A 72,089-nucleotide genomic window follows, 5' to 3' on the forward strand; every position below is an offset into this window, starting at 1 on the left:
AAACGACACAAATAACAAAACCAAATATATGAAACAGTATTACAATGTAAAAATCTGTACATCGCACCGATTCAAACAACGTAAAACTAATATCAAGAAAATTTGACAAATGCGGAAATTAAAAAAAAAAAATTCTGTACAATGTTCGTTCACAATTTTATAAAATTTGAAGGTGATTCCCAAACAAGATCGTTGTTCAATTTAAACAAAGAAGTCATGTGAACGAAAAACAATTAGAATCGATAGATTGTCCCACTAAACGGAAAATTAGGACAATTGTTTATTATACATGTCATAACAATAAAATTTGATATTATCTACCAGATTACAGCTTTTAACACACTCACACTGTTAGCCAATTGTTGTGTTTCCAAATAAAGGAAATATAAGCCAATGATACTAGCAGTTTAATTTTGGCAACTTCAGTTTAATATACGCAGACTGAAATTCATTTAGTATGATACAAAATTCTACACAAACAAATAAACTACATGAAATGGGGTCCAAAAAAATGTAAAAAGTCCACCTTTTTAAAATTGTTCCGTTTCCGCTGAACCGGGGTTCTGGAACACTACTTATTGTACTACACTGGGAAAATAGCAATCTTTAATCTCGAATTGGTTGTAGGCGTTTGACCTTTCATGGATTTGGATTTTTTATATAAAAAAAAACTATTCATGTACACGGTCAGCATTTTGTTTCGTCAATTTTCCTGACTTTTAATAGTGACTCCCCGTGCTTCAGGTTTATGATCTTATAATATACTAGATTATGGAGTGTGTGTCCGAGCGAGAACTGCTCTAGTTCATTACTTTAGAAATGTTCATCAAAAAGTAGTATTTCAATATTCAGCCCCATTCTATTTAGTCAGCCATCAGTCCTACCCTGATATACACTATCTTTTTCGGGTAATTAATACTGATAGCGTTTGACATTTTCAGCCTAACAAATTTATCAATTTTACAAAACTTAAATTATTGTATGCTGGTTCATATTCTGGACGCCAATCTTCGCTCCTTTATTATGTAATTCACTAACAAAACAATTATGAAGCTTAGAAATGGAAAAATACTAAATACTAAACATGTTCAAAGGGTATCTACACGTCTCAATCTTCAAAATCGGTTATCTAAAAATACTACCATCGCTAACATTTTTAACAATAAAAATCGTGGTTACCCTTCTATCGATAAGTGTCATGCCAAAAAAAAACTTACATGTCCCCGTCTTTCCACCAACAATACGGTAAGGTCCACGTTTAATGGTCGCACATTTTCTTTAAATTTTGAAACTGATATTACTTGAAAAACCAACAGTATTATTTATTTACTCACATGGAACAAACCGGGGTGTGGTATTCAGTACGTAGGAGAAACTGGACGATATTTATTTAAACGCACTTAAGAACATCTATATCGTTTTAAAAGACCAAATAAATTCAAAAGTATCATTTACCAACACCTTAAGAAGCACAACCATCCTTTAAATATGTAGCAGTTCAACCTTTAGAAGTAGTAAATAAGCAGCCTGGTGAATCGCATTCAAAGTTTGTACGATCACGGAAAATAATTGAATTAAATTGGATTAAAAAATTACAGACAGTTTACCCTCTCGGTCTAAATGATAATATCATGGGAATTGGTAATATATCAAGAACCAATTCCGTTAACATTTTGGATATAGTTTCTGAAAAACGTTCTCACGGTCGTAGAACAAATCGCAATCAAAGAAAATTTCGGTCCAGTCATACCAATATTTCGGACCTAATTTCTATTTCTAAAAACAACGACAGACATTATCTGTTAACTAAACTCTGTTCATTACCGGTTTATAAGTTAAATAAAATTTTGGAGGATTGCAACACAATTTCATATAGCAGTCCTAAGTATGAAATTGTTCAAATTATTATGGCATATTGTTATTCTAAATTATTTCCCAAAATTGATCGCCCTGAAGATCATAAAAAACATTTTATAAAAATTAAGTATGTCAATAAAGGCTTAGATTTTGTAAATATTGCCGGTATATTTAACGACAATTCTGTTAAAGAACAAATTCCTGGATATTTTGACAATACTGAGCTACCTCTTATTTGTTATATTTACAAGAAATCTATCCGGAAATTTGTCTTTAATTATAGTCAATTGTGTAAAGATGTTAATATCAGTGAAAATACACCTACTTCATGTAATTGCAGTAATTCCGAATATATTTTCGGACCCATTTCCCATGTTATAACAGGAGATCTTAACATCGTTCAAGACCGAGAGTTAAAATCATTCCTCAGTAAAGGACCTAAATATCGTCCCCCGTCAATTATTAATTGAAGTGAGTGTCGTAATATCATCCACGACTCACTCCATACTTACTGTATGAAATGGATAAAACGGGAAAAAGCTGACAAAAAATCTTTGGACTCTTTTTTTAATTCAGTAATGAAGATAGTTGATATACGTATTCAAATTTTAAAGAACATTTTACTATTAACAATAACCACAATAAACCTATTTCTCGTATCAAACATAAACTAAAAGAACTAGCCAAGGAATTTGTTATTGTCCCGGCCGATAAAGCTGCTAATAATATTATTATTGTTTGACGTAAATTTTACATTGAGGTTCTGAAAAAGGAAATCACCAATTCACCAACATTCCAACTGACTCCATTTTCAGAAAACGAAATCTGTAACAAACATATACTTTTGACCACCGCTTTACACGCAGAGCCAAATACAATGAAAGTCCCAACTATGTATTGGCTTCCGAAGCTACACAAAACCCCTTACAAATATAGATTTATTTCGTCGTCAAGCCATTGTTCAACTACTAAATTGTCTATTCTTCTTACCAGCACACTTGGTACTATTAAAAACCTTATAATAAATTGTTCAAATAAGGCCTTCGAAAATAGTGAAATAAATTACTTTTGGAGTGTCAAGAACTCGTTGGAAGTACTTGATAAATTGCATGCTTATATTGGAGATTTTGAATCTGTTCAAAGTTTTGATTTTTCTACCCTGTATACCACATTGCCTCACATTCTCATTAGGAAAAAAATTACACACCTAATTAAATGGGCATTCAAAAAATCAGAATGTGAATATATATGTTCAAACTCTTTTAGGTCATTTTTTAGTAGCAATAAACAAAAAAACTATGTTAATTGGACATGCTTTGATACTATATATGCCCTTGATTTTTTACTAGATAACATTTTTGTTCGCTTTGGGGATTCCGTATATCGTCAGATTATCGGAATTCCAATGGGGACTAACTGTGCACCACTTATTGCGGACCTCTTTTTGTATTGTTATAAGTTACAATTTATGACAAAAATAAGCAAAGACCCATCAAAAAAACATCTGATAAACAAATTTAATAATACTTTTAGATATTTGGATGATATTTTGGCTCTCAATAATTACGACTTCATTATGTATATTAATGAAATTTATCCTGGTGAACTTACTTTAAATAAAGCTAATACTAACAATGACCACTGTCCTTTCCTCGATTTTGATATCTATATTACTAACGGAAAGCTGAATACTAAAATTTATGATAAAAGGAATGATTTTTCATTTCATATCGTTAAGTATCCGTTTTTAGATGGTGACTAAAGTCAAAACATTTACTAAATTTTATCATCGGTATAAAGACATCATTCGTAAATATAGCTCAACATGCAGACTTCTTATACGTTCAGGTATTTCACATCCATTTTTTTATGGAAATATTCTTTATAAAGCACAAAGGTGTCAGTATTCACCTCAGAAACTTACAAAACCTTTGAATAGGCTTATTAAGAAGGGATATAATTACGATACTGTTGTCAAGTCATTAAAGATTGCATATTTTGGCGTTAATATTGAGTCACTGATAAGGTCTTAGCGTCGGAACTAAACACATTTATTCTAAAAACAGTTGTTGGCATGACACAGGTTATGTTATTCTCATATATGTTATGAGGGTATGATACTAAACTCCTAACGGGAAGGATTGTGCCTGATGTTCATATGATGAAATCATAATCTTTCAGTCAGTTTAATTGAAGTCTGGAGCTGGCATGTCAGTTAGCTGCTAGTAGTCTGTTGTTATTTATGTATTATTGTCATTTTGTTTATTTTCTTTGGTTACATCTTCTGACATCAGACTCGGACTTTTCTTGAACTGAATTTTAATGTGCGTATTGTTATGCGTTTACTTTTCTACATTGGTTAGAGGTATAGGGGGAGGGTTGAGATCTCACAAACATGTTTAACCCCGCCGCGTTTTTGCGCCTGTCCTAAATCAGGAGCATTTGGCCTTTGTTAGTCTTGTATTATTTTAATTTTAGTTTCTTGTGTACAATTTGGAAATTAGTATGGCGTTCATTATCACTGAACTAGTATATATTTGTTTAGGGGCCAGCTGAAGGACGCCTCCGGGTTCGGGAATTTCTCGCTACATTGAAGACCTGTTGGTGACCTTCTGCTGTTGGTTTTTTTATTTGGTCGGCTTGTTGTCTCTTTGACACATTCCCCATTTCCATTCTCAATTTTATTGTAATAAAACATTTGATTTTTCTGCACGTTACTCAAGTATTCCTCATTCCAAACTAAACGACTCTACTTTGTAAAGAATCACCCAAACCAATCTGATTCAAACAAAAAATCTTTGAAACTGACATTATCAAGATGCTTGATTTTTTTATTGACAACATATTTATTACATTCGGAGGACGTGTTTTTCAACAGACTGTCGGCATTCCAATTGGAATCCATTGTGCTCCTCTTCTTGCCAACTTGTTTCTTTAGTATTATGAGACTGACTTTATACAGGAACTTCTTAGGAAGAAAGATAAGAAGTTAAGTAATATCCTTTAACTTTACTTCCCCATATATAGATGATGTTCCCTCACGCTGTAATTCAAAATTTGATGACTATGTGAACAGCATCTACCCCATCAAACTTGATTGAGATAAAGTATCAAACAGTCACAATTGAGTCTGCCTCATATCTTGACATACACATAAAAACTGATAATGAGGGTCAGTTGAAAACAAAAGAAATGAGCTCAGTTTCCAAATTGTGATCTTTCTATTTTTATGAAGCAACATGCCAGCAGCGTCTGAATAACGAGTATATATATATTCGTACTTCCCATCTCTTCTTAAATATAGGCAACAGTAGTATACCGCTGTTCGAAATTCATAAGTCGATAGGGAAAAAGAAATCCGAGGCACAAACTAAAAGTGAGGAAAACTTTGGGATGCCATCACGAGTTTGTTGACCGTTATGGAATATCCGTTTCACAGATGATATGATATTGGATATGTTCAATATGTCGTCACTACAATCCCGTCCCTTTTCACGAAAGCAACCTACCGAATAAGACTATTTACTGGTTTGTTATAACATGAGCAGCAGATATATGCCACATGTGCAGCACGCTCTGCCTACCTTTTCGGAGCTCTTGAGATCATCCCCAGTTTTTGAGGGTTCGATTTGCTTGTTAACTATTGTCTGTTAATTTGTCTTTTTTTTTATCCTTGGCGTTGTTAATTTTTGTTTCTATGAGTTCGACAGTCACTATGGTATCATTCGCCCATCTTCAATGATTCAGGTCTCTACGTTGAGTACTACATGTATGTCAACAAAACAGGTATATAGGCGAACACTTGGGTATGATTACCCATTAAATAAAACGCTAACAAAAATGATTTTGTGGCTGATTGTATTTCTACTCTTTAAAAAATTGTGTTATGACATATATAAGATCCTACTTTAACAAACAAACAGTTTATTAGACAGAACCCACAAATCAATCTTTTAGTTGTTATGTTTTAAACATTGCTAATAGTATAGTTCATTTACAAATATATTGTTTTGGCACACCAGACATACAAATCATTTTCGACATAAGCGTTTAAAAGCTCAGTATACGATTTACTGTTTCTGTTTGCTTTTATCTTGCAATGAAGTTTTAAAATATCTTCCATTTGCTGAAATGTTCTTATGGAACGAATGTTCGAATGGTACTTTTGATTGAACATCTGCAAATAGGACATCGGTTGTTTTCATATCTAATACGAGTATAACAGGATTCACACATGGCGAAATGCCCACATGGTTGATTTGTTATCTGCAATGGATTCGTCAGGCAAATTTTGCACAAAAGTCTTTCATCGGTTGTTGAGTCTTGTGAACTAATAGATGCAGTCGCTGTAACTACTTTATTTCTTCCTGTACATTCATCTAAAGAAAAGAAATATATATGACCAAGGAATTTCCCAACGTAATAGTTTTAGTCAACGTGTGTTAAATTTGTATGACACAACAAAACAATTGTTTGATCAGTTGTTTTGCAAGAAAAGGATGTGGCGATATTGTGCATATAGTTGAAAAAGTTGTATTTGTTTCAACCAGTGATTTAGCTATGAACGACTGTCAATATCAAGGAGTGTGGTATAGTCCTTTATCAATCAACCTCTCTGACATTTATCTTTTGAGCCATAACAGAGATTTTTTTCTTTTTTCAAAAAGACCAATCACTAAAAGCAAAAAAGCAAAAACCATAGCGCGGAGGTAACAATTTGCTGTCAACATAATGTTTACAGACTTTTTATTTCCATACTTATGTTATGAAATCATACCGTTAATAATATTATGGTTTAAAACCTTTTTGAAAAAAAAGCAAATCCCAACGTATATTCTGTACCTGGGAGTTGATGGCAGCAGGATTTAAACTTGTCGGTTTAACTTTTCACAATAAGTATAAGCTGTAAGAATATCGCTAATTATCATGATTATTAGTTACTAAAACATAAAAAAAAACATTACCATCGATCAAACTTCGTTAGCAAATCTTATCGAGCTACTCGTAAGTATTTGTTTGTATTCAAGTTGTATACTAGTAGTCAATGTTAGGAAATGTATTTGCTATTTGAATCGTGTCGCTTTTTACGGTTGTATTCAACAAAGCGTTATTAACTAAAATGTCTGTGATAATTCAAACGGCAGTTCCAACGACACATCTTCTAAGGTGTTTCATAGTTTATGTCAGCTCAGTAGTCGTTAAGTTAGTACTGACATGATTTAATTAACTTTTCTAAAATTTTCCGTTTATAAATTTTAAAATTATTAAAAAAACTAAGGTCTCAAATCCCTGAGGCAAAGTTGACTTAAGATGAATTTGGCTATCAATTTTATGGTTTTTATTTGTCATATAGCTCTTACACGATGTCGGGACTTAAACATCCTCGAATTTCAAATGTTTCGCTTTGAGCGTTCCTGATGAAGGTAAATCAAGAAAAGCGCTTCGGACGCATTGAAATTATTAAACGTGTTGTTTTCATTTTTTTATGAACAGCTTTCAAAATGACAGTTTGTACACAATGACACCTACCAAGAGACAAGAGAAACAGGTGCATTTGGAAAAGGAAAGTGGTTTTTATTTTAATTGATTGCAAGTGGAGAAGTTGATAAAGCAAGGCTATAACTGGTTAGCAGATACTTCTAAACAATTAAAATAATAAAATTGAGAATGGAAATATAAGAATGTGTCAAAGAGATAACAACACGATCAAAGAGCAGAGAATAACCGAAGGCCATCAATGTGTCTTCAATGCAGCGAGAAACTTCAATAGCCGAGGCTAGGTTCAGCTAGGCCCTTTATAAAAATGTATACTAGTATAGTGATGATGGACGTCTTACTAAACTCCGAATTACACACCAAAAAATAAAAGTAGATCTCATACAAGACTATCAAAGGCAAGAGGCGCCTTATTTTGGACAGATGCAACAATGCTGTGATATAAAACATATTTTTAGTGATCTTCAACCCTCTTCCTTTATATCTAGCCAATATAAAAATAAACAGTTTTGTATCGTTGCCTAAAATATCGGGGAAAGAGGAAAGATTGTGGTTACGACGATTTCGACACAGCCATCGTCATCTTTAAAATAGAAATTCCATAACAACCAACCATGCACTGATTGAAGGAAATCATCATTGATTGAGGTCATCTAAACTTAAATAAATGTCAAAATACCTTTGGAAAATTAATATAATTTCAATTTCTTGTCAAACATAATATTTGTACTCTATCTTTAGACAATTATGTAATTGCTCATGAGACCACTCACTACCAGGGATCACGTGACATAAATGTTAACAGCAATAGGTCACATTTCGGCCATGAAAACGAGCAAAGTCTATAAGGCATAGTGCTTTATGAAACGATGCTGTTCTTTTGTTAAATGTTTATTTATTTGTATCCATATGCAGTTAAAGATTTTACAACTGTGTTTTATAATTTAATATACTTTGTACTGTTACACTACTGAGACGAGTAGGAGGTGGTTGTGTGCCTGCTAACATCTTAAAACCTATCACATTATATGTATAGGCCTGTCCTGAGTAAGGAGCCTGCAATTCGTTCATTATTTGTCCATGAATTTGTCAATTATTGTTCTCGTTTGAATTGGTTTACATTTGTCATTTTAAAGCTTTTTACAGCTCACTAAGTGGTATTGTCTTTGTTCATTGTCGGAAGCCATACAATGACAAATAGTCAATCAATGTCTCATTTTGTAACTTGTAAAGAGTTGTTGAATTGTCTAGAATACCATATATTTGTTTTTGTATATTCCAAATATAAACACAAACAAGGTTACATTCATACGTGTGTACACACCAATAATCGAAATACTATTAATATATTCGGCAACAAACGAAGGCCCATACATTAAAGAATGTCACAGCAATACATATATAGATTAATTAATTTTCATACCAGATCATGCGGGCAACAGTTATCATGATTTACACGTTTCGACATTTATCGATAAACTTCCTAACAAATACACAAGATATCAGATTAAAGAAACAAAACTAACAACATCTAAAAAAAGGAAAGACTAAGGTATTAATACTTCGGGGTATCCATGCAACAAATTTGTTCGACATATGTTCTTGGAGTAGAAAAGACACAAACAATGATCACCGACTTTCTTCTTCCAGAAAACTTATTAATTAGAACAATAATTGTAAAACAGTTGTGTAATACTTACCATTCATTTCCATATCCTAAAAATAGAATACGTCACATCGATAAATTTATCCACATAAACATATTATTTAGGTTATGGTGTTATGCTGCGTCCTGAAAAGACGTACTCTTTCATTGTATTTATTTCTAATTGCAAAAGACAAAATTAATGCTGTTGAGTAGGGAACGCCTTTTTTTAAAATTATGAATGATAATCGGGTCGTACATAGCTACAGCTTCGTGTCGTTAATTTTTTTTTATCTTTACTAGTTTATAACATGTGTACGATCCCAACAGCTAGCCACACACATGGAAATTGTGAACAGTAAACTATTACCATTCCAGATCAATTAAACCGCCATAAGTTTCTAAGTATACAAATTGCCAGAAAAAGTGTATTTCTGTATCTAATTGCACATGTTTGTTTCTACAATATGTGTATGCTTCATACTGCTCATGCTCGAATATGGCATTGTAGTTGTTTGGTCCCCAAAGTGATTCTATTTATGGATATTCTATTTGGGTTGTTAATTGTGAAAACCTACCTCTTCACAACTATTTGATTCAAAACTTGTAAGGTCTTCACATGACTGAATACCTTCTGCTACCAGATCCATTATATATGGACAGTCAGGTTGCAACTGAATATGTATTTTGACAGGATCATCGTCTTTCTGCCATTGTCTATGTACAAGACCACACTCAAAACAAGCCACGATGTCAGCAAATCCTGTAAAAAAAAAGTTGTTTGTATATTGTTGTCGACTGGGTTGTTCTCGTGACATGCTTGATGCATCAATGTAAGTTTGGTCTGTTTTTGTTGTCTAATTGATGTATCTATCACATCTTTTTTTTAAAAGCCAATATCATTGCAAATTTCAAATGTGTATTCGGGAACTACGATAATTGACAATGTGCAATGATGAGGCCACGCATGTTTGATTATTTTTTGTGGACATCAACCTTTCAGAGAAAATATAAACAATATTTCGGTCACTTTTTATGAGTTTTTTTTCTTGAATATGAGGTTTTTTTTTACCTGCGAGTAATATTCAAACAAAATTAGCAAAACTCTAATTATGGGATTTGGCTTTTGCCGGTGCAGTTTTCTTATTAAACTAAATGGTTGAAAATCAACAACAGAAAACAATAACTTCAGATCATATTTTTATATCATAGAAATATGTTTGGGACAGTTGTACACATAATATATATTTATTCAAAATATGTCAACTTCCTACGAAATATATTTCCGTACCTTGGAGTTACTTACCTTTTACCAGTTGTTGTTCAGAATTAATAAGTTATAATTTTACAACCTTGTTTATTACGACAGTTATCAGATAATCTTAAAATAAACAAATTTTTGACGACAGTTTTGAAAAAAATAAAGTTGTCTTTTTTAAAATTTGAAAGAGAAACAGTAATTCGAGTAAGGTGTAACATCTTACTGAAAAATATCTTGCAGTTTTACAGTTCTAGATTTTTTTGGAAAAATTGAGATTTTATGAATATGACAGATCTTGTTAAAGAATACTTTAACAAATCATATACATTGTATATTTGCACAATTAAACTTGATAAATGCAATAAACCATTGCTGTTGCGGATAATAACTTGTAAATGCAGTTGGTTTTATAATCATAGATTTGCTATAAGATATTTACCTTTGTAAAAGAAACCAGCCATCGCAAACTGCCTTATTTGTAACATACATTCTGATGTCCAACCAATAAAAGATTGTTTCCGAATTGTCAATTTCGAGTAAGATCTAAATTTTGCACGTGTACTTCTCCTTTCGTTCCTGTCACCAATTTGTTTTTTTGTGAACATAAATGGTTGTTTTTCTTCAGTTCGTTCATTTGTATGTTCATTAGTATGCGCGAATAATCCTCGATTACCGACCATCCCTGTTTGATGCTGTTGTCCTTGGTTTTGTATACCCGACTCAATATCTCCATTTTTGGAAATGTTTGTTTTACTTTCATAATTGAAAACGCCTCGCTTTTCTTCCAAACCTCGTACATGTAGCTTCTCACTACGATTAAAACTGGACTTTAAACCAAAATCAGCCAGACTTTTGTTCGTTGTAAATGTATACGTCTCACTATTTGATTCCTGAGAACTACACTGAACGATTCGATTCATGTTTTGACCTACTAAACGTTATAACTAGTTTTATTTTCTTCCTGATTTGTACGTATTCCCATGTCCTATAAGTAGTACGAGTGTATATTTACATTTTATTGATAGTAGTAGTTATCTATACAATATAACGATTATGAAGCCAATCAGAATTATCAGCACCTATTATATATGTGATATGGTCATATACTAGATTTTTGATTTACATGGGGTATTGGGACTTTAAAGGGATATTAAATGTTTTTGAAATTTTTTAAAGAAATAAATCCGAAACTGAAACTAAGTGTTTCGTTCATATCTGTTTGTGTATTTTAACAGGAAATACATACCATACATTTTGTACTCTAATGAATAAAATACGAAATAGGTGTGATACTGATAAAAATTATTATTGACACCTCATCAAACGCGATCCAATATTGATAGGGAATACGCATTGAAAGAGATATAAAATCAATGTTATTAGCATGTTGCATTGTTACTCAATAGTCTTATCAATGGTATTTTTTTCGAAAAGAGAAACATAGACAAAGAAATGAATTAAAAACAAGATACCAGAGCTTAACCCGTTACAGAAATACAGGAATTAAGTGTATGTCTTAAAAAATTTCTAAATGGTACACTTGACTTTTCTACAAAAATACCTACTCTCACCCATGTCTATATGAACGACAAAATCATCATGTACGAGTAACTTATATGTGACTTTGTATCTCTGTTTTTTCTCCAGACTTTTGTAAACAATTCACGCACGAATCCACTTAACTTGTTGACGATAATCAAACGGTTAATATGTGTCTAATATTAATTGTATCATTGGTTTATGAAAAGTCCATTTTAACTTGATTAAAATATAACAATTTGCCTGGCCTTATTTCAGTTTCTACAAAAACTGATACGAACGCCTGGATAAGTATTTATGTACAGTATTACGGTTAAAATAACAATGAGTGTTTAATTTTAATGGTGTAAATGTTTTGTCTGATCGTTCACTGATTTTGAAAAGCTCTAGATCGCCCCTAACCTTAAATGGCTTTCCATCATCATAACAAAATTCCGCATATGAGAAAAGCAAACTGTATTGAATCAAAATTGGCAGAAACTGACGATGTTCAAGACTTTGGAAAAAATTATGACCAGTGAGTTTCATCCACACCACACGACTGTTTCAAAACAGAAAATCAGCGAATACCTTGATATATTGAAACAGCTACACATAATACTGATGTCACCCTATACCGTATGCATTACTATCATAATTGAATCACAATGTCTATGTATTGCTATCAACAACATAGATTTTATTATGATATATAATCGCAAATGTTGTACACAATAAATATATACGTGTATATTTAAAATAAAATCAATAAGATAGCTACTTACTCTTTGTTACCTACATCTGGTTTTCTATCTAAACTTTACTTAGTAATCTTGCATATATAAAATAACAAATTGTGTAATTTGTATTTGTTCATATGCACTGCATATCTTTAAATATTTTACACCTACAATATAAAGAATTAATGAGGCGTTTAAATTTTGAATGGATGTTTAAAAGGATATACATTTCAATCCATATTTAAATATGTTAAACGTAAAGAATAGTAAAACGTAGACCTATAATAGTTGTTGTTTTTATATTTCATCTGTAAGACTATTTTAACTATTTCTGTTATAATTATGTTGATGTCTGTGATTAATTCTTCTTTTTTTTAATTCTTATCCAAATTGTTTGCTCATAGTTTGCTTTTAGTCGCATGTCAATTATGTTTTTTTGAAAGAGATAAATCAAGCATCATCTCTCTCCATGTTTTTTATAACCAATTCTACCAAGGGCATAGAGTGCAACAACGCATGAACATCAAAAGACCATTGTAAAACAGATACCTTTGATTAGACAAAAGGTACAGAAGTCACCTATAAGTGCAGATTGTAGTGCGGTTCTTTTTTACTAACTTAGTACATGTATAATATATGTTTACATTTGTTTTTTTAGTGTTTTGTGTTGTTTTTACTTTTACTTTTATTTTTAACATTTAATTTGAAATTCGTTGTCATAGTCAGGACTGAAGTTACCTGCTGTTCATTTGTGATGTATAGAATACACATCTTTTTATTTATTTTGAGGTCTGAAGGATAACTTAATCATATAAATGAAAATTATATTTTTTATAATTCAACTTGTAAAATAGCAAAGTTTCTATAATTTTTCACTTATTACCACTACGTGTTGATTTGACGTCTTTCAATAGAATAATTATTTTCTTTTGTATCATTTAACTTTAACATGTTTAACTGCAACAAAACAGAACATACTTCACAAACAATGTTTGAGTTATCTAACGTTGTTCACGATGAAAACTATTCCTTGATAAAACGTAGTTTATATATATAAACATTAAAATATACATTAACAAGATGTTTTCTCTCATTAACGTACATTTCAGAAGGTAGATTGTAAATTTATAATTGAAATCCTGAACAATTCTCATTCGAAACAAAAGTCGATTTTATTGTTTTGTACTTTTCGCGAGGGTCCTTGTATAGCCGATTATACGATATGTTATTCGATACTGTAACAGAAGTTTGCTTTGGATTTTAACTAAGAGTAGTCATACCACATTTGCTTATTGTTCATGTTGTTATATTGTATAATCGATGTCATGAAAACATTTTGAATTCTAAATTGCAATTGAGCCAACGTGGAATTAGATATGTATACAGCCAAGGGGCTTTTTTTTTTAGACATGTTCGAATTCTAAGTTTTAATGTAACCCCTCTCTCTCTACCTCTCTCTCTCTATCTCACTCTCTTTCTGCACTTTCATGTTTTTACTGCATTTTCATTTTTTTTAATGGAGTGACCCTCTTTTTGACACATTTGAATATGTCGTTTTTTATTGGATTGTTTGGTATTTGTTGCAGTCTCAAAGTATCTTTTTTTTATTTTTCCACAAATGTGTATAGTAAGAGAAAGAGTGATTCTGAGCCAGACATACTGCACACAAAACCATTGTTGATGACGGAAAGTTGCCATGATTGCAGACTTTAGGCTGCATTTTACATGTTTGTTTTTTTTTTTGTTTTTTTTTAAGATTAGGCTCAGTATCACATTCTCGTATACATATATATATATATGAAGTTATGAACATGTTTATCAATAATAAGACCAGTCAATAAATTTTACTTACATGTGATAACTTTATACATTAAGTTATTATATTTATAATTTCATTCGTTTAAACGGTCAGTGCATTAGAGTGAAATTAATTTCTCCTGGGTGTTTCATCATATGCAGCATAGAGGGCGTAATGTTTTCCCGCTTAAAATTATTTTCGCGGTATTTTATTGCCTATGTAATCATTCAGCACGACATCGTCAATCTGAGCAGTCGAATTTTCTTGGTACGATGCCTATCTTGAATTTGACAATGAACCTAGAATCTCTATTACTTGAGGAATTTACTGCATGGTGTTTCACAACAGGACATTTTCAGCATTAGTAAACAACAATTAAAATTTCAACAGCAGCCCTTTTGAGAACCTCATCCCGATGGTATATGCCGTTTTCCGGTTATATTGCAACATGTCCAGCACGAGCGGAAGTCAGTCTAAGTTTCAGAAAGGAGCCTACTATGGTTGTGGATAACCAATGTTTCAGGAATAGATGCCTATTCAACCCGAAAGCAGTCGATAGGCCAAAAACGGAATTATTTATATAAGATGAGTATTTAAAACATTTCTATTGGTAGTCAATCGAGTGCACACTTTATCACACACGACTATTTTGAATAAAACAAGGTCAGTCTAAAATTATCGTCAGAGATAGATTATAGAGACATATTGACTTTTGGTATAACATTTGTTGTCATGATTTCATTACCGACAATTACCGATACCATTTTACACGCTTATGAAATACATTTTTATACTTAACGGCTGTCCATTTGTTTTAAAACAATTGTTCTGCTATTACATACAGTTATTTTGTTTAAGAAGCTATCGAAGATTTTTTTGTTTAGATGACTTATTATTTAATGTACAGATGATAAACCATTGATTTGCTAATTCACTGGCTTTCACTTGCTACCTCTATTCTAAACAACGGTAATGAAAGTTTTAATTTTAGATATAGGTCATGTCAATTTACATCTATGGAGAATACCTTTGTGCAATTTGAAGATATCTTGGTAGCTATGCAATCTAATTAAACAGATTTTTATTGTTTTAAGTTTGACATTCAGGTTCCTCCTTTTTGGATTAAGTTCTGCTTATTATATATTTACTAAAGTTACTTGACCAATAATTAAATTGAGGTGAATGAAAAGAAATTTTCATGTATATAGATTATGGATTTGGCACCGATTCTGATATTAGCGTGAGTATAGATATTGCTAGCTGAGTTAAATAAGACCTTATTGATCAAAGTGGTTGTGTCCATATGGTCTCCCAGTTATACATTGATATATTTGGTTATTTCATTGCTACAGACAAGATATCCTAAGCATACCAGTTGAGAGACTGTCATAACTGTTTGTTATCATAAAACCAGTTCAACTATCTTCGAAATATTTAGTTTAATTTTATGGGAGAACTGTAGCTTCCGTTTGCCAGATTATATCCATTTCGTATATATGTCATAGGAATGTGGCTTATATTATGGGTGAATCATCAGCATTAATGTTAAATCAGCCTATTCTTCAAATCTAACATGGGACTTTCAGTCCAAAGTGAAGAGCAGCTTATACTCTGGCTGGTAAATCTTAAATGTGTTAAATCTAACATGTTGTATCTAATTTTTCGTGCCATACTATGTTTATAGTGATGCCAGTGGAACTGGATATAGTGGATGTTCAGTAGAAAATCTTAAGAATATTGCTCATGGTATGTGTCATGAATACGAAGTACACCATAGTTCTATTTGGATAGAACTTACGACTGTTAAATGTATATGGCTTCTGTGGCAGATTTTATGAGAGATAAACGCATTATGGTATACGGATAACTAAAACTTTGTTTTTATTGTTCATATAAGGGCAGTAGGAAGACTTATTATCAAGATATTGCATAAGCCTTTTTTGTGACTTGTTTGAAGCACATTTGTTCTAAGAGGTTGAATAGATACCTAGGGCAAAGAATGAAATTACAGAATTATATAAGTCGTATCATAAATACTGATGACTGCCGTTATGCAGTACATATTTTTTAATATTTGGATTCCCTGTTTGGGTCCTCATGAAATTAATTGGTTTGTAAGTGATCAACACCATCAATTACCTGTATTTTACTCCAGGTATTGGAATGTATATTCAATGTGTATTGATGCGTTCACTGTCTATTGGCAACTTTTAAATGGGTGGTGTGCTCCCCCAGTTTGCCTATTTATATTGTAAGTCATTATGTATACATGCAGCAGTGTAAGGCATATTTTACTTTTATTTTACCTTTGAGGAGATCGGCGTATAACTAGCCGTTTTTTTTATACCAAAGGAGATAGATTTATTGATCAGAAGATATAAATGGTTGGTATGTTCCCCCAGTTTGCCTATTATTGTAAGTCCTTATGTATTCATGTACAAGGCATATAATACTATAATTTACCTTTGTGGAGATCGGCGTTTTACTGGCCTTTTTTATATACCAAAGGAGATATATGTATTGATCAGGTGTTGGGTTTACATTACCTACCTACTAACAAAGCTAATTTTTTACTTGGTAGAGGGAATAAATCGGCTTTTGGTATATTGATTTATTATTTAGGGTGTTGGCTATAAGAATGGAGTTTAGGGTGACATTAAATTAACCGTTGTTAATTTGGTGATATTTTTCATGTAGTGGGGACATTTTAATTGCATGTGCTATATTGTATTTTTTAATTTCATTGGTATATTATGTATTGTATTGATGAACTATGTCAAGATCTGTCAAAACTTGGAAGGAACCACATATCAATTTTAAAATATCTTATTTAATATGTTTTTTCCAGGTGTTCAGAAACGATATTGATGATCATTCAGCACGACATCGTCAATCTGAGCAGTCGAATTTTCTTGGTAAATTTTATTCTGGTTAAAGTTTATTAAGCTTAATATTTGGAGAGGTTTTCGTTTGGTACTGATGTTTGAATTATATAGGATATTTGTAAATATATGTGTATTAATTGTGTTTATTTCTAATTAAATATAGAGCATCGGCGTTGTCGTGCGACTGTCCACTTTGCAAAGTCTTTGGTATTTATTAAAGCCTTTTATTGGGTGTGTATTCAGAGTATTTATGTATACTTGGATATTTGGTACAAGTATTTGTTATACTTAAATATTTAGTACAATTATTGGTTATACTTGTTTATTTGGTGCAGTATTTGTTTTATGTCTACATTGATGGGTGGTTTAAACCAGGAGAAAAAATATGTATGTTTTATTTTGTATCTCTGTTTTAGACGTTTGTGGCAGAAAAGTGACAAGAGTATTTAATTTGCAGCATCAAGGGTATTTTAAATATCGGATTTAAACCTTGAAATGCCTTCCAAGTTATCATATTAGAATAATGAGAAAGCTAATAGGATTTTTGAGACACTTTTTTTTATTTCATTTCTTTATTTCTTTTTTGTTCTTTTTTTTTATTAACATGGAATATAACAAAAAAGAACCATGGAAACGATTGTTACTCTTCAATTGGAATTAGGAATACAAAATAAACAAATGTTTTTAAAATCGATCAAAGATAGGGACATACAATCATGCATCTTCATTTACATTCTTTCCTTACCCTGTACATCTCATGTTTTACATTTTTTAGATCATGCTCTTCAACTTTGTACTCGTTTGGCGAACATAACTATTTTGACATGAGCGTCACTAATGAGTCTTATGTAGACGAAACGCGCGTTCGACGTACTAAATTATAATCACGGTACCGTTGATAACTATTTGCAATCAGTGGTATTGTTATATCATCAAATTTTATTTGTCAAACCTTTTAAATCTTGACTTTTCAAGCATCGAGCGTTCCCGAAGAGGGTTTGCATAATATTTCTACAGTTTTATTCGTTTTATCATTACTGTTGATTCATGGGATACCAATTTTAGTGAATTTTGTTACATTAGGCAAATCATGAAATTAAATGTTCAACGAATGAACTATTGATTGTATGAAGGCTTGTATGCAGACTTTGGGAATACTACGAAATAAAATATCCAAGAATATGTACGTTTCCCTTGATCCACGAACGATTGGTATTGACGACTGGATCGATATCGCATTTAGTGGAAAAAGTATAAAAAATAATTACGAGCGTAGTATTCAGTGATTCTTCTTAAATGTTAACATATGTTTGTCAACTGTCCGTGTGGATATGTTTAAAGTATAAAGAAACTAAGGTTTGAATTTCCTCAAGGCTTAGATGACGTTACATATAATTATCTTTTATTCACAATTCACTCTTTGTCATCAACCGTTTTTTCAAGTTTCATACAAATGGTACTGTCATACAAGTCCTCCTAGCTATACAACCATCCTTAAAGGACACATTATTTCTTTAACAGAAAATGCCTGTATCAAGTCAGGAGTATGACAGTTGTTATCAATTCGTTTGATGCATTCTTGATTTTGCCATGTTTTTTGTGATGTTCCGTTAAAAGTTTCCTCGGAGTCCTGTATGTTTGTTATTTTACTTTTTTCGGTACATCACTGGCTTGCATTTGTTTCGTACACGTGTTCGGAGTGCTTAAAAGGGGAACGAAACATTCCAGAGGGATAGTCATAAATTGAACATAAACTGACAACGCCATAACTAAAAATGAAAAAGACAAAAAGACAAACAATTGTACACATGGCACAACATCGAAAACTATAAAATAAGCAAAACGGACCCCACCAAAAATTAGGGTTGATCTCAGGTGCTACTAAATGGCAAGCAGATCCTGCACAACTTTTTGCACCCGTCGTGATGCTTAAGTGATAACAAATCTGGTAAATAGTCTTAATCGGTTGATTACATTCATGAAAGGGAATTGATTGTAGCTCACGACGTAAGGAACGTATCCGATATCATTTGTGAAACGTTTATTCCATAATGGTCAACAAACTCGTGATGGCGTCCGTACAATTTACGAAGGGATGATTTCAACTTCACTATTTGGAACTCATAATAGCTCCCTTGTGATCGGCAATCCTCTATCAAGAAATTCATGATAGGAAATGAAAGCACGAGAATATCGTATCAATAGGGAAATATATAACCCGCATTCTGGTGCTGCTGAAATGTGGCCATATAAAAATGGAAAGCTGAAATCATCTCTTTTATTGTAAAGTTTAGTTTTCAACCTACCTTCATTGTCAATTTCTAGATGTTAGTCCAAATATGAGGCTGACTTCTGTATCTGTAGAATCCTTTATCTCTAGTTCGATGGGATAGATTCGTTCAACATAGTCACCAAATTTTGAACTTTTTGGTGAAAGAACATCATAAATATAATGAAAGGTAGAGTTAAAGGTTATTACTAACTTCTTATCTTTAAGACGATACAGTGTACGAAAGAGGGGCGAAAGATATCTAAGAAACAGTCAAACCCATAGAAAAAAAAATACACACTGACAACGCCATATTTTAAAAAGGTGCTCCGCAAGGGTAAGAATATCCGGTTCCATATATTGCAACCTTTTTATTGCTCATGTTATTACAAATCCGGTTAGTAGTCTTTTTTGGTAGGTCTTATTCGTGAAAAGGGAAGAGAATTGTAGTTACGACACAAGAAACATATCCGATATTATCTGCGGAGCGATAATTCCATAACGATCAACTTTCTCGTGACAATTACGATGAGATGATTTTAACTTCACCATTTTGAACTCTTGGTTTAAACAAATACTTGTGAGTAGCACCTTTTTATCACGGAAATCAGGATAGGAATTACAAGCCTGTGAATAGCATATATAGTGTTACTTTAAATTAACCATGTTTGTGAACATATGTACTAAGTTTTAAGTCAATAACACTTTAATGTTAATTAGGGATGTCAAAAGATTTTAAACTGAACACTAGGATACTCGGTCATGAAACTCAAGAACTTGCGAGTACTCAAATGAATCGTTAGCGTCTATCAAAAAAAGTTTAAGGTGGGATGCAGTGTTTTTGTTATTATCTTTTATAAATATAAGACAAACGTACCACAAACGTAGCTTGTTTCAATAAATCAATGAATAACGGGTGCCGTTTCTACAAATAACCTAGCATAATAACAATTAATGTTTGTGTACATGTTTATGAAACAAATTCCAATGAAATCAAAAATATTTGCATATTAAATCAGTAAAAGTAGACTTTATATGCATTTAAGTTTCAAATACAGAGTAATTAAATTAATTAAGATAAACATTTCATTCCAATCACTTAACATAGAAGTCTTGATTAACACTCCAAGGAAAATTTTACGGCTTGTGATTAGTTAATTATTAATCTATGAAAGTGATGACCAGTGAACAAACACCGTTAAAATGTCTCTATTCAGTTGCGTACACTGTTTGACTTTATGTTTTTGTTACAAGCAGTGCAAATGAAAACAAATAATAGCCTCAGGATATACATATTTATGGTGTTATTGACTTTATTTAGATTAACGAAGGGGTTATTTCAACGGAACTAAAGTGAGTGGAAATGGGAAGAGAAATCATCAAGATATACAACAGACAAACGAGTATCCGAGTACTAAAACTGTACTCGAGTACTCATCCTTCCGATCGAGTACTCGAGTACTAGTTGTCATCCTTTATTTTAATGTTTACTTATTTGAATTTAAAAAAAAAGCAAATTTGTCAAACGATACATGAACTTACAGCCTGATTGACGCACATCTATAAAAGTAATACGACTCGCTATGATAGGTTAGTAATACAATGATGTCATTGTAATTCCGTATGCCATTAGCATTGACATTCATTAAACAGAAAAATTAAAAGAGTAGGACTTCAACACACCAACAAATATAAAATTTTGTGACAACTTGATCATCTGAAACAATAGATACTAACTCTAAAATTAACTTAAATTATTTTAAGATGTGTAAGAGAACTAATCCCAAGTTTATGAATGAAATCTATTTTTTTCTTTTCACTGCAGATTTTTCATAACAAATGCCATACCTTTATAACAGATTACGATCATTCTGAACTCAAAAAACACATCCGGACTTTTAGAAGTATATGTAAGTTGAAATTCTTAATTTAGATATACACTATTTCAATGATTTTCAATTGGTTAGAATTGTAAAAGACATTCTCTTTGACCTTGGAATTATCAACTCCAATTGAGTTCGAGAAAAAACAAGGCATGGTGTGTTAAATTCAATATTTTCGTGTTATTCTTTCATTTATTTTTTCCAACATGTAAATATTTGAAAGTTTTTTAACAAACGTTACGCTTTAAAATAACTTACAACTTAAAACATATGTTTTAATATTTTATTAACAATAGAATACATTAAATTCGAATATTTATTTAATATGCTTCGTTTAATTCTTATTAAGGTTGTAAAGTATAAATGAGTTTTATTATAAACACCTTCCAATTCAAAACTCTTGATAATCTTTTACTACAAATACGTTTCAAATAGTAAGTACGAAACAAGATAAAGATGAAGCCCTTGATACGACCATAACGATAATGCCAAACATTGGATTACGATAATAATGATGTTGATGTACACTCTGCAATTAAAAGCATTATTTGAAACCGACGCCATAAAAGATAAATATCAATTGAAACTAGAGGCTCTCAACAGCCTGTATCGCTCACCTGATTCTACTTGGGTTTTAAAATCATATAAAAAATACAAAATTTGGCTAAAAGTAACAACACAACCTCATAATGAAAGGAACATTTAGGCTATGTTTGATTTCATTCAAAAGTCCCCCACAGGCGGCCATCTTGGATGATGGATCGGCTACAAAGTAACAACGCTTGGTCAGCACCTCATAAGGAACAGTCATGCTATGTTTTTTTTTATTCCTTTCAGTGGTTCTCTAAATGAAGTCATTTGAATGCATTTCCCATAGGGACCTAAACTAAGTCCCTCTGCTGGCGACCATCTTGGATGTTGGATCTGCTACAAATTAACAACACTTGATCAGCACCTCATAGGGAACATTCATGCTAGGTTTGATTTCATTCCATTCAGTGGTTCTCTAACAGAAGTCATTTGTATGCATTTCCCATAGGGTCCTATGTTAAACTAAGTCCCCCGCTGGCGGCAATCTTGGATGAGGGATCGGCTACAAAGTAACAACACTTGGTCAGCACCTCATAAGGAACATTCATGCTATGTTTGAATTCATTCCATTCAGTGGTTCTCTTAAAGAAGTCATTTGTATGCATTTCCCTTTGGGTCCTATGTTAAACTAAGTCCCCCGCTGGCCATCTTGGATTAGGGATCGGCTACAAAGTAACAACACTTGGTCAGCACCTCATAAGGAACATTAATGCTATGTTTTGTTTCATTCCATTCAGTGTTTTTCTAACAGAAGTCATTTATATGCATTTCCCATAGGGTCCTATGTTAAACTAAGTCCCCCGCTGGCGGCAATCTTGGATGATGGATCGGCTACAAAGTAACAACACTTGGTCAGCACCTCATAAGGAACATTCATGCCATGTGTGGTTTCATTCCATTCAGTGGCTCTCTAAAAGAAATCATTTGTAAGCATTTCCCATAGGGTCATATGCTAAACTAAGTCCCCTGGTGGCAGCCATCGTGGATGATGGATCGGCTACAAAGTTACAACACTTGGTCAGCACCTCATAAGGAATATTCATTTCATGTTTAGTTTTATTCCATTCAGTGGTTCTCTAGAAGAAGTTCAAAATGTAAAAAGTAAACGACGACGACGACAGACGACGACGGACGACGGACGACACGTGGTGAGAAAAGCTCACTTGGCCCTCCGGGTCAGGTGAGCTAATAAAAAGCAGATAAAACCTGACAATACAGACACTGTTAATCTATGTCTTACACCTTCATAATAATTCCATGTTCAAACGTAAAACACAGGGAGGAGAAACGATTTAATCCACACTACATTATTCTTTAGGGTAAACATATGATGGGGAAGTCGTATTTATTTTATTAGTCCATTGAGAAAAATGAAACTATTCGGGATAATAATGAATACAGGGTATGTATGCACAGAAAATCAATTTCCCTCATAAAACTTCTCGCGAAAAACATTAAACATGTTTAAAGAAGATTATAAGAGGAACAACAAGAGAGCAATTAAAACATTAGGGGTTTAACAGAATAGCAGAACAGTATAAAGTCAACGTCGGCTTTGTTTAGGTGAATGGTATAGTTTCCCTCTATGTGCATTTTTCAATTATTGTTGTCAATATAATTCATTTGTATGACACTTTCATACGTGTGAGTGCTTTAAAATATTACTATAAAACCAGTGTCAACCAAAATTTCATTCATAATAAGATTTGATTTTTCTTTGGAGTTCGTTATTTTGTTATTTTACTTTCTATGATCGGGCATAAATGCATATTTTAAATACACGACAATAACCATGTCGAGTGCATCGCTTCATTAAATTGATTGAGCTACCATGTTTTCTAAGCTAAGCTGTTCATTACCTGAATTATGAAAATAAAAAAAAATATAATTTCTTGTTGATAATGCTCCGCAAAGAAAGAGTGTCATGCAATTTGAAGCAAACAAGAAATGACTACACAGCAGATGTCAACAATTTGATGAAACACTACAACTAAAAAATATCTAGCTGATTTGTAAAGTTCGTTCTAAAAAGTAAAATCACAAAAATACTGAACTCAGAGGAAAATCAATATGGAAAGTCCATAATCACATGGCAAAACCAAAAAACAAAACGCATCAAAAACGAATGGACAAGAACTGTCATATTCCTGACTTGGTACAGGCATTTTCAAATGTAGAAAATGGTGGATTAAACCTGGTTCTATAGCGCTAACCCTGTCACTTTAATAACAGTCTCATCAAATTCCGCTACATTTACATGATGCGTTAAATAAACAGTCACAATTAATAAAATGGTCAAAATATGGGTACATCAGTCATCATCGTATAACATTTTTAAAAGGAACAATTTAACAGGACACAAAAACATCTAATATCTACGAACACATGGATTGATTTGAGTGTCTGACGTCAGAAAAAATTATATAAGTCACACAAATTTGTCGTTCAATGTGCATACAAACAATTTTAAAATTTACATAGGCAATGTACACATACAGGGTTAAAAAATCAAAAGTATGTAAGAATAAATTACAGAAATAGACCGAGAATTTATGAGAATCCAAAAATTGTTAATTCCACTATGCCATTGATTGATTTTGACGTTTGTGGTTCAACGTATATAGTAATTCATAATAGAAATATATCATAATGACATATTACAGACAAATGTCATACTGACGGGATCTTTTAAAGAACAGAGTCACGTTATAAGCACAAAAGAAATACAAAGAGTCACATATACAAAACAAATCACCAAAAAAAGAAAGCCAATACAAACACATTGACGAGATGTATAAGTACCGAGCCACGTCAAACGGATATCACATAAAACCATTCAACAGTAAAAGTAGTCTTAATAATAGAACAAAAACAAATAAAAGAACAATAAAACATGTTGTTAAGATGATACACAACATCAGTACGCAGAATCTATACATCAAGACCATCGTGTATTATTTGAGAAGTTGATACGGAACATTATCAACAAGGTCTTTGTACCTTTCGATGAACTTTTTAGAAAAAGGACGAGACTACATTGCCACTGAAAAAGGACGAGACTACTTTGCCACTGAGACACTTCTAAACAGAGACAGAATTTTCTACTGTTACACCACTGTCCACGGTTAGGTGGAGGGTTGGGATCCCGCTAATATGTCTACCCCGCCGCATTCTGTATGCATGTGACTGTTCTTTGCCAGGTGCCTGTAATTTAGTGGTTGTCGCTTGTTAATGTGTAACATACTTATTTTTCTTTCTTTCTTTTTGTACATAAATTAGACCGTTACTATTCTTGTTTGATTTTTTTTTAAGTTTGACATTTCGGGGCCTTTTATAGCTGACAATACAATATTGGCATTGTTCATTGTTTGAGGCTGTACAGTGAACTGTAGTTGTTCATTTGTGTGTAATGTTGTCTCATAATCAATCATACTACATATTCTTTTTTAATATAATGCGATATTATTTATTCGGAGTTAAGGAAAATGTTCATTTTTTATTATCATGATTATATGGATCCTTATCATAATTCTACTTTTTGTTAATGTAATACCCATTGAGTTTATTGTTCGCATTGATGTAAATCTCGCAATAAGTTCTGAATTTACAATATCAACTTTAAATAAAACATGTTCAAATTATCATAAACAATGTCATGGACTATTTACACAGTCGTGCTAAGATTCAAAAGATAAGTATCTAACAATGCATAGAATACGCAACACTCTCAAATGGCCTGACATACAAATTATTCACATGAAAGTGGTACCTCATCTATATCATCATGTATATAATGTGATTTCGTTGTAATTCATCACGTTTAAAACAAAAACTACTTCCTACAACCGATCCAAATAATCATTGAGTTGATTGCAATATCTGTATTATTATAAAGTTAAGATAATTCGGTATGGTTGCCACTGAGACACTCCTAAACAGAGACAGAACAATGTAGAATTTAATCACCGGAACTTTGTTTACGATATTATGATAAGGCTAATACAGGCAAACACGAATTTCAAAGAAGATATTTTTTTTTATTTAAGACATGTACAAGAGGGACAACCGTCCGATCCTTTGATACCAAGTTTATATCCGTGTTTACATTCCACTACACAAGTCAATATATCATCACACCGACTAGATTGGATCTGGGCCGTCCTTCCTGTAAATATAATGAATATTGTTTATTAAGGTAGCATAACAGAAATATTGTTTGACTTGCAATTAATGGAAAAATCTTGGTCAGTTCTCTTGAATGAATTACTCTCTTCCATCTCTATAGCTTTACATGACATTTTGAAGAAATCGTAATCAACACAGCAAGAGCTGCAAAAGAGTGTCTAAAATTGTCTCTTTGTAATTCCATTCTCTCATAAATCTCAAATAAGTGTAAACATCCTTGATACAAAAGTAGATACTATTTCATTAAGTATAAAATTTGATCTGTACATTCTATTCAAAATCTGAGACAAACTTTTCATGCTTTTGTAGATAATGATTCTATGAACAACTTATAATAAAATCAAACCCTTCGGGATATTCATGAAGAGGCCTATTTCAATTGAAATTGGGAACTTCTTGTAAAATGTTGTAGACACAGTTAACATTATAATTGATTACATAATTGTTTTAAATACTAACAGTACGGTGAGTTAAAAGAGTAATCTTGTAGCTATCCATGCATAACACCTTTATACATTTAAAAGCATTATACAGAAAGGTACAGTATTTTAAAACTGGGTGATGTAAGGTATAAAATCTTTATATCGTGCTACTTTAAATGTATTCCAAATTGTTATTAAGTCTTGGTTTGCTAAACAGAATTTCAATAAGAACAACATTAAACGTTTTCACTAATTTTGGAAAATTAAAAATACGATACAAGATGTATATTCAAACTTAAAAAAATAACTGCCAATGCCGTGGCAATACAAGATGGGCGAAAGATACCAAAGGGACAGTCAAACTCATAAATCTAAAACAAACTGACAACGCCAAAAATTAAAAAGACAATCAAATAAGTGACAGCCGACTAAACCAAAAAGCACTGCATAAAACAACAGCAAATTCATTACCCATTTGAATGGAAATAATTATAAAGTCTTGAGATTGTTTTTGTTTACTTATTACAGTTTATAATCTCTTCCTCTTGTCATAGTAGTTAATGTGTTTACAAAATTAATTTCAATTTCGTGTGTTCTTGAATATGTAATACGTGCATTTCATTATGTTGGTGTGTTATACTTTTAATTTTTCCCAAACATATTGCTGTTAATTTCAACGAAATTGGTTTGAATTGAAATAGAATTTTCACAGTTTAAGATAGATATAAAAATGTATTCAACATGGAAAAGAGATTGTATCTGTATATTGTACCTGTATGCATTCCATTTTTGGCAGAACATGTAGGACCTATACAGTTCCTGTCAGTTAAATCTCCAGCTAATGGTAAATTGTGAGATAGTGATTGATGTAAATAGTCCCCATTGATAGTCCCAGCTAATGGCACATGACCTGTTAATGACTCGTGCAAGAACATGCTTCTTGAAGGTCCATTCATTATTGTACTTCCGCCGGAACTATGTGTTCTCACATTACCACTGACTATAGTACTATTGGATGATTTGCTACTAGTTATAACGTTCTTTCCTTCAATAGATGCTGATTGACTTTTCGCCATAGTTATTCTATCTGCGAATAAAATGAACTAATGCAGTTATGAAAAACACATGCTTATCATGGACAATTTACAGTTTAAATAAAACATCTTTAAAGTTCAACACTGGTGCATTTTGTCATTTATTCCCATAGAAATATATTTGCCTTCAAATTAAATACTACCATGAAATTATTCTAAATTTGACGATGATTTACATTAAGAAAAATAGAATTAACATTTCAGAATAATATGTACATGGTAAAATGCATTGGTGCAATCAATTGATATCACTTTATAGTCATTCAATTTATAAAATGAGAAGAGAGACATGTCTAATTCGTTTGGTAATCATCTTTATATAACGGTTCGTTGTCTGTGCAGACTGGTTGATAAATTAAACGATTTACGTTAAAAACTGGATTAACATGTTCTATAAATCTGCAAGTTTTATTGCTAGACAAACATCTGACCTAGATTGTATGTCATTAGCTGACACGGTTAGTCATGAGATAACTTAACCTTAAACCCGAACACGTAATCCTTAAGAATAGATATAGGAAGACATGGGGTGAGTGCCAATGAGACAATTTAAAAAAAGTAAACCATTACAGGTCAATATACGGCCTTCAACACGGAAAATTGGCTCGCACAGAGCAACATGCTATAAAGTGCCCCAAAATTATTAGTGTTAAAACATTCAAACGGGAAAACCAAAATCTATATAAAAAAAGAGACGTATAAATTACATAAACCAACGACAACTACTGTACTTCAGATTCCTGCATGACTTTGGACAGGTGCAAAGTGAACATTTTAAAAACACTCATATCAGCGAGGTTGTGATCGATCAGTTATGAAAAGCACGCGTATCAGTCCACAAATGCATTTCGATATCACTCGTCTTACAGTTGCAAGGTAAGGTAATATTTTTCTGCTCCGTGTAGAAGACCTCATTGTTTGAGATGAGGGATAGCGATATATGCGTTGTTCATGCGTGCCTTTTAATTGCTGTTGTTGTGCATTTACTGATTCTTTGGTATTGAAAGATATTCTATCTTTTGTGTTCTTGTATTATGAGAGCGTTCAAAAAAAGTTGTTCGGAAAAGCATTTCATATGTACAAATAATAGGTAAAATACAAATGAAAGAATGAACTACTGCTCACTGATGATACATGTACCCCCGTTTAACAATTTCAGTAACCAGAAGTTGTTGAGTGATAAATCTGAAAACTCATCACACAGTTAAGCTGATTTTTATAAACCCTGATACTAATATTCTAGTACCTTGGGAAGATGTGACAACAATGTTCATCTTGGCTCTCACGTGTAAATGATACAAGTGTTCGATAAATATAAATTGTTGAGGGATGAAAATGAAAACACATCACATGGTAAAGCTTACTAAAATAAATCTTGAAACCAAATTCCAGAAATATGTGTACTACCGTTCATGAGAGATCAAACTTGGCTAGCATGTGATAAAAGTGTTCGATAACCAGGATGTTGGTATGTGATGAATATAAACACGTATTACACGATGTAGCTGACTAATATAAAACATGAAATCAAATTTCATAAATCCTTATGACATAGATCCTGAAAAAAGATGCGACAAATAATATTGATTGGACAGACGGACAGAGAATTGGATGGGCGGACTGACAGACGGATGGATGGTCAGGCAGAGGCCAAACAGTATACCGCCTATAAAAACAGTTTTTTTAATAAGAATACAAATTATTTAATTTAGATATAAATATCACACGAATATAAGCTTCCAAAAAAAATTATCAACCTAATTTGAAACTGTACAGGCTAGGCCACAATTGTTTTATAGCATGCATTATACAATTTACCTGTAACAACAGCACACTGACACACGGGACATTCTTGGCCAGTCACTGTTCGCAAGGAAAACCCATGATTGCATATTTCATCACATCTAAAAGTATCAGGACACCTTTCTTTCATTGTTGCATGATGAATTGAACCTTTTAAAAAGGAAAAAAGAAATCAACTTAAATATGTTTAATAGAGCTACATGTATGTGTTTGAATCAAATGTCCAGTTATAATTAATTTACATCCACTATGAATCTTGAATAAGCTATGTTTCTTTCACCTGAGTGTGCAGTTTGTGTTCCCTTGTATTATTAATAAATGTTTCGTATAGTCATCGTTTTTCGAGTCAAATTTCACAGGAAAGACAACTATCAATGTATAATAATATTTCTATTAAAAGTTTAAGTAAAAAATAATGTATTGTATAAATCATGTACTTAAAAGAGGTGCAAAAGATACAAGAGGGACAGCGAAAATAAACTAACATCGTCATGGTTTAAAAAGAAAAAAAACCATACAGACAAATAAGTACACAATACTAACATAGGTTTAACTACTGTTTACAAATAGTGTTCAAGTAGAAAAGGATTACACAAATTTAAGATAATTTCTACACTATGAAAAAAATAAAACTTTTTCAGTATGACGATTGATTGAATAAATCATGCAGGAGTCTGTCATTACTACAGTAGACTTTATGTATGTGAATGACAGAAAAGAAAAACTCACACGCTAGGACAATTGTAAAAGGGAAAGTCCTGCACAAATGAAAAATTTAAAGCACAAACACATCATAGTGGGAAAACAATTGTCTTATTCCTTTTAGAAACAGACATTTCCTTTTGTAGTAAATTGATAAACCATGGATGAATAGCAGGCTTAAAATCAAACGTATATGACGGTCACATTAAATACCATACATTGGTCACTATGAAATAGAACATCAAGATGGCTACTCAAATATAATATGTTAATGCAAGAAAAATATTTGTTGGTAGTTTAAAGTTATATTTGTTGATATATACTTGTACATATACTAATTAGACAACTTCAGTGTTGAGTCGTGATGGTGTATTTGTGGAGACGTGACATAATGCACAACACTGTTTTCATACAAACATCATACACTGTTCAAACATTATAATGGATGAGTGGACTATACTCAATTTATTAACAGACGATAGTATGCTTTGATCATTTCCGTTCTCAATTTTATTTGTTGGAATCGTTTAAAATATCATATCTGCGATTATGAGTTATTCCTATGTTATAAAACTGAGAATGGAACAAGTGGAGATGGGGACCGTTTCACAAAGACAACCAAATTCTCTACAACATAATTATTACCTAACATTTGTATCAAGTTAAAAATGCGCATCCTTAATGAAAAGGTATTCGACGTGTCTATCGAAACATCTGTCGACATATAATTCAATAAATTCGGTTTGTTGACCTATCCAATTTTAAAAAGATTTTATGTCTAATCGTGATAAATTTGACAAGAAGACGCATTATGTCACGATATAATTCTTACTTTGTGACTCTAACAAATTTTGAGTTTTTTCGAAAAAACATAGGATTTGTTTTTCCCCATACATAGATTACCTTAGCTGTATTTGGCACAACTTTTTGGAATTTTGGATCCTCAGTGCTCTTCAACTTTGTACTTGTTTGACTTTATTAATATTTTGATATGAGTTATTGATGAGTCTTATGTGAACGAAACGCGCGTCTGGCGTACTACTTTATAATCCTGGTACCTTTGATAACTATTTGCAAATAAAACTCATAATTGTTAAAACAAATCTGATCATAGTATCCCCTATAGTTTTCTACATTTTTTTTTCATAGAGGACAGTTATACTGGCAATGTACCGACTAGCTTATTAAAACGTGTAAAAAGTTCTACGTGATACGAATAACCTCCAGTCGCTTAATATAGGCTAAACATATTCATAAATACAATGTAATAAAGTTTGTGCATACATTGCTCCTACAAGCAATGTACTTGTTATCCAGCTGCTAATATTCTATAATTATCATCATCAAATTCAATCCTATACAGACTAAACTAATTGACCATGTTTACATATGTCAAAGTAACATCAAGAAATTAACGACAAATTATTTAAAGTCATCTAAGCTGTATAGATTTAATCACTTTACTCGTCAATTTGAATATGTCGGTTACATTTCCCATTTGACTTGTCAATATTAGTGCACTTAGGTAAAATGTCATATCAGGCGTTAGCATTACATACAAAATAATAGGGTAACATTATGTATGGATGGATGCATAACCAATTTTATGCCCATGATTAGATTATCTGTGTCGGTGAGAAATCGAACGCATGCAATGAATATCAATATCTTACTTGTAAATATGCTATGCTAAGTCTATAATGCTCTTCAATATTGTACGTGCTTGGCTTTATAACTTTTTTTTATCTGAGCGTCACTGATTAGTCTTATGTAGATGAAACGAGCGTCTGGCGTACTAAATTATACATGTTGTTATAATTCAAGTACCTTTGATAACTATAACTCAAGTTATATAGAATTGATGACTACTGGGCTGGTGATATTCAAAGTTTTCTTTACAATTTTTATTTTATAAATATGTACATATCAATGATAACTCAATTCAACATAGAAATGCGTACTACTGAGCAGGTAAAACCCTCGGGGATTTAAAACTCCACCAGCAGTGGCATCGACGCAGTGGTGGTAAATTTACTCATCACAAAGAGACATGAAATTTATCAACTGACTATTATTACCATATCATTAACACAAAACCAACACAGAAATTTAATAAAATGCAGTTCCGTCTGTTACTTCTGAATAAAAATACCATGACATTTGCGTTAATTAATTTTTACAATAAGTTGGATAGATATCAAAAGTACCATGTTTATAATTTAGTACGCCAGACGCCCGTTTCATCAACATAAGATTCATCAGTGACGCTCAAATCGAAATATTTATAAAGTTAAACAAGTACAAAGTTGAACAGCATTAAGAATCCAAAATTCCAATAAGTTGTGCAAAATACGGCTAACGTAATCTTTACCTGGAATAAGAAAATCCTTAGTTTTTCGAAAAATTCTGAAAACAGGAAATTTATAAAAATGACCACATGACTGATATTTAAGTCAACACCGAAATGTTTACTACTGGGCTGGTGATACCCTCGGGAACGAAACGTTCACCAGCAGTGGCATCCCCCCAGTGTTTTTCAATAAGTTGGAATCAGACCATCGTGCGTACTTTCAAATCAAAAATAAATCTGAATAGATAACCATATTCGTTCTTTATAATAATAAAAAACCCAAAATAATCAGTCTATGGAAGAAGCGTATCGATAAAAACTTTTCTTATATCACATAGCGATATTGTATAATATCAAGACATTCCATGCGGAAATTGTTCTTTTCGGCAACAAAAATTAAGAAAATACTAACTTTAAAACTTATTGTTCAAATATAAACAACAATTGAGTCTAAATATACATCCAGAATTTAGTTTGGCGCAAACGGTTGTGTCCGTGTAAAATTTGGAGTGCTGTGTTTTTCTTATATACATAAATATACAAATGCTATTTTATTAAATATCAATGCTATACTTTTAAAATATCATAGCGGTGTTTTTTTTTATTATTATTACTTATTAGTATTAATATTTGACTGCAGTACCCATATTTTGATAATTTTATCTATTATGTATCTTTTGTTAACGCATCGTTGTAAATATGACATAATTTGATATGACTGTCATTCACGTAAGAGGTTTAGCACTATAAAATCAGGTTCAATCTAATATTTTCAAAATTTGAAATGCCAGTACCGATGGGGTTTAATAAAAAATTTCGTAATTAAATAGCTAAGTATTAAAGTTATTGTTCACATATGTAATATTTAGCAAATTTTATAATGAATGCAATGTTATAATAAATATCGGATATGCTCGCAACGCACGCATGGAAGTCTTTCTTTATTGATAACAATGAAACTAACTTGTGACAAAGACGAAAAATTCTGTACTCGTTTAGATTGATTCAATAAAATCTTACCTGTAATTTTGAAGACTGTCATACAAGTAAGGGGTTTAGCGCTATAAAACCAAGTTCAACCCACCATTTTCAAAATTTGAAAATGCCAGTACCGATGGGGTTTAATAAACAATGTCGTAATCAAATAGCTAAGTATCAAAATTATTGTTCACATATGTAACATTTAGCAAATTTTATAATGAATGCACCGAAATAGTATATGTTGGATATGCTCGCAACGCACGCATGGAAGACTTTCTTTATTGATAACAATGAAACTAACTTGTGACAAAGACGAATCATACTGTACTCGTTTAGATTGATTCAATAAAATCTTACCTGTAATTTTGAAGACTGTCATACAAGTAAGGGGTTTAGCGCTATAAAACCAAGTTCAACCCACCATTTTCAAAATTTGAAAATGCCAGTACCGATGGGGTTTAATAAACAATGTCGTAATCAAATAGCTAAGTATCAAAGTTATTGTTCACATATGTAACATTTAGCAAATTTTATAATGAATGCACCGAAATAGTATATGTTGGATATGCTCGCAACGCACGCATGGAAGACTTTCTTTATTGATAACAATGAAACTGACTTGTGACAAAGATGAATCATACTGTCCTCGCTTAGATTGATTCAATAAAATCGTACCTGTACTTTTGAATCTCCTTTTTTATACAAATTAGACCGTTGGTTTTCCTGTTTGAATGGTTTAACACTAGTATTTTTTTGGTTCCTATATAGTGTGGTGTTCGCTGTGAGCCAATGTTCCGTGCTTAAGGCCCTTCTTTGATCAATAATGGTTAACTTGAAACATATTATTACTTTGATAGAAAGTTGTCTCATTCGAACTCATGCACGATCTTCTTATATCTATAAATCTTCAAAGTTTTCCCTTGTAAATAACTGCTTTCCATTCGTTCAAAAACGTCATTTGGGTGCTGAATCTTTTGTACAGTGCAATATAAACTAGGACACTTCTAACGCTTTAACGGTAACGACAATTATGATGGTACACGAACGATTACGTCAATAAAAATACCAAATAAACAGCACTGGACGATCTTAATTAATAAATATAGAAAAAATATATACAAATTTCTAAAGTCAAGAGACTTTTACATCTGATTTATTTGTTTTCTAAACATTTTTTTAGTATTCATTGAAGAAATGAATTTATAACAAGCGATACTTTTTGTTATTTTGGACTAAGAAATGTTCACGTATTTAAACGATTGGTAACTAGTCAAATAGAAAGTCAAATCTCTGTGGAAACAATACATCGGAATGCCCTCACGGTCATCGCGATGTAAAAGAGCGTTCTTGCGGCGAGCTGATTATGCTCATAGGGATATCGATTTACCAACGGGGAAAGTCTTTGATATCCAAAAAGAACTGTTTTTCTTCTCAATATTGTTTTCTATGTTAATAATGAATAAATTTTCTGTTTGACAAGATTTTTTATTTTCGTTGTATCTGAAGTTGTTCAATTTGTAGTCTGAGGCTACTCAGTTGGTATCTTCAAAGTCCAGGACATCAGCATTTGTACATTTGAATTTGTTTGGAATAATTATTTTACCATTTGAATATTCATTGTTATATGGAGCTGTATTGAATTGGATTGTTTGAATGAATGTTTTCTTTTTCTTTTAAGTAATTAATGATAGTTTTTATTTTGATATTACCCATGTGGATAGGCTAAAGCAGCGCGACCTCAAGGGCGCATCCAGCCGTTTTCAAAAAGGGGGTTCCAAACCCAAGATAAAGGGGGGTCAAACCATATGTTCCCATTCAAATGCATTGATCGGCCAAAAAAAAAGGTGTTCCAACCCCTAGACCCCACTGGACCTATATTATAATCTAATAGGCCGGTAGACTATTTACAACCGCATTTAAATTCCGCCATTGCATCATCACTTCAAATAGAATTAGTCGGTTAAACCATATGATTGAAAACAAAAGACTAAACAGGTTGTTAACACTTTCAACTAGCAATAGGGTCAAGCAACATTTTCCAAATGATAGGTTCATGTAAGCGTTAATTTTGTTACAGATACGAAATTTTAGTGAAATTGATCCTCAAACATTAAGCCGTTCATGAACCAAGTTTGTAAATTATGTTTGCGGTTTTCTTGACATGCATTGTGACCTGTCATCGTGTTCATTTGATATTAGAAAACTATAGCAATTATATAAGAAAAGTATCGCATTCATATTTTTTTATATTAAAAAAACTTCGCTATGATATAAGACAAACGTCGCATTGATATAAGACAATATAGCATTGACTTATAGGTAATTTTGGCTTAGCAAACAATTGAATTCATCTTAATTGCATTCTACTGTATTTGCTACATGATATTTATTGAATGTATACATCTACAAATGATAAATCGTGCATTTATGTTTCATTTATTCAACAATTCAATTTTCTTGTTTACATACACCTTTCTTGTTATTACATAAAATAATTGATAGAAATTTTACAGCAGACGTATGTCGTGTCAAATGTCATCCTGTTTTAAGAAAAGAGTATTTACTTGATACCGAGAAATCTGCCTTTCTTCATACAGTCAGGAACATTACTTAAACAAGTAACAATTAAAATTACCTATACAAGTGATGTTGAAAACGAGGCTAATTTAAATATAACTTATATAAGTTATTTTCTGAATATTATTTTTATAGGTGTCCAAGAATACAGATTTTACTAGCTTTAGATAATGTTCACAGTTATCTGGTTATTTGTCCCTTGATATGTAAAAAACTAATTCTTCAGAAACACAAATTAACTTTCCAACGCACTTATCTTTCATACCGACGCTTCTGGGTCAAAGATAAGTCTCTTGGGACTATTAAATTCTCATTTTCCTCCAAAATCTTGAAGGTAGACTGATATTTTTTTTCAAAAGTGTTTAAAATAACTTATTCAAGTAATATTTTTGTCATTATTTTCAAAGTTACCCTTTATCTCTATACTCCTCTCAAATCTGATAAATTCTTTATTTTATGATATAAAATGTTGTTTAAAATCATGAAAACTATATTTAGTCTATGTTTCTATTGAAAATTAAAATAACTCTATTCAGTAATTTCATTATTTTTAAAATAAAAAAATACTTATGTAAGTAATAAAAAAAAAATTTGTTTAAGTAACGGCCCTAACTGTCGTACAAATGCTAACATTTGTCTGAAATTTCCCATAACGCAACTCGTTGATATAAGACAATATCGCTCGTTGATATAAGTGAAGTTTTTTTTTTTTTATCGAAACGCTTCTTCCATAGACTGTTAATACTCATTCATTTGAATCTACTTCAAACAATACACATTATACCTATAAACAATAACAAATGTTTAAAGAGACAGAAAAATATGCACATTTGGTTAAATATTGGAGGCATAAAAGTGAGATCGATGTTAAGAAAACAAATCAAGTAGTGACCATATTAAAGCTTTATATTTCTTTGAAAAGTACACTAGTCTATTGAATAATTAAGCTAAATATTAGTGAGGAATGAATAAATTATTGATGATCTAAACCTTATTGCAATTTTTTACGAGCTTGTTGTACTTCCTGTTGCCAATGTAGGGATTGAAAGTTCATGAAAAGATTACAATAGCTATGTGAACAATATAAGAGAAAACTTATAATCTTATCTACAGGAAAAACAGGAAATTATATTTAGACGAGTGTTTTATCCTTTTGATAAATAGAATTAGCATGCTTCACGAATCCAAAACACCAATAAAGAACTTCTTTTTTACCAACTGATTAAATAAACAGAACTGAATTCAAAGCGAACGTAATAATCTCCAAAGAATTTCTCATAAATTCCTCGTTATCAAATTTTGTAGCATTGTCACTAATTTTCTTTTGTTTAAAATTTTGTTGAAAGGCATATTTACTTTCTGCTACAGGCGTTCTTGTTTTAGTTTCTTCAGAAACCACAGGAAGTCATTTCCCTTGCGTGGTGTAAGGGAGATAATTTGAGTATCTAACGATGCAACTTTTATTTATCGCTAGAAGTGTTCTATAACGTACTCCTTGCCTTAATTGAACAGTATTTTTTTGATTTCAATTATGATTATTTAATATTTGAAAAAAAATATCAAAACCCAATTCACTATATAGCAACTAGCTAACGATTCATTCATATTCGTAGGTAGCAATTTTCGAGGTTTTAGATACAATTGTATTTAGTCCATACTGAATTCAAACAAATTGCAAAATTAATCTGCATTCATGAACAAACCTACATATTACTTCTTATTGATTGAACATCTAGATAAGCGTTAAACTTATTTTTCAAAATAAAAAAATAGTATCGTATGAAATATAATGAATCCACAGTAGCATATGTTCATATGAAGTACGAAACATAAAAACAAAGACAAACAATTATCAAAAGATATTAAAGATTGATAATATTAATAATTATAGACTGAAACTGTTTACGATGGTATCACCAGCCCAGTAGTCAACATTTCGGTGTTAACATGAATATCAATAATGTGATCATTTTTATAAATTTCCTGTTTACAAACTGTTTTCGAAAAACTAAGGATTTTCTTATTCCAGTCATAGTTTACCTTAGCCGTATTTGACACAACCTTTTAGAATTTTGGATCCTCAATGCTCTTCAACTTTGTATTTGTTTGGCTTTTTGATATTTCGATATGAGCGTCACTGATGAGTCTTATGTAGACGAAACGCGCGTCTGGAGTACTAAATTATAATCCTGGTACTTTTGACAACTGTTTACACCTTCATACCTGATGAACATTCTGGACCAGTACAACTTCCCAATTGACTTTGTACACTCTCTGTGGTATAAACAGAATAGTATTAAACAAAATAATGACATTGTTGCTGTAAATGATACAAATAGAGGTGGCACTGGAATTTCCTAGATTAAAGGTTCAATGTATTTCATATAAAAACATTTTAAGCGTCTCTAAACACATTATTTTTCTGTATTTGATGATACATTAGGCAATCGTTTTAATGTGATCATAATAAAAAAAAATGGTTTGGTACATTGTAAAAGCTCATTTACTAGCATACGTTTTTTAACTTAAACATTGGACTAATACCAGGTAACATTATCATATATTTCAAGTTTTTAATGTACTAATCAAGTAAAATTTGTAACAAAGTAACAAAGAGTCTACTGCTATGCAAGCATCACCCGTCTCAAATCTAAACTCGGTCGATTGCTCACTTTAAGGAATAATACAAAATCTACATAAGCAATCGATTAATCGATTACATTTTACTTCAACAACCCGTGATTGGTAACATTTCCTTAAAAAAAACAATGTATTATCTGTCACAATTTAATATCCATATCTTCATGTACCCACAGGGAAAAGAATTGCTAAGCATGCTAACAAATACTGAATGTAGTTTGTGAGACATACATAGTTATAAGAAGCTGTGGTATGATAGCCAATGAGACGACTCTCCATCCGAATAACAATTTATAAAAGTAAACCATTATAGGTCAAGGTACGGCCTTCAACACATACTGGGATCACACCGAACAGCAAGCTATGAAGGGCCCCAAAAAAAAGAAATGCAAAACCATTACCTGTTATAATTCTGACACATTGACATATAGGGCATTCTCTTCCGACTACAGTCTTCAATGTATATCCCTCTGGACACATCTCACTGCATCTTGTTGCTTCTGGGCATCTATCGGCTACAGTTAAATGCTGTTTTTCTGTAAGAAAAGGATAAGTTGAAAAGTGAGATGTTTTTAACTATTTTTATTAAATTAATGCAAACAATAAGATTGCCACGTTTTTGTATGTGATGCAAAATTTAATGCCGTACGGTATCAATTATGTGCTTAAAGAAAAAAAACGTAGTGAACGATATTTTTTTAATAATTAATGATTCCATTTGTTTAAATTCCATTATTCTTTTTCTAGATTAATGAGTTTTTAAGAAGTTATATTATAAAAAACATTCTTAAAAGCAAATTAAAATACAAAATAACCCTTTTGGGGACTTTGGGTCAGCAATGCTCTTGAACTTTGTACTTGTTTTGCTTCGTAACAATTTTGATCTGAGAGTCACTGATATTCTTATGTGGACAAATTATAAGCCTGGTACCTTTGACAACTATTTTTAACATTTGAAATAGTTATACATGCCATGCAATAATTTCACTATATAGTGTTTGTTTTTATTGAACTTTACCTGAAATATGTTGCAAACATCTGCACATTGGACAGCCATTTTCTCCCGTTTTGTATCCAAACGGGCATTTACTCACACAACTAAACTGTGCACTACATGTTAACGAGGACTGAATGTAGGTGTCTGTGTATGTAACTCCAATTTCTAAAAAAAAATGCAACATTTATGGAATTTATTTCTAGAATTAACAGTTTTGGCCTACTTTGACGAATCATATTATCATTACGGACGGGACAAGTAAATAGTATCTATGCCATACCAACACATCGGAGTTTTGTGTCTCAAATCTATCGTGTAATGACCTCTGTAGTTTTAGGCATAAAGGCAACCCTTCATATAAAAAAAGCAATACCTTTAGCTTCAACACATAAACACGTTGGACAGCCATCATTTCCACATTTGTATCCGAGCTGACACCCTCTAAGACAGGAAAGAGCCGATGTACACATAAGTGTAACAACATGAGCTGAAAAAAAACATATAACATCAGAAACTTTAAAAGGGGTTCACCATTAGGTACACTCTTATTTAAGGTGGTTCCTAACACTACAGGGAGATAACTCTGTAAAGTCAGCTAAACGTTTTAATTACGTTGTGTTGTAAAGGGAATATTAAGCTTCTCAATGATCAAAATTTGTGTTTGTCAAATTGCTATATAACCAGTGTAATTTTTCTGACAAAACGGTTGGTTCAAAATTTTTTAAATTTTAATAGTTTTGTTTAAGGGTCAAAGTAAATACATTGTCCAAATTTTATGAAATTCAAACGAGCCAAATTAATTTTAGTGAAAGTGTTGGGTACCACCTTAAAGAGTTATATTTAGTACATACACGTATTTCGGTACTTATACATCTTCGGATTTCACATTTATGGCTTAAAACGTAACTGATGATGCGAAATCCAGAAAAGCGCCTCGGACGCAACAAGTTGTTTTCAATTTTTTGATAATAAAAGTAGTTATCATAATAATGTAGACATAATCAGGAAACTTGTCATTATATATGCATGGTATAATACGTTTAAAAGTAATCCGTTTTACTGCAAGAGATTCGAACGCCACTTATGAGTGTAATGTAGAGGTATTGAATTGCAAACCTGTTATCTATCAAGCGTTTTCCAAACAAATGCGTTTATAAAGTTAATAAATATTTAAAAAGGATTTTGAGAATATATTTAACATTAATATAATAGCTTTTGCATGTGTGTAATGAACAGAAGTTCACAAGTCATAATTTTCCTCCGGGTTGATAACCCATATACGAGGCCTGTCGTGAGAAAAACTCATTACAGTGCCTCTCGTGCAAGTTACTAGCGGTATTATCAGTATCGTCTGTTTGCTTTTGAATTGTGACGTTAAACATTTTTATTATGACGTCAGCATTTTACTTGAACCTTTGTGATGTCAAGTATAAGCGGACAAATAGCGATAAAGTGTGTTGGATCCAGTTGTAAAATTAATATGTTTGTACAGAACCAGCTGTTATTGAAAAACAGATGTTAACATGTCTAAATTCAAGGATATAGATGATAGTTAAGTACTTGCTAACAAATGAAATTGACAATTATGAATCATCGTATATTACAACATGTAGTAGTATTGATCATTAAACTGTAAATACTTTTATGCTTCCAGCTTCCACGTTTTCAATGTTTCAAAATGCCTCTATAGGAAATTGTACCATACGTATTTATCGAGGAAGTGGTGCTATTGTTGTACAATTATAGTGTATTTGTTGGATTCCTAATTTAATTTCTTTATAAAGTCTTTAACTGTTCTTGACTGTTTTAGTTATTCAACTTCTTAACTTGCATTACATAAAACAATTATCTGCAGTATATAATAGAGGGATTACTACATAATAATAGTTTTAGATTTAACAAATCGTTCCATGTATTCTTTTTTGTTTCACGCCCGTATGTACCTTGATTACATGAACACTTAGGTCAGCCGGACGATCCGCCGTCTAATGAGTATCCTTTACTACGCATGTATAACTATGTTTACCTTGATTACATGAACACTTTGGACAGCCGGACGATCCGCCGTCTAATGAGTATCCTTTACTACGCATGTATAACTATGTTCACCTTGATTACATGTACACTTTGGACAGCCGGACGATCCGCCTTCTAATGAGTATCCTTTACTACGCATGTATAACTATGTTTACCTTGATTACATGAACACTTTGGACAGCCGAACGATCCGCCATCTAATGAGTATCCTTTACTACGCATGTATAACTATGTTTACCTTGATTACATGTACACTTTGGACACCCGGAAGATCCGCCTTCTAATGAGTATCCTTTGCTACGCATGTATAACTATGTTTACCTTGATTACATGAACACTTTTGACAGCCGGATGATCCGCCGTCTAATGAGTATCCTTTACTACGCATGTATAACTATGTTTACCTTGATTACATGTACACTTTGGACAGCTGGACGATCCGCCTTCTAATGAGTATCCTTTACTACGCAAGTATACATGTAACTATGTTTACCTTGATTACATGTACACTTTGGACAGCCGGACGATCCGCCGTCAAATGAGTATCCTTTACTACGCATGTATAACTATGTTTACCTTGATTACATGTACACTTTGGACAGCCGAACGATCCGCCTTCTAATGAGTATCCGTTACTACAACTCGTCATACAATGTAATGTCTCCGGACATTGTCTAAGTACAGAATATATACCAGGTGTAGGACTTGGTGCTGATGTCGGAGCTATGCAAAATGGAAAATTGAAAATATTTGAGTCGTAGGTATAAAATGTATAATGTACACAACTTTTGTTAATTTTTGTTCTTTGTTTCGCTGTTAACCATGACTAAAACATAAAAGAGGGACGAAAGATACCAAAGGGACAGTCAAACTCGTAAATCTAAAACAAACTGACAATGCCATGGCCAAAAATGAAAAAGACAAACAGAAAAACAATAGCACACATGACACAACATAGAAAACTAAAGAATAAACAACACGAATCCCACCAAAAACTAGGGGTGATCTTAGGTGCTCCGGAAGGGTAAGCAGATTCTGCTCCACATGTGACACCCGTCGTGTTGCTTATGTGATTACAAATCCGGTAAATAGTCTAATTCGGTAGGTCAAATTCATGAAAGGGAAGGGGATTGTAGTTACGACATAAGGAACATATCCGATATCATTTGTAAAAGGGTTATTCCATAACGGTCATCCAACTCGTGATGGCGTCCGTAAAATTTACGAAGGGATGATTTCAACTTCACCATTTGGAACTCTTGGTTTTATAGCTTCCTTGTGAGCAGTAACCCTCTACACATGATAGGAAACGCAAGCACGGGAATATCATAACCAGTGTGAATTTGTTAAAAAGAAATATGTCAAAGTTAAATCATCCTTGAAACAGTACATGTAAACATCAATTGTTTTAGACAAAACAACACAATTTGTAAAATCAGCTACATGTTTCGCTACCACGAAAATATACAGAAAAAAAGGAGTGTCGGTTAAAGTCTTTACTTCTTGGAGAAATGCAGTAAATATTTATGTTATATGAAATTGATGAAACGCCAATTAAGTTTTCTTTACATCTTTTTTGTGCATATAACTTTAAATTCAAAACTAATTATTTACTTTCGTGTGCAGATATCATAATATACTATATTCATTTTGATTTTATTGTTTGTACTTGATTTTTGTATGATGACTTACGTGGTAAACAGTTACATCGTGGACAGTCGCTGTTTATAGAACTCAACATGTGGTATCCATGTTTACAAGACTTCATGCAGTGAACGGTTCTCTCTGTACACGACAGAATATTCTGCATTGTTGCTACTGTAGGGGCTGGTGTTGGAGCTGATAATTTTAAATTAGAAACAATACAGTAAAAATATCTAGTAGAGAAGCATTTAGAGCTACCGATCCTAGCAATTATTTATAAGATTCAGAAGAAAAAAAAATGGAAAAACGTGTATATTAAGTTGACAACAGATAATGAAAATAGAACATTTTGCAAAGAAATTATCTGAAAATGTAAAGAGTACAAAAATGAAATGCCCCATCAAAACCCTCATCCTCTCTCTTGTTTTTGAAATGGAAGACTTATATAAAGGGAAATAACTCTTAAAAGCACTGCTAGCTCACTGCTTATGTTCATCTAAAAGCTTCATATCAATACTTATTATTGAAATCTGAATAACACGATTTGTTTGATAATTGGCTTCTATAAACACATTAATGTTTTTAAAGTGTAATCTGCCTAAACCTAGGCCTACTCCTGTAAGTATTTCAGGAATTTTAAATATAAAATTTAAAATCTTATTTTTATATTTGCGGACATTGGTGGTAACCATTATCTGCTTAAACTTGTGGTTTTACTGGATAAATTGCCTAGTTTGCTACAAGGCACATATATAGATATAGGAAGATGTGGTGTGAGTGCCAATGAGACAACTCTCCATCCAAATAACAATTCAAAAAGTAAACCATTATAGGTTAAAGTACGGCCTTCAACATGGAGCCTTGGCTCACACCGAACAACAAGCTATAAAGGGCCCCAAAATTACTAGTGTAAAACCATTCAAACGGGTAAACCAACGGTCTAATCTATATAAACAAAACGAGAAACGAGAAACACGTATATATTACATAAACAAACGACAACTACTGTACATCAGATTCCTGACTTAGGACAGGTGCAAACATTTGCAGCGGGATTAAACGTTTTAATGGATCAAAACCTTCTCCTTTTTTCTGAAACAATAGCATAACATCACAACATAGAAAAACATACAATAAAATATCAATTGGCAGACTTAACTCAATCAAAAAACGTATGATTACACAATGAACGAATAAATTTGATCTGCTATATCTGAATACAAATGCACAGTAAATTAAATATTTGAGACAAACATTCATGACCAAAAAGCTAACAAACAAATTCAAACACACTGAGAAATATTTAACCAATCAATGTTCACTTTAGAAAAAAAACCGCTTTTTTATAATCTTGAAGTTTATACAAATGTTGTAAGAATAAGTGAAAAATTGAAGATATTACAAATAATCAAAGCTGGTGTACAGACAAGATCCATATAAATAAAAAAATAAGAAAAAAGCATTATAAACAGTATCAACAGGTCGAATTAACAAGAAAATACGATATGAGAGTACTCGCAGTTACTGACAGCTAGTTAAAAGCCAAAACCAATTAATAGTAAAAAATCGTGCATCAGAGACTAAAATCGACTAAAACACATCACAGGGATTTAGTATTTTAACGTCATTAATATTCAAAGAAGACATGACTTGTGCAATGCCAAAAATAAATGTATCGACAGGTAGTAGTATAGTGAAGAGCGACTTCTATAGAAATAAAAGTTAACGTGTCTGTGTCTCTATACATATGCTTGTTTAAACAACAAAATTACTTATATTTATATTCTATGTTAATCAGTATTGCATTCAAACAAACATTTTCATTTTTAGCTCACCTGGCCTAAAAGGTCAAGTGAGCTTTTCCAATCACTTGGCGTCCGTCGTCCGTCGTCGTCGTCGTCCTGCGTCCGTCGTCGTTAACTTTTACAAAAATCTTTTCCTCTGAAACTACCGGGCCACATTAATCCAAACCTGGCCACAATCATCATTGATGTATTTAATTTGAAAAATTGAGTTTTTTGACCCGGCCAACCAACCAAAATGGCCGCCACGGCTAAAAATAGAACAGAGGAGTAAAATGCAGTTCTTGGCCTATAACTCAAAAACCAAAGCATTTAGAGCAAATCTGACATGGATAAAATTGTTTATCAGGTCAAGATCTATCTGCCCTGAAATTTTCAGATGAATCAGACAACCCATTGTTGGGTTGCTGCCCCTAAATTGGTAATTTTAAGGAAATTTTACTGTTTTTGGTGATTATCTTGAATATTATTATAGATGGAGATAAACTGTAAACAGCAATAATGTTCAGCAAAGTAAGATTTACAAATAAGTCAACATGACCAAAATGGTTAGTTGACCCCTTTAGGAGTTCTTGCCCTTTATAGTCAATTTTTAACCATTTTTCGTTAATATCCATTATCTTTTACAAAAATCTTCTTCTCTGAAACTACCAGGCCAAATTAATCCAAACTTGGCCACAATCATCATTGATGTATCTAATTTAAAGTTTGTGTTTTATTACCCGGCCAACCAACCAAGATGGCCGCCATGGCTAAAAATAGAACATAGGGGTAAAATGCAGTTTTTGGCTTATAACTCAAAAGCCAAAGCATTTAGAGCAAATCTGACATGGGTAAAATTGTTTATCAGGTCAAAATCTATCTGCCCTGAAATTTTCAGATGATTTCAGACAACCCATTGTTGGGTTGCTGCCCCTAAATTGGTAATTTTAAGGAAATTTTACTGTTTTTGGTTATTATCTTGAATATTATTATAGATGGAGATAAACTGAAAACAGCAATAATGTGTAGCAAAGTAAGATTTACAAATAAGTCAACATGACCAAAATGGTCAGTTGACCCCTTTAGGAGTTATTGCCCTTTATAGTCAATTTTTAACCATTTTTCGTAAATATCCATGATCTTTTACACAAATCCTCTCCTCTGAAACTACCGGCCCAAATTAATCCAAACCTGGCCACAATCATCATTGATGTATCTAGTTTGAAAAATTGTGTTTTTTGACCCGGCCAACCAATCAAGATGACCGCCACGGCTAAAAATAGAACATGGAGGTTAAATGCAGTTTTGGTTATTACTCAAAAACCAAAGCATTTAGAGCAAATCTGACAAGGGTAAAATTGTTTATATCTGTCAAGATCTATCTGCCCTGAAATTTTAAGATGAATGGAACAACTCGTTGTTAGGGTGCTGCCCCTAAATTTGTTATTTTAAGGAAATTTTGCTGTTTATTATCTTGAATATTATTATAGATAGAGATAAACTGTAAACAGCAATAATGAGCAGCAATAAAAGACTCAAAAATAAGTCAAAATGACCAAAATGGTCAATTGACCCCCTAAGAAGTTATTGTCCTTTATAATCAATTTCTAACAATTTTCATAAAATTTGTAAATTTTTACTAACATTTTCCACTGAAACTACATGGATATGTTCATTATAGGTAGAGATAATTGTAAGCAGCAAGAATGTTTAGTAAAGTAAGATGTACAAACACATCACAATCACCTAAACACAATTTTGTCATGAACTGTGTGCTTCCTTTGTTTTATTCACATATACCAAGGTGAGCGACACAGGCTCTTTAGAGCCTCTAGTTGTTTCAAGACCCTTACACTACGATGTAATTACTTGATAACTAGACAAAAGAAAGAATGTGAGTAAAAGCAGACTCGAGATAAATATTAGATAACCTAGAACTTCCGATCACAAAACTCGATAACATTAGCATGCATTAATTTGCAATTTCTATGATTTTAGTAAACAAATTTAAAGATAAAATCACTTATATCAAGTAAGGCTATATTTAAGATAACAACTTCAAATGTTTTCAACTTTGGACATAGCATGAATATATAAATGGGTCCAGGTAGCATCTAATTTACATGAGGTCAAATAAATATATACTTATTCTTCTTCTTCCAAATCCATTATAACCCAACTATTATACATTTCTGTTAATGGGTGATTTTTTTTGTATTGAAAATCCATTGTTGGCCTTCGCCAGTTTTCTTCTCTTTGGTCGGGTTGTCCATTTGATACATTCCCAATTTCCATTCTCAATTTTACATTTGTACTTACGTTGCTGGCAACTACAGATTGGACATCCTCCTTCCCTACCAGATTGCAGTTTATAACCTTCTGTACATGACATCATACATTTTACTACCTCATCACATAAAGTCTGCTTTGGAGTCTTTTCCGTTGACACTTTCGAAAAGACAGAAACAGAAAGAATAAAGTATACAGAATGAAGATACATATTGATAAAAACAAGTCTTTAATTTAGGGATTAGTCATTATGTTTTTGCTGGAACATTATGTTTTAGAATAGATTATTTTATAAAATCTTTATCAAATATGCACATCTTTTTAGATGTGTTTGGTGTGTATTCTAACTTAAGCAATATCTTTATGCAATAACGTGCAGTACAAAAATTGGAATACACAATTCATATATTAACCATGCGATGTTTTTGTTTGCATTTTTTAAATCACATTGTGTGGTATCCATCAAAAAAGGGTTCTCTATTGTATAAATTAACAATTGAGAGAGAACAGTGTATCACTCAAAAAAAGTCATACATACATTGAGTTTTTTCGCAAGCACATGAGGGGCATCCGTCAGCCATCTTTGATCCTAACTTGACAGTATATTTACAGGTTTTCGCACACAGATCTGTCGAGGGACATGATGATTGACCACTACTTTTACCAATAGTTCCAGGATTATGATCTAAAAAGTATATACAATTAATAATTGATGATTTACAATGAGTGTCACTAATTTATAGGAAACTTCTCACTCGAAAATAAAGGTTTCAGTGGTATGTTTTTTGATCTTGTATAATTTTTCACTTGTGTCTTCACGTTTTTGTCTCAGTAAATTTTCTGTTCGAATTCGGCTGATTGTTTTTGCGTGACATTTTAGAATATGAATGAAAGAACCTTTGACAGCATGCTCAAATTTCACCAGATTCATCAGTACAAAGACTTTCAAATCCTATAAAAGTTAAGTAAACATTTGTTTTTATATACCGTCGAACATATAGTTTTCCTTGTAACTACAAAATGTATCCTCGAACGATACAACTTAGATAAAGTATACGTGCCACTAATACCATACAATACTTACTTCCGGGTGCTGAACACGATGGACCAGTGCACTTATCTGTAAAAATTATGCATACATTAGGGAAAATATAGCAAAACTTAAACATCAGAATTGGTAATAAGCAAAATAAACAAGATTGGTGTTTTTCATACATGACTAGGAAATAATTATGATACAAAGATACAAAAAAATGGTTTATGCTGTTAAGTAAACTTTCCTTCAGAGGCCAAATGACAAAGAAGTTAACAAAGTCACCATACAGCCTTCAACAATAAAATTCCACATAGTATATTCAGCAATAAAAGCCTTGAGATGACAAATGTAAAACAATTAAGAAAAATATCCTAACGCTCTGTTTTATTAAAATTAACTCTTTGATTTCTTTTCTGCAGTTCCTGTAATATTAGGTCATCGAACAGGTGAAAGTATAGGCAAAAGCAATATCTTCCATTTTGTGAATGTTGTCATTTATTAACGATTAACACCTATCAATATGGTTTCTAGTATATCGTCTTCTCTGATTTTCTCTTTCTTTCTTCCTCTTTCAAATTTGTATTATGTTTGAATATACAACGATTGTAATGTAACGTGTATTTACCACCATTGCCACCGTCAGTACCGCTGCCTTGTCCCGAGCCTGTAAAAGGTCCAGTCATTGATTTACCACCAGCTATAACAGAACATACAATATATGGTAGGATTCATTGTTTGGTGACAAATTAACGTCTAGTGTTGAAGGTGTCATGAATATTCAGGTATATTAAACGTTAAATGATAGATGCATTTGGCACATAGGGTACGGACTGATTTTTTTTTATAGTAGGTACGAAATGGTAATTTTGGAAACGAAATGACTTGCTACCAGAAAAGACAAAACCCTAACCATTTATCGGAAATCAATATATGTTACCATTTGTCTTTGTGCTTTACTATACAAATTGGACCTCTGTGTAGTACCTATATTACTTCTGGCAGAGAATGTAAGTACGCATAGTTAAACATGATTTAGTCTTAGATGCATGATTTTTTTTATTAGTTGTTAGTGGCTTTGAATTTATTGTCAGATAATTGTGAGTACTCTCAGATCTGTTCATTGTGTCTTTTTGTGTCGGGATGTATAAGTACCCGGTCACGTCCACTTATATTTTTGTCCATCTGATGATTTAAGCCTTTTTCAACTGATTTTTATAGTTCGTTCTTATGTTGTACTGTTATACCACTGTCCCAGGTTAGGCGGAGGGTTGGGATCCCGCTAACATGTTTAACCCCGCCACATTACTTGTGTATGTACCTGTCCCAAGTCAGGAGCCTGTAATTCAGTGGTTGTCGTTTTTTTATGTGTTACATATTTGGTTTTCGTTCATTTTTTTACATAAATAAGGCCATTAGTTTTCTTGTTTGAATTGTTTTACATTGTCTTATCGGGGCCTTTTATAGCTGACTATGCGGTATTGGCTTTGCTCATTGTTGAAGGCCGTACGGTGACCTATAGTTGTTAATGTCTGTTTCGTTTTTGGTGTTTTGTGGATAATAGTCTCATTGGCAATCATACCACATCTTCTTTTTTATAATTAGATTAATTAATACTTTTATCTATGTTAATATAAAATATTCAACAAAATATTGAAATAGTTAAATTAGCACAATTTTGTTTATCTTATGTCTGCTTTTATTACGTGTTGCTTTATCTTTTTCTTTCTCTGTTTAGATCAATCAATTACATTGATAAGTACTATATGAAATGTCATTCGATTGCACTGGTGAAGAGTTTAAAAGAGTGAACAGTTATATCCCGCTAACTGATCTGTCTTATCATACCACTTCCGGTTGATGCGCACCACAGGTATCAGATCAAAGAAAATTCAAAATCATTATGAATACATTTAAGTTCCTTCCGTGTAAAACAAAAATACGATTAGGCTTGCTAGTTGTCATTCATAATCCATCAATCGACAGCAGTTAATTCGTATTCCCACTGCTATAACTTATTTTGTTCGACTTTGTTTAGTTAAAGTATTAAGCTTAAAAAGCTTTTTGAATGAACATGGGTCGATTAGTAAATTTTGTTTCAATCAGATTGAAATTGAAATAAACTAAATCAAAAATATCTGAAGATCAGTTATTTTAATTCTACAGTACTTACAAAGAATAGATATATTAGAGCATTTTATAAAGTTGACGCGTTCAAATGGCTTTCGAGATTTGTCTTCATCAATAAAGTCAAACCCATACATATACAACATACTTCCTACTTCGAATTTTTTGGCAAGTGTAAAATTTCTATACACTGTATAACATTGAATAAATTAAAACAAACCATTATCTGTAAATTATTGAACCTTGAACAATTTAATAGTTGCAAAAGATTTCTTTTCACCAGATCTGGGATTATTAGTTACACAGTGTGCAATTGTCCTAATACGAGAATTTATCGGGTCAATAAAATTCATATCGGGTGAGGCGAAGCCAAACCCGATATGAATTTTATTGACCCGATAAATTCCGTATTAGGACAATTGAACACTGTGTAACGAATTTATCCTGATTTTGTTATATGACATATTATAATATTCAAAATAAATTTTAGGACAATATCAACAAATTTATTTTAGATATTTAATCAAAACTGTGAATTTTGTTTTTTTATTAGGTCAATGGTATAAGGGAGATAATTTCAATTGACGTAATAAATAAGGGAGATAATTCCTATTGACGTGATAAAAAATTGTACTGAAATTTATTAGGACAATATCAGCCAATCAAATTGCGAGAAATTACTCTAAATCGGGATAAATGTGGTTATCCTGGTATTTTTCAAATGTTTGTAATTTTGTAAAAATTTAATTATTTTTTTAGTTTTCTATGTTTTATAGATAAGCGATCTTTACCTTGTCCTTTATAAAATATTAATTGAATGTTGATTACTCAACATTGCAAATCGTATATTGACCGAAACAATCATCAGATATTTGCCACTGGACATTATAAAGCAAATTGTGACAAGATTTTATCTTCTTTTTCTGACAGATAAACGTTCCCGTAATAATTACATATCTAAAAGTTGTAGTCACACGAACCTCAAGATTTTGAAATAACGACACTTCCCAATATGGTATTTTTGTACAATATTCCAAACTATGGCTGAGCTTCCATACAATGTACCTTCCGTCAAAACTAAATAATGATAATACTTATTAGTGAACTAACTAGTGGACATCATAGCACAGAATGGTCCGGAACAACCGCTGTTAGATTTATCGCCTCCTCCCATGCCTGATCCACTACTGCCAGCAAACATTGGGTTGAAGCCTAAACAGAGGAACTATGATATTACGTAACGATATATTAACGTCTGAAGTTAGTCTATGAAGGATCGGCTGTACTCACTAACTTTTCGTTGGTTTCCTTATCAAAGAGCAAGTATGTTTGATTTAAAGGGTAATAAGTAGTTGTTCAGCTCTTTTTTTAAACAGCTGTTACTCGCTCCTTTGTTTTATTTACACAAAAAGATTTCATTTGTTGTAATACTGCATACAGACTCATCCGTGATCAGTTATCAAACGGATCAATAAGTATCTAGAAAAAGGAACGATCTAGTACTACATGTAGTCAACTTGTTTTTCATTTTCACTTCCGCGCGCTCGTATCAGCCCAACATATGAAAACCAACAGTTAACGGAGAAAGACATATGCGTCCTAGATCTAGTGAACAGGCTTCAGCGGATTGCAATAGTAATGCATGAATATTAACCAACGAAATGGTTCATCTTAATCATGCCAGTAAGGCTTCGTTGACTATGTTATATTCGTTGTTGTTTGTCTTTGTGGGTGAGAATATTATTTTTTTTTAGTTTTTTATTAATATGCATAATGCTGTTCTCTCTGTATATTGTTAACCTCTTCCTGGTATATTTCATTATTGAACGAACAATAAAAAAAAATCTTCGCACGTTTATCTTTATACCGATTTTACGAAAACACGATGAATAACGAACCCTTTTCACGGCTGCACGTGAATTAAAAAAATGCGAAACACGTTGCACGGAAATAGCCCTTTACCACCCTCATTTTAACATCACACGTGCATAATGCTGTAGACCAACTGATTTCCGCGCGCAATTACTTTTCAAAACTTTCGCAAGTAGAATAAAAACGGGAATGTAAACAGTCGCAAAAACATAAATCTTTAATTATGAATGAATACTTTAATGCAAAAAGCATATATATGCTATAGCAACGAAAAACATATTTACAACATGACAAATGATTAACAGCAGAGAACAATACATATAAATCATTACAAGGAAGCAAATAATATTAATTATCGCTATTTTGTGCATTTTTCGTTCCATCTTTTTTTGGGATAATTTTCATATCATGCTACTCGCTTGAGATGGAATAATTATCACTAGAAACTGAGGAGGTCTCGTGGCGTTGCTAGCGAAATTGACATGAACATGATGAAATTGACAACGTCGTCATAGGTAAAATAGCGATAAATAGATTATCATTGGTCATCTCAACTCGATTGCTTTTCTCACTTTCGCTGTTCCAGCTCAAGCGAGAAAATCAATCTCGTTGAGATGATCAACGATAATCTATAAGTAACAATATTCATCTGATTATTAACTATATCAAGTAAATTTGAAAATCGCGAAATTAAATTGTCGCCAAGTGGGCTAGAAATCAGTCGGCTTACAGTAATTAAAATGTTACCTGATCCAGAACCACTAGATTTCGAACCAGTACCATTTTGGGTTTTGTCTTTGTCGTTACCACTTCCCTTTTCTTCTTTATCTCCATTACTTTTACTGTTCTCTACAATTATTACTATGAGCTCAAATAATGGTTTAACAAACATTATGCAGTATGGGCTTTGCTCATTGTTGAAGGCCTTAAAGTGACACATATTTGTTAGAACAATGAAGTTGTCTTATTGACATTATAACTAATTACGTTAGAACCTTTTGTTTGGGGTTCGTTTTTTTTAATCTTTAGTTTTCTATGTTGGGTCATGTGTACTATTTTTTATCTATTTGTCATTTTCATTTTTAGCCTTGGCGTTGTCAGTTTATTTTCGATTTAAAAGTTTGACTGTCCTTCAGGTATCTTTCGTCTCTCTTTTGTTCACATGTATATAAAAATATTTAAAATATAAAAATCATACTTAAATGATTTGAAAAAGTTGTATTTACGAATACAATATCGGCTAATTATATATATATATATATATAATTAGTACATTGCATATGGAATTCAGATAATTAAAAAAAAAATCGTTGTTGTTCTTTTTTAGCAGGACCATGCATTTCTATCGATCTCTTTAATACTTTTTTTGTTGGAAAATTTATAAAAGCATCTAAGTTTTTTTTTTTAAATTGACTTATCGTAAAGGAACTTGAAATGACGTTTTTTAAAGATTAAATATTGACTTCTGTAACTCCTTTAATTTTTCGATAGTATACTGTATCCTTGACATATATCACACATTTCCTGTTTTATATATAATCCCAGAAGGATTGCATTGAACCGGCGTCAAATAATAGTATCTACGGAAATATCATACACTTCTTTTAATTTCTCAATCTATTTTTTATTGTTCTTTTAATGCGTTTTCACTTTCAGAATGTCACTGGAATGTGTTTTCAAAATGGAACCGTTTCTTTAAGATTATATGAACAATGAAAGTCGAACATTGACTTTGGATTTAAAAACTAGAAGAGCACGTAAAGATTGTGTAACGGGATTGTGTTACGATGATTAAAAGTTCTTTATACATATATAACAAACAAAAGAAGATGTGGTAGGATTGCAAATGAGACAACTTTTCACAAGTGATCAGAGACTAAATGACACAAACATTTACAACTACATGCCACCGTACGGCCTTCAACAATGAGCAAAACCTGTTCATTCCGCATAGTCACCTGTAAAATGCACATAATTGACAAATGTAAAACAATTTATACGAGCTTAGTAACGGCCTAACTTATGTACAAGAAAACGATCGAAAAACAAATATGTTACGCAGCAACAAACGATAACCACTGATTTACCGGCTCTTGACTTTGGACAGGCACGTGCATACATGTACATCTAACTAAAACACAGAGTTGTGTGGCCGGATGTTTGTACATCGCAGCAACAAAAAAGAAAGTGGAGTACAGATTTGAGAGCGCTGGTAGTTATTGATAGCTAGCCCAAAGCCAATAACAACTAGTGGAAAAAAAAGTCTAAATTTTGTATTTTGCTTTATAAATTATGATGAAAAAAATCTCGTATTCTTGAATGATCGAGATAGTTGGTTTAATCTAAGTTTTGTTTTGTAGTTTTTCACATGTTAGAAATTCAATTTGTACTTTTACATTTTCAATCACATCTCTAGACATGTTTTTATTTAACCTAGTTGCATATATCTTTTATCATTAGCCACTGATTAAAGTTGTACTTCTTGTCTTAAGCCTTGACGAAAGCTGCTATCTACTTAAAGCTATAGATGTGATCTGAATAAAATATTTAGCGATTGTCATAGATAATATATTCAGAGACTAATAATACATGTACCTTTTCATGGTTTCTTAAGTTAAAATAAATAATATTCCATTATGACCCAAATACATCTTATCGGACCACAGATGAATTATCACGTTATGATTGGTTAAACACCGTCACGTGGTGACCCCCTATGAGACCGTATGGGGTTAGTAAGTTTCATATGGGGTTCATGACGCGTTAATGGCGACGTCATCTATAAATGTTGTTGTTTTTCGTTGTTTATTTTTCAACAAAACGTCGCAGGACTCCGGCCTCACCCCCTATGGATTTACTAACCCTCTATGGATCCGTAGGGGGTCAGTAGCGAACCATATAACTTAAATTATAAAATATAAATTTGCATTGTGACAACTTGGAGTCAGAAACAATCACCGTGAGTTTACGTTGACCTGTTTCCTCTGTTTCTGTAGTTAACATGTATTTATCAATGTTCTATAAGTCCATGCATCATAAAAGAATAGAATTGAGGAATTACTTTAAAGCTATATATTATATGTATAACAAGTTAATTAAATGTATAAATACATTCAATGATCCTGTAAGCTTTTCCGTGCTAAATAATTATAAAAGTCCTCACCGGAACTAAAAAATACATATTAAAACGTCATGACATTGAGATTATTCTAATAGACTGCCTTCGACATTACAGCCGATTCCATTGAGTGTGAAGGCAAAGGTAATATCTTTGGTTAGCTTGCTTGCTATCCGAACCGTGAACTCATTGTTAGGTTAGGTAAACAATATAAGTTATATGGTTCGCTACTGAACCCATACGGATCCATAGAGGGTTAGTAAAATCCATAGGGGGTGAGGCCGGAGGCCGAGTCCCCTATGAATTTTATTCACCCTCTATGGATCCGTAGGGGGTCAGTAGTTAACCGTATAACGAATTTATCGGACGCTGGACTTTTTCTGCGGCGTTTTGTTGAAAAATAAACAACGAAACACAACAACATTAATATATGACGTCGCCATTAACGCGTCACGAACCCCATATGAAACTTACTAACCCCATACGGTCTCATAGGGGGTCACCACGTGACGGCGTTTAACCAATCACAACGTGATAATTCATCTGTGGTCCGATAACCTTTCTTAAAGTGTAGACTAGTCCGATAGATAACTAATCTATCTGGCTGTAGGACTAGGCTACTTCGAAAGGAGGGTAGTATACCTTACCCTATGATGACTTCACGGTTCAGCTAGCATGCAAGCTAACCAAAGATGTAACCTTTGTCTACACAGTCAATAGAATCGGCTGTAAGGTAATCATGGAACTTAGAGTTACTGAAAGATAAGACAAGTAGTTGAAGACTATACCTTCCTGTTTCGATTTATGACCTATAGTTGTTAATTTCTGTGTAATTTTTTTGGTCTCTTATGGAGAGTTGTATTTTGGCAATTATACCACATCTTTCTTTTTTTATCTATTTACCTTCCTGTTTCGATTTATGTTTGGTACATTCGCATGTCTGGCATCCATCTTTTCCTTTCGGTCCTAACTTATACCCGTCATCACATGACAGCATGCACACCAATGTTGCCACACACTGGTTATTTGGCTGCTGTGTTGGTTTAGTTTTCCCATGGCTATGCGATATCATTGCCACACCCATACCACTTGCTAATAGAGTACAAATATCTCATTGTACTAAGGAACATTAACACGCATTATGCAGTATGATATGGATATAAAAAAAATACTATTATCATGCAGGTTAATTTTGTCATGTTAATACTAGTAGTTATATTGTAAAATGTGTTTATATTTTCTACTCGTATATCTTATTGACGAAATTAATATTAAAAGGTGCAAATACTATTCCGGATTTATAATGATCAAATATGCATAATTGCTTTGTAACCGTTGAACATAAGCGACACTGTTCACACTGGTCATTACGGCTTATTGAAAAGCATTCAAAACAGACTTGTACTATAATTAGCGATTATTCTAAATCAAAAGTAACAAATTAAAAAGGCATTGTTTTTATCTAGTCCCCTATGCATTGATTTATCAAGCTTTCATGCAAACAGAATTGTGGATCCATTGCTGTTTTTCTAATTTTTTGAGGTAGCAGTATCTTTTTGAGACTGCACTATGTACATTTACTATTGCTTGTAAATTATAAGGTTGGAATTACTTAAGTCGACATCGGATTATCAAGTTTTAATAAATCAGTAACAAGTTCATTTTGTAATGTATTACGGCCAAAAGGGGCGTGTTATAAATGTAATCGTATATATATACGATAATTTGTAAATTATTCTTAACTTCATTTGCGTCGAATCGTGATTTACAAAAAAATATTTTCATTCTTGTAAGCGATATATATATATATATACGATTTGAATACGCTGGTTCCCGGCTGACTACTTCGGTAGACGTCCAAGTGAAGCATAATACCAGCAGATTCCAGTTTACGATTTGAATATAATGAAGAAACCCAATGGAACAAACCTGGTCCACATGGACACGATTTACAGCCGGACTCATCAATAACTAGACAGTAAGAGGGACATATAATGTCATCTCTTAAACAGGCAACACGCCCCTTAGAAGATGAGGGTCCATGTAAAAACATCCCAGGAACAGACATGAGTCCATTCCGCATGCCACCCATTCCGATCCCTGATACCTCTCCCATACCTCCCCCACCAACTCTAGAGTCTAGTGCATCAATGGAGGATGTAAATGGCGTTCGTGATAAGTCATTTCCTTGATTGAAAGGGCTTCCCTGTGCACCATCAGACCCGCCACCGCTGCCACTGCCAAATGGGCTTCCCTGTGCACCACCAGATCCGCCACCGCCGCTCCCAAATGTCATTCCAAAACTAGCTGAAATAATACAATGTGCTCGTTTTTATAAAAAAGAGCGACGACTTGAGAATATAGAATAGAAAAAAAATCATACAGCCAAAATAATCTTTCTAATTGAAGGATTGAAGTATCCATTTCTCCCACAAAACATTTAAATAACGATACAAATCAACGTATAGAAAAAAAAAAACTTTAATTTTGTTTTTTAATGGAAATCATATGAATTGAGCATTTGAAACATTCTAAACATACAATACTATACTTGATTAAATCAAAATTTGAATCAAGCTATCATCGGACAAATAAATGAGCTCATACAAGGGGGCCTGGGTTGAACCTTGTAATTAGGATAAAGAGACTATGCTATCCGTCGTGAAAGTTGAAATTATCTACAAGGCAGTATTCACTTTTTTGTATAATGTATATTTCTAAAATTATCGAAATACTCCCGCAGAATTGTATGTCAATCGGCATTTGCTTTTCAAACATCTGCAAACCTATGCGGGGTAATGCATGGACTTTCAAATACAATTGTTGGTTCACTCCAATAAATAAAGATGCATGTACATGAAAGGGTCATTGTGTAAAAAATACACTCACACACACACATATACTTGATTCCTTCCTAAAGAATGCGTTTATTTGATCAAAATTTAAAGCAAGCAATCCCCTCATACTTGGGAGCCTGGGTCTAACGTAATACGAATTAAGACCGAAAACAACGGCGACTATGCTATCCAAACGAGAAATTTTAATTTATATAATAAATAAATATACACGAAAGGGTAATTGTGTAATAAATAGAATAAAAAATATACACATACAAGCCTCATTACAATCACACTTTCTACAGTGTGACAGACTAACAATACATTCTGGCTTACAATCACTTGGCAAAGATGGACAGTCGTCATCTGATCCCCGTACTGAAATATAAGAAAATGAGAAAAAATGTCATCAATGATTCCAAGCCACATTTTGGATATGCCGTCCCAAGTGAAGACCCTGTAATTAAGTGGTTGTCGTTTGTTGTATTACATTTGTACATATTTGTTTTTCTTTGATAACTTTATACTTAGGCCATACGTTTTCTCGTTTTAAAAATTTTACTTTTGTCATTTCGAAGCCAGTTATATAGCTTACTATGCCGTATGGGATTTGTTCATTTTTGAAGGCCGTTCGGTGACCTATAATTGTACCAAGTTTTACTTTTGAAAGCTAATTGCATATTGGGTAGAACAAATCTCATTCACGTATGTCTAGTTATATTCCTCCTGCATGTAATACTATTTCTTTTATAACTCTGAACGGAGTTGGTCTTTTCAACAATGTGCTCATAATTTGCACAATTTTCACTGGTTTTTCGTTTGATTATTCACAACTCTCAAAGTCACTTCAGGGCACAGGCACTTCTTTCTATCCATGGCCATGGTTAGTCAGTCTTCCTATGTATAGAAACAAGTGACTGTGCTTTAGGGGCATCGTTGGGCATGTGATCTAAGTGGTTCTACTACTGTAATAACTAGCCAGTCAACATTTATATTTTGAGTTCGAACCCCGCTCGTTCAGGCGTACTCAACTCCAATTTTAATTGACTAGGATTGTCAGTTTTCCTATCAAAAGTGAGTGGTTTTCTTTGAGCACTCCTGCTTCCTTCACCAATAAAAACTAGCCGCCACGTATTAAATAGCCCAATCATGGTGCTTATAAGTGGCGGGAAAACACAAACACTCAGCAATTAATCAAAGTCACTTTGGATCAATATGTTTTCAATAATATAACCGCTATTGTGTGAGTCAACTTAAATCTGTTCTTAAGAGTACACATATCATTGTATTTAACAGTAGTCTAGGTTCTTGACACTAAATACGTTAGTGGAAATATTTGAAGTGATATTGGAAAATCTGAATTCCCGGATGCAAAATCTTAATAGCAAACTGAATAAAATCAATTAAAATTTACTATTTTCAAACAAACAAAAAACATACATGAAACTCGTTTCTTCTGGTTTTTTTTCAAAATACAAAATATTATACTAATCATACTAGGCGTTTTACATAATTCACATCGCATACAACATGTACAAATTTTTAGTGAAAACTGTTTCCGGTTCTGGTTTTACGACATACCACCATACAACATCAGAGGAACACGAATAACTAAATATATGAAATACAAGTGATCTACCCTTTCTTGTGTTTATTGTTTGTCTGTGTATAACTTTTTTTTTTTAAATCAACAAAATAGCGAATCAGCCATTAAAGCTTAATTCGAGTGGAATTACAGTGCGGGATCTTAAAGCTTCCTCTTTTACTACACAGACAAATTTAACTCACACCAATTTCACGTGAATTTAAATTCATGTAAATCTCACGTGAAATTCACATCAATTTCACCTCAAACGAGCTTACACGTGAAACTCACGTGAATTAAGTTTTTGTGAGTTTCATGTAAATCTTATGTGTAACTCCTGTCAATGTCACATGAAATTCACATGATTTTATAAAATAGAGTATTTCAAATAACACTTAAATTTTCAAATTTAATCAGAATCATGAAAAATATCATTGTTTGGGGTTGTAAATTTCACGTGAATTCATGTGAAAAAATTCACATCAGATTTATGTGAATCTCAATTTACGTGAATCAACATGAAAATGTTCACGTGAGTTTCATGTATAAGCTCGATTGAGGTGAATCTCACGTGAAATTTTTCATGTGAAATGCGAGCAAATTTTGCCTGTGTACACCCGTGATGATTCTTTTTATTATTCTTAAAATTAATTTCCCGTGTATTCCTGCCTTTTAATACTTTCCTATATATATCGAACTGCAGTTTACAATACGGACATAACAAACTTGTGTCGACAAAAGCGATTGTTCTTTTTTTTCTTTCTTAAATCAGAATATTTACTTACTGAGACGATTCATAATGATAATATAATGTACATGTACTTGCCTGTTAATAAAAGAAAACACAGACAGTAAATATCTGTTACAGTACCATATCTCCACATACTTCAGTTGTTCAAGGCTCAAAAAGGCACAATCGTGTACTGGAACCTGTCACTTTTATATCGAAGTTTTTAATTCCCGTTTTTCAATATTAATTTACACAATTTAAATTCAATGCCTTAATTTGTAAAACAAAAAATCACTTTTTTGGCTTAAGCATTTGTCGACCTATCGTTGATGGTTAAACTGTATCTTGAAATTATCTAATACCTATTTCATACAATAATAACGCTATCTCAAGTAACACCGAAGCACCTGCCGGTGTAAAATTCGTTTTATCTATTATATCTACATGCAACATAAATAATGTAAGGTTATCATGGATTTATGAGTTTTAAACAGCGGTATACTACTGTTGCCTTTATTTATTAGTCATTTTGTAAATAACGAATGCTCAGAAGATTGAGTTGTTATCCAGTTTGTGTTAACATGAGCAACACGACGGGTATCTCATCTGGATCAGGATCTGCTTACACTTCCGGCGCACCTGATATCAGTCACCCACGTTTTTAGTGGGCTTCGTGTTGCTAAGTTTTTTTGTTTTTCTATGTTGTGTTTTGTGAACTACTGTTTGTCAGTTTTTCTTTTTCTTTTTTAGCCATGGTGTTTTTATATTTTATTCATAAGTTTGAATATTCCTCTGGTATCTTTCGGGGCCCCTCCCTTGGAAAGGTAATACATATAATGCAGATTTTCGTGCTGTGTAGTTTAGTCATGTTAATTCTTTTTGTCATGATTTTAATAGTGTGTCAGATGACGATAAATTTGTATTTTTATTTAGCGATGAAAATGTTTACTTTTATACTGCCAAAATCTGCTATGATATTTTACTAAAAAGAAAATGTCTATTATATTCTTCTTAAATTCTTAAAATTTGTATACTTTTAATTTGTTTTATGTTATTCTTAACATTTGTAAACTTTTAATTTGTTTTATGTTACTCTTAACATTTGTATACTTTTAATTTGTTTTAGGTCTTATGTTTTAGACAAGACAAGACAAGACAATTTATTACAACTTAGGCACACGTATGGTGCTACAAGAGGATAACAAGTATACATCAACAATTACATAATTATACATTTGCAAGCAAGACAAACAATAAATAAATTAGCGATATCATACAATAGAATTAAAATATATAATAATTGGTTAATTTGTTTTGAAATAATATTTATGTATGAATATATATTGACAAGACGAGACAATATTTTATTTGAGTCTCACCTCTTATGAAAACATTTACCTAATATTACAATTTCCAATATAACACAAGAGCCAATCTAAAAAGAGTTATGAGAGACTATACAAAACAGTATATACATTTACATTTACAGTACATATATATATAATGTTAACAGGTATATTATATGGTCTTAATGGGGATTCTTCATATCTGTATCGTTTCTATGTTAGCTCTACGTTTTTCGCTTTTCTTTATAAATTATCACTCACATCTTAAACTCCTTTGGTCTTTTTTTTTGTTCTTTTATTTTTTTTAGTTCGCTTAATCGTCTTTTTATGTTAATTTTTTTTCTCTCCATAATGACGTTCAGTGTTTTAAATACACCAAATGTACAGCTCATTTGAAGGCTTTTGTTTATTACAGGAGCTTCAGTATCATTGACATATAAAAAATAAAGAAAAACGTCAAACATGTTTACATATTTAGACAGTTTTCGTAAAATGAACATTACAATTAGTGTTATATAAAAAGCGATGATATCTTTATTGTCATAAAATCTGTATAATTTACAATAATTGCTTACACCAAATGTATTGGAATGTTTGTGGATGGTTGTTTTATTGACATACAACATTTCCTCATTAAAGCTTATAATTTGGAATAACACTGTATATTGAGTGATAAGTTTTGTTTATGTCCCACCTACGATATTAGAGGGGCATTGTGTTTTCTGGTCTGTGTATCCATTCGTTAGTTCGTCCATCCGTTCGTTCGTTTGTTCATCTGTCCCGGTTCAGGTTAAAGTTTTTGGTCAAGGAAGTATTTCATGAAGTTGAAGTCCAGCAACTTGATACTCAGACTGAGTACACGTGTTCTCTATAATATGATCTTTCTAATTTTACGATCCACTGAATAGAGAAAATAATAGTGCGGGTGGGGCATTCGGGTACTGGGGACACATTCTTGTTTATATATACATTATCTCTGACGTGAAATTGTAAAACAAAATGCACCAAAAAAGTAATGACAATGATATTAGATACATGTTTAGTTTCCGTGTCATTTTATTCCAGCGAATTAATTCTATTTATGTTATTCATGTAATTTGAAAAATTGGTGCATATAGTTAGATTCAATATTTCATTACACCTCACAACAACTAACGACATGTTTTTTTCTCCAATTCAAGTGTATACTTCATCCGTTGGTTTTTGTTTCAAATTCTAATCCATTGTATTCATTGCAATAAGTTGACATCAGTTGACTTTTATAAATTAAAATGTTATACTGAATACAATACCCTTTGTTTACACTTACTATAAATATGCATAGCTGAACAAGAAATGACTATAGATCGTAATGAATTAAATCTTGATAATATTACATCTGTCATGTGCTTTTGTATGTAACTTGTAAAAGTCACAATGACGGTGTTATTTTCTACTCATATAATTGTTAATTCTTTATAAAAAAAAATCCAAAAGACTACTTGTAATTCACCGCACTGCACAAAAATGTCCATGTACAAACAACAATGATTTATTTCAGCAAATGGGAAATGTTCTTACAATGTAAAGAAAGGTCATGGTTTATTTCAGCCAATCGGAAGTGTCCAAACGGAGCATCAGAAAACAATTATTTATTTCAGTCAACCGAAAGTTTTTATACAGTGTAACAGAAAGAGCCTTTACAGTAAAAGTATAATTTTATTATTCATGCAGTCTTAGTAGTTGTTGAAGTCAAATTATATATCGTTTAACGGAAATAATGCCATACATTATATTTCATGTCGGCAGTAATAATTCAAAATGCAAATCCTAATGAATGGTTTTGAATATATAATTTCAAAAATATCTTCTATTGTTTTTTTTTTTTCTTCAAATATATTATTTATACCGTGGTGAAACACTGTAAATGTGCAAGTATTGGTGATGTAACATGCGACATCCTGACAATGATAACAATTGATCATTTTAATTCTTGATTGAAATTATGACATGAAAATCTACAGCTGTAAGCACACGATACATATCCTACAATGAACTGAATATGTATTTACAACCGATCCTTTTTCCGGTTTTAAACAAAAGACAAAAGATAAAAACAAAAAAAAAGGTTCAATATTAAGCAAAAGAATATCCCTTGAATATCTAGGCGTACAAAACCGAAACTACATGCAATTGCGATATAGTCATTATGACAAATTCTTATGTTTAAGAAAACCGAATTGCCTGTTGACTAGTTAATCAAATATGTCTTTCCAGTTTTTTTTTTAGTAAAAGACATTTATTTCAATACTTAATACGTTTTTCATGTTTATATATCCTATGCTGTCCAATAATACAAAACATAATCCATCGTTTTAGTGTTGTTCAACTATTAGTTGATAATGCGGAATAATTAAAGAAAATAGATATTCACTTAACCCGTTTCAATTCTATAGAAGAGGGGCGAAAGATACCAGAGGGAAAATCAAACTCATAGATTGAAAAAAAAAAAATAACAACACCATTGCTAATAAATAATCAGACAAACTGACAAATAATAGTACACACGACAAACCATAGAAAACTAAAGACTAAGCAATACACACCCGACCAAAAATTGAGGGTGATCTCAGGTGCTCCGAAAGGGTAAGCATATCCTGCTTTTGCTTTTCGTGTGGCAGCCGTCGAGTTACTTATCATATTACAAATCCGGTAAATATTCTAATTCGGTATGTCTTAAAGGTACTGTATTTACGACATATGGAACATATCCGATATCATCTGTGATGCGGTGATTTCGTAACTGGAAACCGACTCTTGATATAGTCCGTAAAATTTACGAAATGATTTCAACTTCACCATTTTTTAACTCTTTGTTTGATAGTTTACTTGTGAGCAGCAACCCTCTGTCAATGAAATCATGATAGGTAATACAAACCCTGAAATATCGTATCGATTGTGAGATATATACTCCGTATGTAGACGCTGTTGGAATATTGTAACATAGAAATGCAAAGTTCACAATTTGTAAGCTAAATCAACTCTTTTGTCGTGATGTTTTTTTTTTTAAATTTCTAGATGTATTTCAAGATATGAGACAGACTCTACTGTGTCTGTATTATCCTTTATCTCTCTTTCGATAGGATAGATTCGTTCAACATAGTCAACATATTGTGTATTAATTAGTGAGAGAACATTATCTATATACCGGAACAGAAAGTTAAAGGATATTGTTAGCTTCTTATTTTTTTCCTATGAAGTTCCCGTATTACGTCAGCCTCATATAGTAATAAAGAAACAAGTCAACAAGAAGAAGGGCACAATTAGTTCCTATTGAAAATCCGACAGTCTGTTGAAAAACACGTCCTCCAAATAGAACTTATTGCTTAACATTTTGCATTTACTGTAGAGATATGAAAAACACATATGCATAATCATTAAGTACCAGTAAATTTTATTCATAGATCATTAGAGAATTATTAAATTTAGACTTTTCGCGCCACAAACAAGTATTTAAGCAAAACTGACCTTTTTTATATATTTTTTTTTTATTATAATTGCTTTATAAAACTACTACATCGAAATACATCTTCACAGGTTATCATCTTGTTAATGTTTGAAGGTTACATCAGCTGCATCTACAACAAAGACAAAATAATCAAATAAGCTTAAAAGATACTGCATTTATACGGTCGAATTGATAGAGGTTTCCAATAAAATAAAAATAAAAATACTGATCTGTCTTGATGCATAAATATATGGGCGATATGATAGAGGTTTCCTACAATGAAATTGAACGTTTTAAACAAAATTTCATGTACGTACAATTTTCCTGTACGAATTTGAAGCAATGTTTTGTAAACAAATATAATTTTGTGTTTGCAGTTTACAAATTGATTCTGTAATAAAATATAATTTGATAAACTACATAAGACTTCAAACGTTGATTTGTGGGTTGTTTTATTTGTATATCAAAAAGGGATGCATATAATATTTTACATTTGATAAAATGCTTGTTAAATTTGCTTAATTGGACATTTGACTAATTGAACCGGGTTATGATTCACCTGAGAGGTGATCCATGCAATTTCACAAAATTTTCCTTTGGTCTTACTGACTCATAGTTTCCTTTCTCAGCACAGTAAAATGATATGACAAATTATCGCTAGAAAACTGAAGGCGCTAATGCCCGATGTCAATGAAATTAACAACGTCGTCATAGGTAAAATAGTGATTAGCAAAATACCATTATTCTGTTTGAAATTAAATTCGAATTTCTATATAAGTAACTAATTGATAATCAAAATAATCATGATGAATGCGTAGAATCATCAACTTCCGGTATCACTGTTTTGACTTTTTGATTCATCTCTACCTTTTCTGTTGTTTTTTCTTTTTATATCCTAGAAATTTCACAATTTACTCTCACCAATATGTGTTAACAAATTATAAGGATTTAAACTTACAAGTACTAACTGCAGATAGCATCACAATATGCATCAGTCCAGTCTACAAAATGTTTATGATATAGAAGTATATTACATGTATAATGCGATAGAGAAGGAGACAGGTATCTATCCTAAATTTAAGATTAAGAATAGGATAAAATTCGAATACCTATTCAATACGTTCAGCAATATTATCATATCGCCATAAAGAACGGGCTAAAACAGTTTAGTTAAGGGCCGCTTATATCTTAAGTACAATCATAAAATTGAGAATGGAAATAGGGAATGTGTCAAAGTGACAACAACCCAACCATAGAGAAGACACCAGCATAAGGTCACCAACAGTTCTTCAATACAGCGAGAAATTTCCGCATGTCTTGAGTGAGGTTACAGAAAAGAAACTTAGTTAAACCCGTATATCCTTTCAATTATACATAAAAATATCACTTGGCAAATTTGTAATTGTCGAGGTCTGGATATTTCTAGCTTAATCATAATAGAAATTGAAATGGTGTACATTTACTTTTTGCAAGGATCTATCAGAGCAGACGGAATAGCAAACAGATATAAACTCACTGTATGTTGTATCTATACAAAAGCAGGTTCCCTGGACAATGTGTCTTTTTTTCATTGTTAGAACGTCTTTGTTTGGTGAGTCACTTGGGACTTTTGATGTGGGGAAGATGATTGGTGACAACAGTGTTGGTTATTCCAGTTATCATTTCGTGTTTTACCTAATATCATACATAAGACCAGATACTGTTTGGGTATATACCGTTCTAATCAGCATGAGCATGCAAGAAGAATGTATGATATTTGATGAATTATTATTCAATCGATATCGATATTGAAATGTAATAACCGATGCTGAAATAATATTGTTTTAAAATATGCAAAATGTTACTTGATATTGAATATCTTTAAATTATTCTTTAATGCGATAACTGTTAGTTGATAAATCTTGCTGAATTTATACAACTGACTGCTTTTAAACCTTTCTGAAATGATGCAGCTGATATATTTTTTATTAGCCTGGCTGAAAAGATAAAAGTGATATTTGATCAAACTTGCAATAGAAACAGACAGATATTTGATAAACAACTAAGATACTTACAACATTCATAGTCAACAAACAAATTCTCATTCCCGCCACAATCAGTTGTTCCGAATGTTGAAGAGTTAACCGTTATTGCACACGTTTCCTTCCTATTGCAAACGTTTGCCAGCGTCTCAGTAACATATTTGCCACAGTTTGGAAACCCACTTAGGCTAGTTCCTGCGTTACAGGACAGATTACCATATATGGCTACTGACACCATGATTTCTTCTTCACGTTTGCAATCTAGTAATGCCGATGGATTGTCGAAACAAATTCTCTGCCACCATTTGTCCTTAGGTTCTTTGTGTAAAAGAAAAAAGGTTTTGACACATTCAAAATATGATAAGAAAAAAAAACCAGATGACAAAACAAGAATTAGCCAACGGAATATTACAACATTTAGATCAACAATCGAATTTATATTTTATGGTAGCAACTCAAAATTCACAGCACTTATAAATGTTGAATTCACGCCAGAGTATATATTGTCTATCATTTAAAAAGTGTGCTATGTTTTATTCATTATATACTAATTTTCAGTAATATTTTGGCTACATGTATTCCACAAATTCAAGTTTTTCAAAACGAAGATCAAATTGTATATTGGCTAACATTCATAATTGACATTGTTATTTTATGCTATTGTCATACAAGTTAGAGGTCTAATCTATAAATTTATACATAAGAAAATCATATACCACATGTACCAAAAAGTAAAATCACGAAAATACTGAACTCAGAGGAAAATCAATTTGGAAAGTCCATAATCACATGGCAAAATCAAAAAACAAAACGCATCAAAAACGAATGGACAAGAACTGTCATATTCCTGACTTGGTACAGGCATTTTCAAATGTAGAAAATGGTGGATTTAACCTGGTTCTATAGCGCTAACCCTCTCACTTTAATAACAGTCTCATCAAATTCCGCTACATTTACATGATGCGTTAAATAAACAGTCACAATTAATAAAATAGTCAAAATATGGGTACATCAGTCATCATCGTATAACAATTTTAAAAGGAACAATTGAACAGGACACAAAAACATCTACTATCTACGAACACATGGTTTGATTTGAGTGTCTGACGTCAGAAAAATTATATACGTCACATAAATTTGTCGTTCAATGTGCATACAAACAATTTTAGAATTTACATACTAGGCAATGTACGCATACAGGGTTAAAAATCAAAAGTATGTAAAAATAAATTACAGAAATAGATCGAGATTCAAACTAGTCCAAAAGTTATACATAGAATTTATGAGAATCCAAAACTTTTAAAAGGAACAATTTAACAGGACACAAAAACATGTACTATCTACGAACACATAGATTGATTTGAGTGTCTGACGTCAGAAAAATTATATACGTCACATAAATGTGTCGTTTAATGTGCATACAAACAATTTTAAAATTTACATAGGCAATGTACGCATACAGGGTTAAAAATCAAAAGTATGCAAGAATAAATTACAGAAATAGACCGAGATTCAAACTAGTCCAAAAGTTATACATAGAATTTATGAGAATTCAAAAATTGTTAATTCCACTACGCCATTGATTGATTTTGACGTTTGTGGTTCAACGTATATAGTAATTCATAATAGAAATATATCATAATGACATATTATAGACAAATATCATACTGACGGGATCTTTTAAAGTACAGAGTCACGTTATAAGCACAAAAGAAATACAAAGAGTCACATATACAAAACAAATCACCAAAAAATGAAATCCAATACAAACACATTGACGAGATGTATAAGTACCGAGCCACGTCAAACGGATATCACATAAAACCATTCAACAGTAAAATTAATCTTAATAATAGAACAAAAACAAATAAAAGAACAGTAAAACATGTTGTTAAGATGATACTCAACATCAGTACGCAGAATCTATACATCAAGACCATCGTGTATTATTTGAGAAGTTGATACGGAATATTTATCAACAAGGTCTTGGTACCTTCCGATGAACTTTTTTAGAAAAAGGACGAGACGTTCTTTGACATACCCCTGGTTCATCAACTTTCTACTCAGACACTGATGACGTTTTACAAAGTCTGAGTAGGAGCTGCAAGTTCTTGAATATCGAATAAGTTGGGAAATATATATCCCATATGCAGGTGAAGTTGGTATATTGCTACTAAGGTGGGGGAAATTTATAATTTCGAAATTAAAATCGTCTCGTTTGTCATTCTGGTACTGAGATGACTGTGTAAGTAAAATTCGAGATATAAGTCTAAAAATGAGGCGGAGGAAGCCGTGTCTGTTGTTTCTTTAATCACGAGTTCTGGAGTTCAAGTAAGGGATATGACAATTATTAACAATTCGTTTTATCTTGTTCATGTGTTTGAGATTTAGATTTTGCCATTTGCATATGGACTTTCCATTTAGAATTGAGGTATTTTTGTTACTTTACTTTTACACAAAAATCTAATATTCAAGAAATTTCAAACATTTACCTCGATCAATGCAGAATTATTAACAATCAATATAAAGCGTTTATACTTACTTTTGCAACTTTGGAAACATGTTTCTACAAAGACAATGTACCAAATTTTATGAAATAATAGTATTTTGGGGTTTAAAATTGGTTAATTAAAGAATCAAGAGGTATACTATTGGTTAATTGAATTGTTGTTTTGATTTTAATACTGGTTAATTATAGAATTATTATCTTTACTATTGATTAATCATATCAATTTGTTTTGTTAACTTTGATATTAAATAATTATCATTTTTGTTCTTAGGGATTCTAGTTTACAGCATATTAGTTCGTTATGCCAAGTAATATATGGCAATGATATAATTTCATGCATTAAATGCATAACAGGTTTAATTTTTGTAGAACGATTCTGAATTGACCGCTGTATATAGGTTTGCATATTAAATAAAAGACGTAACACGACTTATCTTATTTGAATCAAAATGCTTTGTTTAAGTAAAGCAGAAATTAAGTAAAGAATAAAACGATAAATTATTTACCTATTTTATGTAGGACTGACCAGTTCATCATAGGACCAGTTGTCAGACTGTTACTTTCCTCTACATCAATGTAGCATGTCAGAGTGACCCGATCAAATGTTGCTATTGCACAGTTGTCGTTCCTGGCACAGTATGCTGCACAATCTATCTCAGAATATACTTTATGTTTTTGTAAAGCATCTGTGTACAGAATTCTACGATTATTATCTGATGTATAATGTCTTTCTTGTACCTCACCCATCGTAAATATAAAAGCAAAATGTACAATTTGAATAAACATCATAAAGCTTTTCTCAATCATGTTTGAAAAGAAATAATTTTAAAATGAGATTAGAACAACATTCTGTTTATAATATATGACATGTGTAAATTCATTTTGATTTGCATAAATCTCTCTGAAAAGAACAAAAGCTTACTATGATATGCCATTATATTCATAAATTTGCAATTACAATTTGAATTGATAGAAAAGCGTAATGTTTAACATGTAAAATTATATGTTATTTCATATAAACAGATCTTGCAGATGCAGAAATATCGTTTTATTACGATTCATTATATGCATACATTGATCATGTTGATAGCACTGTTTTCAGCATTATGTTAAATTACAATTACAAGTAACGCATTAACACTGTGTGGCATTCAAGTAGTGAGTCATAAACAATAACCTTGACCTCAAATAAAACTCGGATACTGTCTTTTCAGCCTCACACAATACAAGTTGACATGGTTACTTATTGTTTTCATTATCTAACGAAGAATATGTCAGTGCTGTAGAATATGTACAATGCAGGAATCAATTGTTGATACTACATTACATAGACTTTGCCCATTCTTCAATACACAATACCTCAGAAGATACAATACAAATATTTATCTTGCATGAATAGAATGTAAACATGTCAGCGTGTAACCCTCTCAGCCATTGTTTTCGACATGTTCGGTTATCAAAAGGAAGCAGGATTAGTATAAAGTTGAAACAATCAGATCAACATATTGATTGTACGTTCACCTCATTGATTGAAATTCACAGCAGAATAAATTATTTAAAACTTTTAAAGCAATAGAATTTACTGTTCTGTAAAATAAAATGTAGTTAATCATTGTTTGTATGGTTTCGAGACACCATAACAATGTGTTCAGAGTCTCGAGAACCAGTTTGTACTTATTTATTTTGATTTAGTTCTGTCTTTTAGATATACAACGTGCATTTGGAAAGCTAATAAATAACAAAAGAAGAAAAGTAATACCAAATCCGGACAATGCATAAAATAGATATAAGAAGGTGTGTTATAAGTGCCAATGAGACAACTCTCTTATAAAAGAGTTTATTTATATATTTCTTTGAGAGTTCTAAATAACGTTTCTATTACATCCAAAAGTAGTTTTTTTTGCAACGGAAGAGCTTTTCTCGCACAGTATCGCACAGTACTTCAATTATACTCAAAAAGGACATGGTTTCTGGTA

At 32.1% G+C, this 72,089-nt stretch overlaps 2 protein-coding genes across 2 annotated transcripts; both read right to left on the minus strand.

The window, feature by feature from the left end:
* Positions 1–5,716: 5,716 nt before the first annotated feature.
* LOC134718496 (putative inhibitor of apoptosis) lies at positions 5,717–11,236 on the minus strand. The gene is made up of 4 exons (XM_063581072.1): positions 10,699–11,236; positions 9,577–9,761; positions 9,054–9,069; positions 5,717–6,236 (listed from the first exon to the last, which is right to left on the minus strand). Exons 1-4 carry the CDS (start codon positions 11,177–11,179, stop codon positions 5,995–5,997), a joined length of 924 nt encoding a protein of 307 aa, XP_063437142.1. The 5' UTR covers positions 11,180–11,236; the 3' UTR covers positions 5,717–5,994.
* A 14,744-nt stretch (positions 11,237–25,980) lies between these two features.
* LOC134717551 (uncharacterized) lies at positions 25,981–58,810 on the minus strand. Its single transcript, XM_063580041.1, has 18 exons — positions 58,712–58,810; positions 57,528–57,905; positions 56,502–56,690; positions 53,228–53,329; positions 51,719–51,820; positions 49,110–49,181; positions 48,533–48,568; positions 47,987–48,133; positions 47,479–47,607; positions 43,424–43,570; positions 42,308–42,454; positions 40,068–40,181; positions 39,716–39,859; positions 39,099–39,233; positions 38,281–38,331; positions 29,463–29,597; positions 27,323–27,637; positions 25,981–26,108 (listed from the first exon to the last, which is right to left on the minus strand). The coding sequence occupies exons 2-18, from the start codon at positions 57,892–57,894 to the stop codon at positions 25,981–25,983; spliced, it is 2,460 nt and encodes an 819-aa protein (XP_063436111.1). The 5' UTR covers positions 57,895–57,905; positions 58,712–58,810.
* Positions 58,811–72,089: the final 13,279 nt, after the last annotated feature.

Source organism: Mytilus trossulus, chromosome 5 (genome assembly GCF_036588685.1).
Source record: "Mytilus trossulus isolate FHL-02 chromosome 5, PNRI_Mtr1.1.1.hap1, whole genome shotgun sequence".
Classification (NCBI taxonomy): Eukaryota; Metazoa; Mollusca; class Bivalvia; order Mytilida; family Mytilidae; genus Mytilus; species Mytilus trossulus.

Coding starts and splice junctions, on each gene's coding strand:
- LOC134718496 (XM_063581072.1), bottom strand. CDS start 11,179: ATGAATCGAATCGTTCAGTGTAGTTCTCAGGAATCAAATAGTGAGACG. Junction 9,762..10,698: donor GGCTGGTTTCTTTTACAAAG/GTAAATATCTTA, acceptor TTTTTTTTACAG/GATTTGCTGACATCGTGGCT.
- LOC134717551 (XM_063580041.1), bottom strand. CDS start 57,894: ATGACATTTGGGAGCGGCGGTGGCGGATCTGGTGGTGCACAGGGAAGC. Junction 53,330..56,501: donor ACATAAATCGAAACAGGAAG/GTAAATAGATAA, acceptor TAATAATTGTAG/AGAACAGTAAAAGTAATGGA. Junction 48,569..49,109: donor TACTGACGGTGGCAATGGTG/GTAAATACACGT, acceptor TAATTTTTACAG/ATAAGTGCACTGGTCCATCG.